At 40.7% G+C, this 55,537-nt stretch overlaps 1 protein-coding gene and 1 pseudogene across 1 annotated transcript; one reads left to right on the top strand and one right to left on the bottom strand.

The window, feature by feature from the left end:
- Positions 1–10,871: 10,871 nt before the first annotated feature.
- On the top strand, positions 10,872–38,050 carry HACD1 (3-hydroxyacyl-CoA dehydratase 1). Its single transcript, XM_002820565.4, has 7 exons — positions 10,872–11,180; positions 23,927–24,044; positions 24,231–24,249; positions 24,327–24,415; positions 28,571–28,692; positions 33,862–34,040; positions 37,874–38,050. Exons 1-7 carry the CDS (start codon positions 10,924–10,926, stop codon positions 37,954–37,956), a joined length of 867 nt encoding a protein of 288 aa, XP_002820611.3. The 5' UTR covers positions 10,872–10,923; the 3' UTR covers positions 37,957–38,050.
- Positions 38,051–49,984: 11,934 nt separating this feature from the next.
- On the bottom strand, positions 49,985–50,906 carry LOC100446250 (pre-mRNA-splicing factor 38A-like; annotated as a pseudogene).
- Between the last annotated feature and the right edge of the window lie 4,631 nt (positions 50,907–55,537).

Genomic DNA, 55,537 nt, shown 5'->3' with positions numbered 1-55,537 from the left:
TCGACAAATGGCCCTGGAACACTTGGATATTTATAAGCAAAAATATGAACCTCATTTCATACCTCATATCATATACAAAAATTAACTCAAAATGGATCATAGACCCAAATAAAAAATACAAAACCTCAAATATTAAATTACCAGAAGAAAACAGAACAAAACCTTTGTTACCTTGGGTTAGGCAATAATTTCGTAGATATAACACTAAAAACTCAATCCTTCAAAGAAAAAAATTGATAAACAGAACTTCATCAAAATTAATAACTTCTGCCCTTTGAAAGGTACTGTCAAGAAAATTCTCCCACTGGCTTATGCCTGGAATCACAGCACTTTAGTGGGAAGATTGCTTGAGCTCAGGAATTCAAGACTGGCCTGGGCAACACAGTGAGACTCTGTCTCTAAAAAAATAAATAAAAATTCTCCCATGAACTGGAAAAAAATATTTGCAAATCATATATCTGATAAAGGATTTTTACCTAGAAAATATATGGTAGTCTCAAAACTTAATAATTAAAGAAAGCAATTAATCCACCTCAAAATTCAGCAACACACCGAGTGTGGTGGCTCACTCCTGTGAATCCCAGCGCTTTGGGAGGCCAAGGTGGGCAGATCATGAGGTCAGGAGTTCGAGACCAGCCTGGCCAACATGGCAAAACCCCATCTCTACTAAAAATACAAAAAAATTAGCCGGGCGTGGTAGCAGGCACCTGTAATCCCAGCTACTTGGAAGGCTGAGACAGGAGAATCGCTTGAACCCGGGAGGCAGAGGTTGCAGTGAGCTGAGACCACACCACTGCACTCCAGCCTGAGCAACAGAGCGAGACTCTGTCTCAAAAAAAAAAAAAAAAAAAAATTAGCTGGGTATGGTGGCTTGCACCTGTAATCGCAGCTACTTGGCAGACTGAGACAGGAGAATCGCTTGAACCCGGGAGGCAGAGGTTGCAGTGAGACGAGACCACGCCACTGCACTCCAGCCTGGGCAACAGAGCGAGACTCTGTTTCAAAAAAAAAAAAAAATTAGCTGGGTATGGTGGCTTGCACCTGTAATCCCAGCTACTTGGGAGGCTGAGACACGAGAATCACTTGAACCTGGGAGATGGAGCTGAGATTGTGCCACTGCACTCTAGCCTGGGTGACAGAGTGAGACCCTGTCTCAAAAAAAAAAAAAAAAAAAAAAGAAAGAAAAAAAATTGGGCAACAGATTTGAACAGTAACTATACCAAGGAAAATATACAACTGACAAATAAGCACATGAAAAGCAACAGTATAATTAGTCATTAGGGAAGTGAAAATTAAAACCACAGCGAAATAATACATGTATTAGAATGTCTAAAATTTCGAAGACTGACTACACCAAGTGTTGGCTAGGATGTGGAGCAACTGAAACTCTCCTGCACAGCTGATGGGAATGTAAAATTGTGCAACCACTTTAGAAAAACTGGAAAAATTTGAAAAGTGCACGTATGTGCTAGCTGTTTCCTTTCACCTCTTACTCTTAAGGGCAAGATGGGTCTCCAGCAGCTATACTACAGCCACCTGTGAAATTGGCCAGGGTTCTTGCTCAAACCAGCATGAGGTGATCCAAAAATACAGCCTCAGTATGTTCCCCAGTATGCAAAGGATATAGGTTTCATTAAGTTGTATTAAGTGAACTTCCTTGAATGGATTATCCAGGTCATCCACCCCATGAAAGAAACCATGCTAACTCTTTGTGCAAAAAGTAAAAAATTTGTAAATCTCTTTAAAAAATTAGAAAACAGGTCAGGCGCAGTGGCTCATGCCTGTAATCCCAGCACTTTGGGAGGCCGAGGTAGGTGGATCACGAGGTCAGTAGATCGAGACCATCCTGGCTAACATGGCGAAACCCCATCTCTACTAAAAATACAAAAAATTAGCCAGGCGTGGTTGCAGGCGCCTGTAATCCCAGCTACTCTGGAGGCTGAGGCAAAAGAATGGCGTGAACCTGGAAGGCGGAGCTTGCAGTGAGCAGAGATCGCTCCACTGCACTCCAGCCTGGACGACAGAGCGAGACTCCGTCTCAAAAAAAAAAAAGTTAGAAAACAGTGTGGTTTCTTAAAAAGTTAGACATACACTTACTATGTTACTCAGTCATTCTGTGTTTCAGTATTTACCTAAAAGAAATGAAGGCGTATCTTTTGTTTTTGTTTTTGTTTTTTTAAGATAGGGTATTGCTATGTTGCCCAGCCTGGCCTCAAATTCCTGGCCTCAAGCTATCCTCTAACCCTGGCCTCTCAAAGTCCTGGGATTGTATGCATGAGCCACTATGCCCAGCTTGAAAGCATATCTTTATATAGGCTTGTACACAAATGTTCATGGATCCTTTATTTGTAAATGGAAAAAAACCCACAAGCTTTTGGTGAATGAATGGATAAACAATTTGTAGGGTATCCACACGATGGAATAACTGCTCAGCAATAAAACAAAATAAACTGTTAATCTATACACACATATGGATGAATCTCTGTTTCAGGATCAGCAACATAATGTGTGGGGCCCAGTGCAAAAGGAAAATGTAGGTCTTCTTGTTCACAATGTATTAAGAACTTCAAAAACAATGACAGTGGAGCATTCAAACAACCACGGAGACTTTCTCTTTTTTTTTCCTGAGCCACAGTCTCGCTCTGTCACCCAGTCTGGAGTGCAGTGGTGCTATCTCGGCTCACTTCAAGCTCCACCTCCTGGGTTGAAGCGATTCTCCTGCCTCAGCCTCCCGTGTAGCTGGAACTACAGGCGTGTGCCACCACACCCGGCTAATTTTTTGTATATTTAGTAGAGATGGGGTTTCATCGTGTTAGCCAGGATGGTCTCAATCTCCTGACCTTGTGATCTTCCTGCCTGGGCCTCCCAAAGTGCTGGGATTACAGCCATGAGGCACTGTGACCGGCCCAAGCAAGCACAGAGCCCTTCTAAGTACAAGACTCTATGGACTATACAGATCACATGCCCATAGGCCAGCCATGGACCAGCTCAAAGTAATTACCCCAAGTGAACAAAAAAACAAAGTCAACAAAGAGTACGTCATGTATGATTCTATTTATACAACCTTCTCGCAAATGCAAACTAGTCTGCAGTGATAGAAAGCAGATGAGTGGTTGCCAGGAGAGGAGGTGGGGATTACAAAAGGGCAGGAGGACACTTTTCCAGGTGATGGATATGTTCTCTGTCTTGATTGTGGTGAAAGTTTCACAGAGGACACATTCGTTAAAACTTATTAAATGATATACTTTAAATATATGCAGTTTGCTCTATGTCATTTATAAGTCCACAAAGCTGTTCAAAATTGCAAAACACTAATGGGTTTTTGAGAGGGATTTTTAAAAATATAGTTTGTAATCTCTCATATGCATTTCTTCTTCACAGACAAAACATACACAAGTGTAAATTAAGGAAAAGCAGAAAATGATATATAAATAAATGCCAAAAGAAACGACACGTTATCACTACAAACTATTTGTGTCACTACAAACTGTTGGAAAAGCAGAAAATGGTATATAATGAAATGCCAAAAGAAACGACACATTATCACTACAAACTATTGGAGAATTTAATGTACGTTGAAGTGGTCAGGGAAAGACACTTAAAAGAATTGGTATTGAAAACATCTTTAAAGAATGAATGAGATTTTCAAAACATTCTTGTTTGTATAAGGGAAAACAGCAGCTTGGGGAGCAGTTGGGAAGGGAAAACAACAGGTTAGGGAGGGTGAACAGAAAGGAGATTTGGATTAAATTCTCTCTAGGTCACTTTTTGGACAGGGAACAGACCTGCCTGGCTGGATCAGAGGATTTCGATGGCATGGACTAGGAGGTAATATTCCATTGGCCTCTATGGGCTCAGGTTATAACAGAGAGCTCTAAATGCCTTTATTCTAAAGGCAAGGGCTATTCCTTAGACTGAGAAAGTAATATGGTGTTTTGAGAATTAAAATAAAGTTATATATAAGGTGCCATTCCAAACCTTATTTGCCCTCAGGACACCTTACTCTCAGTGGAGCTACCTACTTCAACTTCCTTTTCCCTACCTCAAAATATCTCTATCTCCATTTTCTTTATTCCTGTCTGAGAAAGAAGGATTTTTTTTCTCTTTTTGAAATCTAATCCAGCCGGGTGTGGTGGCTCATGCCTGTAATCCCAACACTTTGGGAGGGTGAGGCAGGTGGATCACCTGAGATCAGGAATTTGAGACCAGTCTGGCCAACATGGCAAAAACCCATCTCTACTAAAAATACAAAAATTAGCTGGATGTGGTGGTGGGCACCTGTAATCCCAGCTAATCGAGAGAATTGCTGGGCCCTGGGAGATGGATGTTGCAGTGAGCTGAGATCGTGCCACTGCACTCCAGCCTTGGAGACAGAGCTAGACTTCGTGTCAAAAAAAAAAAAAAAAAAAACCTAATCTTTTCATCCATCTTCTTAATCCCTCATCTTTCCACTGTCAGAGACATCTTGCTTCATAAAATAGCCCATTCCAAATAGGCAATCAATTTCTCCGTCTTTCATGACACCTTCGGCAAGTAAAAAAAAAATACAAATCTTATTTTGATTCTCTTGCTATCTCAACATATCTCCTTATTCATGTCTTTTGCAGCAACTTGGATGGAGCTGGAGGCCATTATTCTAAGTGAAGCAACTCAGGAATGGAAAACCAAATACCATATATTCTCACTCATCATTGGGAGCTAAGCTATGGGTATGCAAAGGCACACAGAGTGGTGTAGTGAACACTGGAGACTCAGAAGCAGGGAGGGCGGGAGGGCGCTGAGGGATAAAAAAAAAAACTGCATATTTGGTACAACGTACACTACTCAGGTGACAGGTGCAGTAAAATCTCAGACTTCACTATACACTTCATTCACGGAACCAGAAACCACTTGTACCCCAAAAGCTAATTTTATTTTATTTTATTTATTTTTTTATTTATTTTTGAGACAGAGTCTCGTTCTGTCGCCCAGTCTCGGCTCACTGCAAGCTCCGCCTCCCGGGTTCACGCCATTCTCCTGCCTCAACCTCCCGAGTAGTTGAGATTACAGGCGCCTGCCACCACGCCCGGCTAATTTTTTGTGTTTTTAGTAGAGACGGGTTTTCACCTTGTTAGCCAGGATGGTCTCGATCTCCTGACCTCGTGATCCGCCCTCCTATACCTCTCAAAGTGCTGGGATTACAGGCGTGAGCCACTGCGCCCGGTCCTTTATTTTATTTTTTAAGATATCTCCTTATTCATCCTCCTCTTCAGCTGAAACTGAAGTTCTCTTCACCATCCACTTTCCAACTACTATTGCCACCAACCCATTTCTGGTCTTTCTTACTTATCTCCTAGACTACAGCTCTCATTTCTTGCATCCCCTCATACCAATTTATTTGATACACTGCTGCAAAATTAATTGTTTTTTTGAGACAGAGTCTCGCTCTGTCACTCAGGCTGGAGTGCAGTGGTGCCATCTCCGCTTACTGCAAACTCTCCCTCCTAGATTCAAGCGATTCTCCCACCTCAGCCTCCTGAGTAGCTGGGATTATAGGTGCGAGCCATCACGCCTCGCTAATTTTTGTATTTTTAGTAAAGACGGGGTTTCCCATGTTGGCCAGGCTGGTCTTGAATCCCTGACCTCAGGTGATCTGCCCGCCTCAGCCTCCAAAATTGCTGAGATTGTAGGGGTTAGCCACAGCGCCCAGCCCAAATTAATCTTTGAGAACGGAGTTTCTTCGCTGTAGTCTTCATACTGAAAATCTTTAGAAGCTCATACTGCCTTTTAAAATAGAGTGGTTCTCCGTATGTATCTATTTTATCCCTCTCCTCTAAACCTCTAACATTTCGTTAACCTGCACAACTTACTTCTCCTCAAACTTGTTTGTTTTTCCCGCCCCCGTGTTCATGATCAGCTCTCAGCCTGCAATACCCTCTGCGATTTGTTGAAATCATACTCATTATTTAAAAGAGATTTCTTGCATGAGTCATTTTCTGATTCTCCAAACAAGTTACATTTTTCGACAGCTCTCTAGCTCCCAAAGCCCTTTGTAATTCTCTTTCCAAATTTATCATACTCTGCAATTCATAATAGAACATGGGCTTTGGAGTCAGTGGTCCTTCAAAATCACTGCCCATTGGCTGACAAGCTTGGGCAAGTTTCTTAACTTCTCCAGGCTTCAATTTGTAAAATATATCCACATTTGTAAATTTTACAAATTTTACAAATTTGTAAAATTTGTAAAATGTGGATAGTAATACCTACCTGAAACGATTGTGTGGATTAAATCAGCTGAAGTGTCTGGCACATGAGAGGTGTCATGTTAATAACATATATTAGAATATATTAATTTGTATGATTTTCTTATCCATTTTATAACAATTGTTAGCTTCATGAAAACAGGCTCCATGTTTCATTCATTTTGATATCACCTATTTCTACATAGTACATGGTAAATTCACATTTTATAAGGACAATTTTACAAATCTGTTGAAATATTATTTATTCCTAGGGCATTTAAAAGTTTATTTTTCAAAATGTTATTATATTGAACTTTGTACCATGCATAACTGTGGCGAAAATTAGTTCTATTTTGTGGCAGATTCGATGCTTTAAAGGAATATCTGGTAGGGAAACTATTAACTGCAAAATACAAAGGCATTCTGCCACAATATTTGGGTTTCATGTTAAATATATCAATATTATAAATTTTACACGTTAAAATATGTAGTGTTCATGGCATTTATAAATCAATTCTAATAATTTACACTCAACGAAATGAATCTATTTTGTGTGTTCAGTATGATGAGGTTTTTTTTTTTTTTTTTTGAGACCGAGTCTCTGTTGCCCAGACTAGAGTTCAGTGGCATGATCTCGACTCACTGCAACCTCTGCCTGCAGGTTCAAGCGATTCTCACCCCTCAGCCTCCTCAGTAACTGGAACTACAGGCGTGCACCACTATGCCTGGCTAGTTTTTGTATTTTTACTAGAGATGGTGTTTCACAATGTTTGCCATGCTGGTCTCGAACTCTTGACTTTAGATGATCTGCCCACCTCAGCCTCCCAAAGTGCTGGTATTACAGGCATGAACTACTGTACCCAGCCAGTATGATGAGTTGTAACAAATATGTAAAGCTGTGTAACCACCAAAATGAACATGGTGAACATTCGCACTAATGCAAAAGGTTTCCTGTATTTATTCTTAGTCTATTCTCCCTACAGGAATCCCCAACTTCAGGAAACAACCTTTTTTGTTTTCTGTCCCTTTAGATTAGATTTTGCTTTTCTAGAGTTTTATATAAAAGTAATCATATACTATATAATATTTTGTGTCTGGCTTCCTTTGCTCAGCACGAAGTTAATGAGATTCATTCATGTGACATGTACAATAGTATGTTCCTTTTTATTGCTGAGTAATATTCCATTGTACGAATACACTACAATTTGTTTATTCATTCACACATTGATGGAGACACGAGTTATTTTCAGTTTGGAATTACTATGACTAAAGCTGCTATGAACATTTGGTTTCAAGACTTAGTGAAGACATATGTTTTTATTTCTCTTGGTTAAATACCAAGATTGAAATTACTGGATCATATGCTAAGTAAGTGTATATTGATGTAAGAAATTGCCAAATTATATTCCAAAGCAGTATTCTTTTTAGCCTTGTATGAGAATGCCAATCCTTGCTAACATTTTAATATATTAGCCACTTGAGTGGTTGTGTGGTGCTATCTCATTGTAGGTTTAATTTGCATTTCCCAAATAACTAATAAGATTGAGCACTTTTGCATGTGCTATTGGCCATTGCTTTTTTACTTTTTTTTTTTTTGAGATGGAGTTTCGCTCTTGTAGCCCAGGCTGGAGTGCACTGGAGTGCAGTGGTGCCATCTCGCCTCACAGCAACCTCCGCCCCCCAGGTTCAAGTGATTCTCCTGCCTCAGACTCCCGAATAGCTGGGATTACAGGGGTGTGCCACCATGCCCAGCTAATTTTTGCATTTTTAGTAGAGACGGGGTTTTGCCATGTTGGCCAAGGTGGTCTCGAACTCCTGACCTCAGGTGATCCGCCTGCCTCAGCCTCCCAAAATGCTGAGATTACAGGCGTGAGCCACAGTGCCTGGCCGGCCATTGGCCATTTCTATATCTTTGTGAAGTGTGTATTCAAATCTTTTGCTCATTTCAAAAAATTGAATTGTTTTATTAAGTTGTAAGCTTTCATTATATGTTCTAGATACAAATTCCTCGTTAGAGACATCTGTTGTGAATATTTTCACTTTTTTAATGTTGTCTTGAAAACACAAATGTTTCCCATTTTGATGAAGTTCAATCTGTCTTTTATTTCCCTTTTATAATTAGTGCTTTTTTCTACCTCCAAAATCTTCACCTTCTCCAAAGTCACAAAGATTGTTCTATATTTTCTTAGAAATTATGTAATTATAGCTTCATGATTAGGTCTGTCATTCATTTCAACTTAATATTTGTCTATGGTGTGAGGTAAGATTTATTTTTTGATATGGGTATCCAGTCATTTCATTTATTGAAAAGATTATATTTTCCACATGGAAATTACCTTAGCTTCTTATGAAAATCAATTGACCATATACATATGGGTCTATCCCTGGACTTGATTCTGCTTCACTGATCTCTATGTCTCACGTTATGTGTACCACAGTGTGTTGAAAACTAGTTTTATAGTAAGTCTTTAAACCAGATGTATATGTGCTTCAACTTTCTTCTTCCTATGTACCTCTGTATGAATTTTATAGTTAGCTTGTCAAGCTAAAAAAAAGTCTGCTGGGGTTTGGAGAGAACTGACATTTTAACAGTATGGAGTCTTCCAATTCATGAACAGGGAACAGCTATTTACTTAGATCTTTCATTTCTCTCAGCAGAGATTTATAGTTTTGAGCAATGATTTATAATTTTCAGTGTATATGTCTCACACATATTTTGTGAAATTTATCCCTATATAGTTCATGTTTTTGGATGCTGATTAACACTGTATGGTTTATTTTAAATTTCATTTTCCAGTTGTTCTGTGTACATATGTAGAAAAACAATTGATTTTTGTTATGTTGATCTTGTAGTTCCACTAGTTTTTTTTTTTTTTTTTTTTTTTAGGATTCCTCGAGATTCCTGGGATTTTCTAGGAAACACATTGCTCTCATTTGCAAACAGTTTTACTTCTTTCTTCCCTTTATTTTATTTTTATTCTTTTTTGAAACGAAGTGTTGCTCTGTCACCCGGGCTGGAGTGCAATGGGGCGATCTCAGCTCACTGCAACCTGTGCCTCCTGGGTTCAAGCGATTCTCCTGCCTCAACTCCCGAGTAGCTGGGATTACAGGCGTCCGCCACCACACCCCGCTAATTTTTGTATTTTTAGTAGAGACGGGGTTTCACCATGTTAGTCAGGCTGGCCTCAAACTCCTGACCTCAAGTGATCCGCCTGCCTCGGCTTCCCAAAGTGCTGGGATTACAGGGGTGAGCCACCAGACCCAGGCTTCCTTTCCTTTTTATTTTATTTTTTTGAGACAGAGTCTCACTCTGTCGTCCAGGCTGAAGTGGAATGGCCGATCTCTGCTCACGATTTTTAAAAATTATTTCCACTAAGGAAACTGAGGGATGGATAGGTTACGTTGTCCAAGTTCACACAGCTAATAAAACGGGAGGAGTCAGGAATCTGGGGGTTGTATTTCAGTAGGAGAAGGAATTTCAAAAGGTAATGTCATCAGTTAATGCAGGAACCGGCCACACTTCTTTAGTGATTCTTCAGTTACTTTAGGCCATCTGGATGTATACGTGCAGGTCACAGGGGATATAATGGCTTAGCTTGGGCTCAGAGGCCTGACACTTGGTAAATAGACACACACACACAGACACACACACACACACACACACGCTCCAGTAAAATTCACACAAGTGGGGCCGGGTGCAGTGGCTCAGGCCTGTAATCCCAGCACTTTGAGAAGCCAAGGCGGGTGGATCACATGAGGCCAGGAGTTCAGGACAGCCTGGCAAACGTGGTGAAACCGTCTCTACTAAAAATAACAAAAATTAGCCAGGCGTGGTGGTGCCTGACTGTAGTTTCAGCTACTCGGGAGGCTGAGGCAGGAGAATCTCTTGAATCAGGGAGGCGGAGGTTGCAGTGAGCCAAGATCACACCACTGCACTCCAGACTCTTAAAAAAAAAAGAAAAAGGAAAAAAAAATCACTCAAGTGGGACGGTCTTCTCACTGTTGGAAGACCTGTTGGACTCGCTGGTAAACGGGAAACAGGGCGAAATGGGCGTTTCTTCCCCAGAAGCTCTTAAGAATGAATGAATGTTTGGCACAGCGCTGTGGCTCAGGCTTGTAATCACAGAACTTTGGGAGGCAGAGGTGGGAAGATTGCTTGAGCCCACGAAATTGCAGTGAGCTATGTTCGCGTCATTGCCCTCCAGCCTAGGAGACAGACTGAGACCGTATCTCTAAAAAGAAAAGAAAAGAATGAGTGGCGGGAAGATCCCGCTCCCTGCCTGCGCATTGAGAAACTGCCTTACAAAAGGCCAGGCAGGGCAGAGCCATGCCAAGTTCAGGTGCGTTCCCTGTGTCCCCACTAAATGCACTCGCAGGGTGCGCATCGCCAGGGCGCAAGGCGTCTGGGCGTCTCTCTATGAAAAGGCCCCCGCAGCTAGCGCGGCGGGTGCACTTTCCTCGGGAGCGGAAACTACAGCGCCGCCTGGAAAGCGTGCCGGGGCTCGCGGGTCCTGGATCCCCAGTGCCAGGGCCAGGCGTTCTGGCCCCCGAGTGGCGCGCGCTCCCAAGGGGCGGGGCGGGGCGGGGCGGGGGCGTGGCGGGCGGGGCGGGGCGGGGGCGTGGCGGGCGGGGGCCGGGGGCGTCCGCTCCTCCCCCTCGCGGTCAGTAGGGCTGGCTGCGCCGAGCCCCCTGCGCGCGACACATGGGGCGCCTGACGGAGGCGGCGGCAGCGGGCAGCGGCGCTCGGGCTGCAGGCTGGGCAGGGTCCCCTCCCACGCTCCTGCCGCTCTCTCCCACCTCCGCCGGGTGCGCGGCCACCATGGCGTCCAGCGACGAGAACGGCACCAACGGCGGCGCCTCGGAGGCCGGCGAGGACCGGGAGGCTCCCGGCAAGCGGAGGCGCCTGGGGTTCTTGGCCACCGCCTGGCTCACCTTCTACAACATCGCCATGACCGCGGGGTACGCGCGCCGCGGGGCACCCTCGGGCCCTCCCCGCGCCGCGGTCCGCGGAGGTTCCGGGCTCCGGGGGCGCGGGCCGGGGTGTGAGGGGCGCGGGGGGTGCGGGCAGCGGCCGTGGGGGAAGGGAGCTGTCGCCGCGGCCACCGCCGGGTTGAATGGAGCGGGCGGGGAGGCCGGGCCCTGCGCGCCAGGCATTGCCTAATACGGTGCACGGCGGGGCGCTGGCCGAAGGTTAAGTATAGACCGGGGTAGGAATGCAGGGCCGGCCCGCGGGGGAGGCGGCTGCGGCCCGGGCCCCGCTGCCTTCGCTGCTGTTGAAGGAGCGCCCAGTCCTGGCCACTGGATGGTCTCGAGAGCGCAGAGCTTCCTGCTGCGATCGCTGGGCAGAGTTTTCTCCCCTGTTCATTTCACCGCGACTTTTTTTTTTTTTTTTTTTTTTAAAGCATAGCACGTCCTAGAGCTTGTCACTTGGGAAGATTTTGAAATGACCACCCCCCTTATCCCAGCCTGGAGCTCCTGCCCAGCATCTTTATGGCCTCAGGCTCCGTGGCTGATACCCTGGACCTTGATTTTTGGCTTTGAGTATGACTTTGCAAGTTAAGGTTACACAATGACTGTCGCTCTTCGCAGAGCTGTCAAAGTGACTTTTGTGTCAACTGCTTCTCAAAACCTGTTGGGAAAATGCTTTTCCATTTCTAAATTGCACTGCCTTTTAAAAAAGTTATTTTCACATTATCACTCGAAGTATTAACTTATGTAAATGCGAGGAAAAGTTTACTATTTTCTTTTTTATTTATTTATTTATTTTTTTTTTTTTGAGACAGAGTCTCGCTCTGTCTCCCAGGCTGGAGTGCAGTGGCGCGATCTCGGCTCACTGCAAGCTCCGCCTTCCGGGTTCACGCCTTTCTCCTGCCTCAGCCTCCCGAGTAGCTGGGACTACAGGCGCCCGCAACCACGCCTGGCTAATTTTTTTGTATTTTTAGTAGAGACGGGGTTTGACCATGTTAGCCAGGATGGTCTCCATCTCCTGACCTCGTGATCCGCCTTCCTCGGCCTCCCAAAGTGCTGGGATTACAACCGTGAGCCATCCCGCCCTGACAGTATTTTATTTTATTTTTTAGACAGAGTCTCACTCTGTCGCCCAGGCTGGAGTGCAGTGGTGCGATCTCCGCTCACTGCCAACCTCGGCTTCTGGAGTTCAAGCGATTCTCCTGCCTCGGCCTCCGGAATAGGTGGGACTACAAGCGTGGGCCACCACGCGCCACTAATTTTTGTATTTTTGGTAGAGACAGGGTATCACCATGTTGGCCAGGGTGGTCTCGAACTCCTGACCTCAAATGATTCCCCCACCTCGGCCTCCCAATGTGCTGGGATTACAGGTGTGAGCCATCGCACCGGGCCTAATATTTTATTTTAATTTTTTAAAAATAGAGATGGGCTCTCACTGTGTTGGCTAGGCTGGTCTCAAACTCCTGGCCTCAAGCAATCCCCCCACCTCAACCTCTAAAAGTGCTGGGATTACCACTCCCGGCTTAATATTTTAAACTTTCTCCAGGATTTATAGAAAAATGTGATTGACAAAAATTTAATAAATCTTTACCTATGGTGATTGAGTTTCTATTATGTGCTTAGCATATGATATTGAATGCCAAATACAGTTCATACAAATGTTATTTACTGAGGACTTACTATGCAGGGAACTGTGTTGGTTATTTTAGGTGTATTTTTAGTCCTTTAAAGTCCTGTGAGGGGCACATGATATTACATTATATAGATTAGAAGAGTGAGGCACAGATACTTGCCCAAGATCGCAGCCAGCAAGTTTCAGTCAGACATGGGTTTCAACCCAGACTCTCTGACTCCACTGTCCTGCTACTACATCTTTCTTTCTTCCTAAATTATAATCTTGGAAAGAGAGAAAACTAATGTATTTACAACAATGCAGCAGTCACCAAATGATGCTGCCTTTAAATGCATTCGGAACTGAAAGAATTCTCTCACCTCTGTGATAGTCTCGTTAATAAACGTTTCCTGAGCCGGGCGCGGTGGCTCACGCCTGTAATCCCAGCACTTTGGGAGGCCGAGGCGGGCGGATCACGAGGTCAGGAGATCGAGACCATCCTGGCTAACACGGCAAAACCCCGTCTCTACTAAAAATACAAAAAATTAGCCGGACGCCATGGCGGGCGCCTATAGTCCCAGCTACTCAGGAGGCTGAGGCAGGAGAATGGCGTGAACACGGCAAAGGGAGCTTCCAGTGAGCCGAGATAGCGCCACTGCACTCCAGCATGGGCGACAGAGTGAGACTCCGTCTCAAAAAATAAAATAAAATAAAATAAACGTTTCCTTTTATTTCCTTTTTTTGTTCTTTTTTAAGGCAAGCCCTTGCTCTGTTTTCCAGGCTGGAGTGCAGTGGTGCTTACTGCAGCCCCAACCCCGAAGCTCAAAGCGATCCTCCTGCCTCAGCCTCCTGAGTAGCTGGGACTACAGGCGCACACCACCATCCTCAGCTAATTTAAAATTTTTTTTGTAGAGTAGGCTGAACACGGTGGCTCACGTCTGTAATCCCAGCACTTTGGGAGGCTGAGGTGGGTGGATCGCTTGAGGCCAGGAGTTTGAGACCAGCCTAGCCAACATGGCAAAACCCCGTCTCTATTAAAAATACAAAAATTAGCCGGGCATGGTGGCACACGCCTGTAATCTCAGCTACTTAGAAGGCTGAGGCACGAGAATCGCTTGAACCCAGGAGGCTGAGAGATCGTGCCACTGCACTCCAGTCTGGATGATAGAGCGAGACTCTGTCTCACACACACACACTAATAATAATAATTTCTGTAAAGACAGGTTTTTGCTATATTGCCCAGGATGTTCTCAAGTGATCCTCCCACATTGGCTTCCCAAAGTGCTGGGATTACAGGTGTGAGCCACTGTGCCCAGCCAGTAAACATTTTGAAATACGTGCCTTGTGTTAACTGGGTGTCTGTCCTTTCTCTTTTCAGTTGACTCTCTGTCTTGAAAGCCAACTTATATTTCAAAAATGAACATCAATGCATAGCTCCAGTTTAAAGACTTCAGTGCCTCCCTGCCACCTCCACCCTGATCTAAGGGATTCAGGCTGTCTGCCATTCAAGGCTTTTTGCAATCTGCTCCCGCTTCCCCTTTCCAGTCAACTTGCATTTGATATCTCTGACTCACTCGTCCCTCAAAGCACCATGTATTTTCACAGCGCTCTGCTTCTGTACTCAGGTTTTTCACTTTTGTATAATGTTCTCCTGTTATTCCCATGACTTCTAATCAAATCGACCTCTTTGAAGTTTTCCAGGTCTCCTGCCTTACCTGGAGCAGAATTAAATGCTTTCTCCATTCTGTCCCTCTGACCCTTCCCTGGCAAATCAGGGCTTATTGTAAACTTGTCTCCCTCTGCCTCTATTGAGAAGTTTCCTTGTCATGTTTACAAAATGAGGGATATTGAAATGGAATAATCTCTGTAACTGACTCTTCAGAGGCTTTCTAGAGGCATTGAGATTTGAAGAAGGAATAAGATTTGCATACATAGAGAGTAGACATTTCAGGTGATATGAATTCTGGAAATAGGCACGATATGCAAGCCTGATGTATTCTCTTGATTGAACTGGAAGATGCTGTTGGGGAATAGTGGTAAATAAGGTTGAAGAAGTTGTAGTGTTGAAATTGGGACAAGAACTTACACGTTTCATGGGGTGGACAGCAGAAGACTAGTTGAGGCTCTTTTTGTTCATTTAACTTATTTTATTTCTCTGTTAACAGAACTTTGGTGTGTTTATTAATTTTTTTGTAATAATTTTCAAAACAAGCTGGGAACAGTGGTATGCACCTGTAATCCCAGCTACTCAGGAGACTGAGGCAGGAGGATTGCTTGAGCCCAGTAGTTTAAGACCAGCCTGGGCAGCATAGCGAGACCCCATCTCAAAAACAAAACACACACACACACACACACACACACACACACACACACACCCCAAATTGCAAAGCAACGGAATAGTATTTAAGAAATATTATAAAATTTTACATAAATGTAAAAAACATCTTGTTATTTTATCAGCCTATCACACACTTTCATTTTCTTTTTATGTTTCATATGAATATCTGACCTCTTCCAAGCTTTTACTCAAAACTTCATTCTCAAGGAGGCCTTACCTGGCCATCTCAATTTGAATAGTGAAACATACTCCTTATCTCCCTTGCCTGTTAATTTTTCTCCATCCGACTTTCTTTCATATGATTGTACAATAGATTTTACTTATTTGCAATGCTTATTGTCTGTCATCTCCATTAGAGTGTAAACTCCATGAAGTACTCAATAAATATTTGAATGAATGAATGAGTGAATGTATTACAGCATTGTTGTAATATCTGCTGTATTGTATATTTTTCCATTTTCACTTAATGGTCTGTCAGGTTTTCATCTGGTTTTCATAATTATACTTTCTGACCGTTACATATGAGTGTATAGAATTAATATACAATAATGGATTAAATCATGCCCCTAATGACATTTTGCTTTTATTGGTTTCTGTTCAATTGGGGGCTTAGTGTAATAAATTCCCAGAAGTAGAATTATACCTTTAAAGGATGTAAGGATTTTTTAGGTTTTTTTTTTTTTTTTTTTTTGAGATGGAGTCTAGCTTTGTTGCCTAGGCTGGCCTCAAACTCCTGGGCTCAAGTGACTTCCTACATTAGCCTCATGAGTAGCTGGGATTGCAGGGGAGTGCTACCATGCCTGGCAGATGTAAGGATTTTTTTTTCAAGACGGAGTCTCGCTCTGTCGCCCAGGCTACAGTGCAGTGGCGGGATCTCAGCTCACTGCAAGCTCCGCCTCCCAGGTTCATGCCATTCTCCTGCCTCAGCCTCCCGAGTAGCTGGGACTACAGGCGCCCACCACCACGCCTGGCTAATTTTTTTGTATTTTTAGTAGAGACGGGGTTTCACTGTGTTAGCCAGGATGGTCTCGATCTCCTGACCTCATGATCTGCCTGCCTCAGCCTCCCAAAGTGCTGGGATTATAGACGTGAGCCACCACACCTGGCCAGATGTAAGGATTTTTATGCCACTTGCTCATAATAGGGAAATGAGCATTTCTCTCCCTCCCTCTTTCTTTCTGACAAATACTTTTGATCCCGTATATATAAATGCATTGTCCTTCAAATACTTTAGGCCCTGTCCTTGAAGCAGGGTAACCTGGGGCATTAATATATAAACAACAGTTGCAATAAAATAATGAGATAAGTGCTAAGCAGATGTGTCGGAGGACAGACAGGTAAGGAGAATTTGAGAAAGTTTTCTTTGAGAGATCATAGCATTTAAACTGAGCAGTGAAGGACTTAATAGGCATAAGTGGGAAAACAGCATGAGTTAGAGGACAGAGATCTGAAATTGCAAGACATCTGTTGAGGCATCAAGAAGAGGGTTTGGGCCGGGCGTGGTGTCTCACGCCTGTAATCCCAGCACTTGAGGCTGAAGCAGGCGGATCACGAGGTCAGGAGATTGAGACCATCCTGGCTAACACAGTGAAACCCTGTCTCTACTAAAAGTACAAAAAATTAGCTGGGGGTGGTGGCGTGCACCTGTAGTCCCAGCTGCTCGGGAGGCTGAGGCAGGAGAATCTCTTGAACCCGGGAGGCAGAGGTTGCAGTGATCCGAGACCATACCACTGCACTCCAGCCTGGGCAACAGAATGAGACTCTGTCTCAAAAAAAAAAAAAAAAAAGAAGAGGGCCTGAAGTGTAGAGTGGGAAATGAAGGCGGACAGGTAGCTTGGGCCATTGCACTGGGCCTTAGATGCTTTGCTAACATGTTTGGATTTTAGTCTGTACACAATACAGAAAGGTGTTGTTTAAAGGTTGTGTCTCATTCCTTTGTAGCTGGGTAACCTCAGATAAGCTACTTAACCTCTCTGACTCTTAGTTTTCTCATCTGTAAAGTTGGAACAGCACAACTACTTAGCTAGATTATAAAGGAATAAAGAGATAATGGACATGAAGTTCTTAGCGGGATGCCTGATGCACAGTGGATGTTTACAAATGTTCATTTTTATTCCTAGTGCTTTATTTAAAATTGTACTTTTTTTTTTTGTTTTTTTTTTTTTTTTTTTTGAGACAGAGTCTGGCTCTGGAGTGCAGTAGCACCAGCTCAGCTCACTGCTCAGCCTCCCAGGCTCAAGTGATCCTCCCACCTCAGCCTCCTGAGCCACTGGGACTACAGTCACGTGCCACCACACCTGGCTAATTTTTAAATTTTTTGTAGCGACAAGGTCTTGCCATGTTGCCCAGGCTGGTCTTGAACTCCTGGGCCCAAGCAATCCACCCACCTTCGCCTCCCAAAATCCTGGGATTACAGGTGTGAACCACTGTGTCTGGCCTAAAATTGCACTTCTTGCAGAAAGAGAAAGTAAGATATTTTCACAATATACTTAGTATGATTTAATAGAACAAGAAACCCAAGGTTCATTTCCCAGAATGTTAAGTAAGGGCTATATCTTTTATTGCTGCATAGAATCTATTTTGTTGCTGAGGATAGAACTGCGAATGGACCTACCACAAATTGTTCATCCATCCACTTGTTGATGGACATTTGGGCTCTTTTCAGTTTTTGCTATTACAGATCAAACTATAAGCATGCATGTACATGTCTGTGTATGAACATATGCTTTTGTTTTGCTTGGGTAAATACCTAGGAGCGGAGGGGCTGGGGCTGGGTCATAGGGTATTCAAGTGTTTAATTTCTTTTATTTTTTTGAGATGGAGTCTCACTGTGCCACTTATGCTGGAGTGCAGTCGTGCAACCTAGGTTCACTGCAACCTCTGCCTGTGGGTTCAAGCGATTCTCCTGCTTCAGCTTCCTGTGTGGCTGGGACTCCAGGCGTGCGCCACCATGCCTGGCTAATTTTTTTTCTATTTTTAGTAGAGACGGGATTTCACCAGGTTGGCCAGCCTGGTCTCAAACTCCTGACCTCAAATGATCCAGTGCCTTGGCCTCCCAAAGTGTAATTTCTTATCAAACTGCCAAACTGGTTTCCAAAGTGGTTACACCCTTTTATCTTCCCTCTGGCAATGAATGGGACTTCCCATTGGTGCACATCCTTGCCAACCCTTGGTGTGGTCAGTCATTGTAATTTTAGACATTCTGAGAAGTACACTTTGTTATCTCATTGGGATTTTGATTTTGTTTTCCCTAGTAACTAATGATACTGAGTATCTTTTCATGTGCTTCACTTGCCAATCGTATATCTTCTTGGGTATCTGTTCAAATCTTTTGCCCATTTTTAGCTGGGCACGGTGGCTCACGCTTGTTAATCCCAGCACTTTAGGAAGCCGAGGCAAGTGGATCATGAGGTCAGGAGATCGAGACCATCCTGGCTAACACAGTGAAACCTGATTTCTATTAAAAATACAACAAATTAGCCGGGCGTGGTGGCGGGCGCCTATAGTCTCAGCTACTCGGGAGGCTGAGGCAGGAGAATGGTATGAACCCAGAGGCGCAGCTTGCAGTGAGCCGAGATTGTGCCACTGCACTGCCTGAGTGACAGAGCAAGACTCCGTCTCAAAAAAAAAAAAAACAAAACCCTTTTGCCTATTTTTTTCTTTAATGGGCTGTTTGATTTCCTATTACAGAGTTTTGAAAGTTCTTTATACAATCTGGATACAAGTGCTTTACCAAATATGTGATTTGCAAATATTTTCTTCCAGTTTGGGCTTGATTTTGTATTCTCTTAACAGTGCCTTTCAAAGAGCAGGTGTCTTAATCTTAGTGAAATTCAGTTTCTCAGGCGTTTTTTCTTTTATGAATCTTTCAGTTTGACTCGTTATTGGCATGAGTGCCGGTGTACAATCAGTTGAAGCACTCACATATTGGCTGCTAAACAAAAGTATAACTTTTATCTAGAAAAGGCAGTTTAGAGGTGTCAATGAACAATATATGAAAGCATGGACCAGACGTGGTGGCTCACGTCTGTAACCCCAGTACTTTGGGAGGCTGAGGCAGGCAGATCACTTGAGGTCAGGAGTTGAGACCAGCCTGTCCAACATGTTGAAACCCTGTCTCTACTAAAAATACAAAAATTAGCTAGGTGTGGTGGCAGGTACCTGTAATCCCAGCCACTTGGGAGGCTGAGGCATGAGAATCACTGGAACCTGGGAGGCTGAGGTTGCAGTGAGCCGAAATCGCACCAGACTGGGCGACAGGGCAAGACTCCATTTAAAAAAAAAAAAAAAAAAAGAAAGTATGGAGTATATGAAAGTTGAAGACTATCTTCGGTCCAAGCCTCCAAATGGCTAAAGGAGTTATACAAAGGAAATAGCAAGCTAGAGTATTGTTTTTCAATGATTATTGAAATAATGGATCTAGGCAATATCAGTAACTGCTAGCATCATAAAAGAGAGAGTCTGGCCAGGTGCAGTGGCTCACACCTGTAATCCCATTACTTTGGGAGGCTGAGGCAGGCAGATGGCTTGAGCCCAGGAGTTCAAGATTAGCCTGAGCAACATAGGGAGACTCCATCTCTACTAAAAAAAAAAAAAAAAAAAACCCACAACAGCAAGAACAATAATGAGCCAGGTGTGGTGGTACACCCCTGTGGTCCCAGCTACTCGGGAGGCTGAGGTGGGAAGATTGCTGAAGCCTGGGAACCCAAGGCTGCCATGAGCCACGGGCACACCACTCACTCCAGCCTGCGGGACAGAGCGAGAATCTGTCAAAAAAAAAAAAAATCCTAACTGCAGAAATTCCAATTGCTTTTGAAATATTTTCTGTTTGTTTTATTATAGTTACTAAACCGATAGATGAAGGAAGTTCAAAACTGGTTCAATATAGGACCCTTAGAGAGATTTTCTTTGACTGTCACCCTTTGTGATGGAGGGCTTAGGAAGTGAACCCTGATTCAATTGGCTCCTGGCCTTACTTATGGAAAAATAGACAAGAGGTTAGAATAGATGGTTCGATGTGTCCTTTCAAACCCCTGAGCCTGTCAATTTCTTTTATTTCCCAAAGTTTAGTGAGTGGCATGATCATGATACTATGCTAGGTGGTACAATACTGCCACCTATAGAGCAACAGTAGAACTTGTTATAATGTTAACGATGCATGGATTTTTATACAATGCTGTTTAAAAATGTAGAAAACTTGCCATCCGAATGACTCCTTTGATTGGTAGGTTAATAATTGCCTTTCAAACTTATCTTTTGTGGACATCTGATTTGGGTTCACCTAAAAAAGACAAGTGTATGGAAAATGTGAATGAAAATATCTTAAACTTTTTGTTTTCTTAGTAGAAGAAACATGGGGACTTTGAATTGAAGATAATGAAATCATAACACTTTAGTTGTGGAAGGTACCTAAAACATGATTCAGATGAGTGCCGTAGGATCAGTCCAGCACCGAGTTCAGTGTTGGCGCTCACATGAGATGAATCCATCAGTTATAGCCACAGTGAAGCTGGGGTAGAGTGGAAAGGGGTCAGGACTAGGGAGTCTGGAGACTGCAGAGGTTCTATTTCAGACTCAGTCATTAACTTACTCTAAGACTCAGGGTAAGTAACTGAATGTTCTAGAAGATGATTATCTCATCTAAAAGAGTGGCCTTCAAACTTTTTGGATAGCATGCTACTATCAATTAAAATATTTGAGCATAGACTCTCCATATAACTTTAAAAATATATTTATAATGTAAATATGAATTGTTATGATTAACTGGTATCTCAGGGCACAGTATATACTTAGAGCTAGACCAATACAGCATAGTGGCTTAAGAGCATATACTCCGAGCTTAGTGGTGGCTGTGTGACCCTCTCTGCCTATTTCCTCAGTAGTGAAATAGGATAATAGAAGACCCTCGCCCCATAGGGTTATTGTGAGGATTTGAGGTTAGTATGTTATGCATTGAAAACAGTGTCTAAGACATAGAAAGCACTCTGACAATACACTTATTATTGTCATTGTTATTATCATGAATATGATGAATATGTCTGCATTTCAAAGGTCCTTGTGGTCCTTTCAGATATTTACTTGACTTCTTGCCAATCTGATAAATAAGTCGTTGCTTTTTACCTTATTATGTTCTAAGAACAGAAGTGTCATTCTGCCATCTTATTGTTCTCTTGAGCATACATTTTCATCAGATTCAGTTAGTAGATTCTTTGCAGGAATCTTTTCAAGCCGTTTGTCCGCTGTATGGGTGTTGTTTGGTTAAAAAAGTTAAAACTTTTTAAATATAAAATAAATATAAAATATAAAATATAATTTTATATTTCATAAATCTACTTACTAGACTCTTTGGAGACTATCTAAAAGACTAGGGTAGCTCCTCATTCCCTGGGTGAGTTATTAGAGCTTTTAAAAAGCTACAGATGAGGTAAGTTGCTTAAACTTAAACGTGCTTTTGTAATTGCAAGGGAAACTGGAACAAAATAACTTCTCATTGGTGACTTTAGGAAGAGTGAGAAGTACTATGAGAAAGCTGGTCTCCACAACTCTAGCTTATATTTAAAGTACCATTAATTCATAGAACATAAGCTGTATTTATATGGAAACGTAAGTTTAAAAGCAAGGGCATGTCGTATTTTTTTCTTCTTTCTTTTTTCTTTCTCTCTCTCTTGTTTTTTTTTTTTTTTTTTGAGACAGGGTCTTTGTTGCACAGCCTGGACTACAGTGGCACAAACATGGCTTACTGCAACCAGAGCCTCTGTGCTCAAGTGATCCTCCCACCTTAGCCTTCCAAGTAGCTGGAACCACAGGCATGTGCCACCATGCCTCTAGAATTTTTTTTTTTTTGCAGAGACAGGATCTTGCCACGTTGCCCAGGCTGTTTTTTTCTTTTCTTTATTTTTTTGAGACAGAGTCTCACTCTGTCACCCAGGCTGGAGTGCAGTGGCACCATCTCAGCTCACTGCAACCTCCACCTCATGGGTTCAAACAATTCTCCTGCCTCACCTCCCAAGTAGCTGGGACTATAGGTGCCCACCACCACACCTGGCTAATTTTTGTATTTTTAATAGAGATGGGGTTTTGCTATGTTGGCCAGGCTGGTCTCGAACTCCTGACCTCAGGTGATCCACCCACCTCAACCTTCCAAGGTGTTGGGATTACAGGGGTGAGCCACTGTGCCTGGCCTCTTCTTTTGTTTGTGTTTTTTTAAACAACCTTTTTGAAAGCAGGCCCATGGCTGATCTTCTGTCTGTGGCTTGGCAATTGTTGTTGCCGTCAGTGAAAATTAAGTAAATATTAATTGATGACTTTTTTTTTTCCCCGAGATGGAGTCTTCCTCTGTCACCCAGGCTGGAATGCAGTTGTACGATCTTGGCTCACTGCAACCTCTGCCTCCCAGGTTGGAGCGATTCTCCTGCCTCAGCCTCCCGAGTAGCTGGGACTACAGGTGTGCACCACCATGCTTGGCTAATTTTTGTATTTTTAGTAGAGACAGGGTTTCACCATGTTGGCCAGAGTGGTCTCGAACTTCTGGCCTCAGGTGATCCGCCTGCCTCGGCCTTCCAAAGTGCTGGGATTGCAGAGGTGAGCCACTGCGGCCCGGCCCATCTTAACCTTTTTAAAGTGTAAGTTCAGTGGCATTAAGTACATTCACATTTTTGTGTAACTATTACTTCCTTCTGTCTCCATAACTTTTCATCTTGCAAAACTGAAACTCTGCACCCAGTGAATGCTAACTCCTCATTGCCCCATCTGTCCCAGCCCCTAGCCACCACTATCTTACTTTCTGTCTCTATGAATTTGACTACCCTAGGTATACCTCATATAAATTAAATCATACAGGCTGGGCATGGTGGCTCACACCATGTAATCCCAGCACTTTGGGAGGCTGAGGTGGATGGATCGCTTGAGTTCAGGAGTTTGAGACCAGCATGGGCAACATGGCGAAACCCATATCTACAAAAAATACAAAAATTAGCTGGATATGATGGCGCACACCTGTAGTCCCAGCTGTGGGGAAGGCTGAGATGGAAGGATCGCTTGAGCCCTGGACGTCAAGGCAGCAGTGAGCCAAGATTGCGCCACTGCACTTCAGCCAGGGTGACAGAGTGAGACCCTGTATCAATCAATCAATAATTGTTCATTATTAAAGATGACAGCAACACACAATGCAAAAAAAGAAATTTATTAAAGAAAAAAATGATCATACAGTATTAGTCCTTTTGTGCCTAGCTTATTTCACATAGCGTAAGGTCTTCAAGGTTTATCCGTGTTGCATGATTGATATGTCAGAATTTCTTTTCCTTTTTAAGGTAAATATTCTATTGTCTGTATAGACCACATTTCTTTTTTTTTTTTTTTTTTGAGATGGAGTCTCACTCTGTCGCCCAGGCTGGAGTGCAGTGGCGCGATCTTGGCTCACTGCAAGCTCTGCCTCCCCGGTTCACGCCATTCTCCTGCCTCAGCCTCCTAAGTAGCTGGGACTCAGGCGCCCGCCACCACGCCCGGCTAATTTTTTGTATTTTTAGTAGAGACAGGGTTTCACCGTGCTAGCCAGGATGGTCTCGATCTCCTGACCTCGTGATCCGCCTCCCAAAGTGCTGGAATTACAGGCATGAGCCACCGTGCCCGGCCTGTATAGACCACATTTCAAGTATCCATTCACTCACTTTTGGACACCTGGGTTGCTTTCACCTTTTCGCTATTTTGAATAATGCTGGTGTAAACACAAATGTATAAATCTGTGGTATTAAGTTCGAAAGAACTTTATAAAATACTTTTTTTTTTTAGGTGGTTGGTTCTAGCTATTGCCATGGTACGTTTTTATATGGAAAAAGGAACACACAGAGGTTTATATAAAAGTATTCAGAAGACACTTAAATTTTTCCAGACATTTGCCTTGCTTGAGGTAAGTTTTCCATCATGCTGTTTTTCTATTGCTGTAATATTTATGTGAACATTTTTTGTTGTGCAAAATCAATATGATTTTGCTGATTACATACCACCTATGGATTTGCTTAATACCAATGTTGACAGTGGTTTATTTAATGTTTTCTATTATTGATGTAATGATTTTTTTTCTATTTGCTTACAGATAGTTCACTGTTTAATTGGTGAGTTTTTGCTTTAATTTTATACTTTTATTATAAATTGCCTTTAGGGCAATAGTTGACTTGTTTTTCTTTTTAAGGAATTGTACCTACTTCTGTGCTTGTGACTGGGGTCCAAGTGAGTTCAAGAATCTTTATGGTGTGGCTCATTACTCACAGTATAAAACCAGTAAGTGACACAAACATGTTGTCTACTTGAGCCTGCAGGAAAGCTTTCCATTCATAGGAATCTAAAATATTAACATTTGTATATTTCAGGAAGTGGAAGCATTGGACAAAAAGGAGTTGGTTTTGAGTTTTAGATATTGTGCATTGACTTAGTACCTTAGCAGAATGACTTTGAAACACAAACAAACCCAAATATTGGCATCTTATATCCATAATATATTCTCCTTTGATATTTTCCAGTTTTTGAAATTAGTATCCAGATTCTGTCAAATAACCTGCAGAAAATGTTCTTTTCTACAGAATTTCTTTTCAGTCTAAGTTGTCCTCTTTGATTATGTCATCAAAGTTGTCAGTATACAATTTATTATTTCTTGCCAGGCGCAGTGGCCCACACCTGTAATCCCAGCACTTTGGGAGGCCAAGGCGGGTGGTTTGAGACCAGCCTGGCCAACATGGTGAAACCCTGTCCCTACTAAAAATACAAAAATTAGCCAGGCATGGTGGCGAGTGCCTGTAATCCCAGCTACTCTGGAGGCTGAGGCAGAAGAATCGCTTGAACCCGACAGGCAGAGGTTGCAGTGAGCTGAGATTGTGCCACTGCACTCCAGCCTGGTTGACAGAGCAAGACTCCGTCTCAAAAAAATATATATATATATCTCATTTAGCATTGAGTATTATAGCAACAGACATAAAAGTAAATGCGGTTCTGTAGATCTGAACAAATGGAAAAGACTAAAAGTTAGAAGGGGTCAAAGGATAAAAATTTTAGTTAGGAGGAATTAAGTTCAAGAGATCTATTATGCAACGTGGTGACTATAGTTAATAGCAATGTATTGTATATTTGAAAATTGCTAAGAGAATAGTGATCTTACCACAAATAAATAAGTATATAAGGTAATACATAGGTTCGTTAGCTTGATTTAGCCATTTCACAATGTGTACATATTTCAGAACATCATGTTGTACACCATAAATATATGCAATTTAAATTTCCAATTAAAAATAATTGTCAAAAAAGTGCTAAGGAGCTTTAGGAAAAATGAACAATTTTTACTGAGGCATGACAGGAGACAGACCTAATTATTGAATCTAATTAATGATTCAAACCTTTCAGGCGAGAAAGACACCATGCTGCTATGTCAAGATATTGGGCATTTTAAACCCATGACAGGGCCAGGTGAGGTGGCTCACGCTTGTTATCCCAGCAATTTGGGAGGCCAAGGTGGGTGAACCACCTGAGGGTCAGGAGTTCGAGACCAGCCTGGCCAACATGGTGAAACCTCATCTCTACCAAAAATACAAAAATTAGCCAGATATGGTGGTGGGCGCCTGCCATCCCAGGTACTCGGGAGGCTGAGGCAGGAGAATTGCTTGAACCCGGGAGGTGGAGGGTGCAGTGAGCTGAGATCGCACCACTGCACTCCAGTTTGGGTGACAGAGTGAGACTCCATCTCAAAAAAAAAAAAAAAAAAAAAAAAATTAAACCCATGACAGGAACATTTCCTATGTCAACCCGTCTGACCTTCTTGACAGCCTTTAGAGCCTCCTGTCTACGTGAGGATAGATCTCTGGCCTCCTTTCCATCTCTCAGATGCCTTTCTTAGATGCTTGGGGACTGACACCTGACCTCTTCTCTGTTCCTCTTAGCTTTACTGGCCTCCTGTCTGCGTGGAGATAGTTCACTGACCTCCTGCCCTTTAAACTTTATCCCTCTTGACTAGTATCTTTCACTCAACTTGCTTGAGTTCCCTGTTCCCTAACCAGCAACTGCCATGCAGATAGTGCAGATAGCAGTGAGCACATGGCACAGGAGAGGCAAACTATTAATTAACTTTGCCTACTAGTTTGAAAGCAGGAGGACAGCATTCACAGACTAGAAGAGAGACTCTTCCAGGCAATGAGGGAATATAATAGCTGAGTTAGGACCACCATGAGTCTGAAGAATGAAGAAGAAAGACAACATTAACTAGACATTAACTAGAGAGACGGAGGTAAAGGGAAGCTTGAGAGTTGCGAGTTCCAAAAATAAAACAGGACCCATCTGCCCCGTTTATCCTCCAGAGGATCTCTGCCTTAATATTCCTATTTATTTTTTTGCTGACGATAGTTTCCCACTGGTACCTATTCAGCACTCCTTAATTAATTCAACCAATATTATTGAATGCATTCTGTACACCTGGTGCTGTGCAAATTTCTAGATTTACAGAAATGAATAAGGTGGGCCGGGTGAGGTGGCTCACGCCTATAATCCCAGCACTTTGGGAGGCTGAGACGGGTGGATCACTTGAGGTCAGGAGTTCGAGACCAGCCTGGCCAATATGGTGAAACCCTGTCTCTACTAAAAATTCAAAAATTAGCCAGGTGTGGTGGTGGGCGCCTGTAGTCCCAGCTACACGGGAGGCTGAGGCAGGAGAATCGCTTGAACCCAAGAGGCAGAGGTTGCAGTGAGCCGAGATTGCATCATCACTGCACTCCATCCTGGGTGACAGAGTGAGACTCTGTCTCAAAAAGAAAAACAAAAGAACAAGGCAATCCCAGCTGTCAAGTGTACTGGTTTTTGGGAAGTGGGGGACACTTAACGTTGAATCATGCACAATACTAATCATGCACAATGCTAATCATGCACCTCATCTGTGCCCAGCAGTGTGCTGGGATATGGCTGTTGATAATACAAACATGGTTCTCACTAGTGGAGCCTATACTTGGGAGAGAAGCTAAACAAATATTTAATTATATAAGTGTTAAGTGCTTTGAAGCAAGAGCTTGGTATGTGTTGCAGTATACCTAGGGACTTAGTCTGATGTAGGGAGTGAAAGAAGGCTTCCCTTAAGGAGGGATACAGATGTTGAGCGCTGATATGTACAAGAGTTAGCCAGACATCTCTTAGTACAGATTGGCAAATGCCACAACACAGATATGAACAAAGTACAGTAGAAGAAGGGTGCTGGGCTGGGCACGGTGGCTCACGCCTGTAATCCTAGCACTTTGGGAGGCTGAGGCAGGCAGATTACTTGAGATCAGGAATTCGAGACCAGCCTGGCCAACACGGTGAAACCCCGTCTCTACTAAAAATACAAAAATTAGCAAGGTGTGTAATCCCAGCTACTCCGGAGGCTGAGGCATGAGAATCACTTGAACCTAGGATGTGGAGGTTGCAGTGAGCCGAGATCACGCCACTGCACTCCAGCCTGGGTGACAGAGCAAGACTCCGTCTCAAATAAATAAATAAATAAATAAATAAATAAATAAGGGTGGTGAGCAAATAACTGCTCAGGGTGAGAGGAGAGGGTTGGAGTCAGTTTTCTAGAGGGCGAGATGTTTTAGCTGAATCTTGAAAGATGGGAAAAGATTTTTTATGGAATAAGAGAGTAACAGTCCAGTGAGAGGGAATAGCATGTGTTAAATTATACAAGTTTAGAGCATATTCTGGAAATAACAACATCTAGTGTCATCAGAGAGAGAAGTAGGTAGGAGGGTTGAGTAATTGTAGATGAAGTTGGAGAGATTTCCGAGCAAGGATTGTAAAGAAGCTTGAATATGGTGCCCAGGTATTAGGGCTCATCCTTTTATTCTGTTAAGAAGTGTGGGACCAGTGAAACTTTTAAATCACAGGACTTAGCTGATTCTAATTTGTTTTTTATGTATTTGCTTCTTTGACTTCTTTTTAAAAGAAAACTTGCATTCAAGAGGACAATAAAGAGAGGAAAGACTGTTTAGGAAACAGTTATAGTAGTCAAGATGAGAGATGATAAATCCCTGAATTAAAATAGTAGTAAAAGGGCCAAAGATGAGTGAGCAATTCAAGCGTTGGTCCTAGAGTAGAACAGGTGTGATTCAATGATTACTAGAAGTAGGAGGGTCAGATTTTGGTTTCAGCAAGGTGACATTGTCCTCCGATGATAGCGTTATTGCCTGATGTGAAGGACGAGGGAAGAAAAACCAGTCTATGGTCAACTATTCCTGTGCATAAGATATGTTTAAGTTCCACATTTATAATTAATTATGTTAATGGTGACTGCATTAAGTTTTCTGTATTGCATTTGTCTAACCCTAACATTCCATTATAAATAAAAGGCAATAAATAAGTAAAGTAAGTACCTTCATTGAAAAGTAAGTTCCAGGTTGAATGACACTGGGTTTCTCTGTAATTCTGCAGATCCAGAATGAGGAGAGTGTGGTGCTTTTTCTGGTCGCGTGGACTGTGACAGAGATCACTCGCTATTCCTTCTACACGTTCAGCCTTCTTGATCACTTGCCATACTTCATTAAATGGGCCAGGTGGCGATGTCTTGCAGTTTAGTTTCTCATTGTCCTGTGCATGCTTATTTTGTGTGCTAATGCCAGAGAATTAAAATTCGTGTTTCAGCCTCACGATGTCAGAATGCTGTTATAGGAGGTATAACTGGTATAACTAATAATTATACAAGTTATGATTTGTATTCTAAAAGTTTAATGATCAGAGAGGAATCGTATTAATAAATATTTTGAGTGAAATCAATGTAAGACAAATTGTGGTATCCTTAACCTCAGAATTAGTCATTCATTTTTTTTTGGAAAGCACAATATACATTTTTGGAATTAGCTTACATAAGCAGTGCCAAAAATAGAGTTTTTTTGTCTGTGATGTAAATTATTTTAATAGTCAATCTAGCAGCCACAATTTATGCCATTTATACAATGTGATTGGTTTTTTTTCTTTGCTTTAAGTTGCAGAGACATTTTAAAAAGTCACACTTACTTAAAATTGTATTATTTGGAATGTGGATAAAATTTATATTTGAAAGGCTCCAAATATATCCTAAAGCAACAGTTTTTAAAGCAAAAGATATCTGTTCTTCTTGAAATTTGAATTCTTTGAGCAACTGACATTTTAGAACGTTATTATAAAAGCAAAACTGCTCTTTGGAGAACAAGTCACAAATCAGTATAGACTTGTTCATTTTATTCTTTTATTGTAATTTATGGTAGCAATAACAATGACAAATGGTATGTGCCTACTGTATGCCTGAGATGTAGGTATGAACAAAACAAATTCTCTGTCTTATGATGAAGACAAAACATAAACTAATAATATGTGATATGTCAGGTGGTGATAAATGCTGGGATTGTAGGTGTGAGCCACCATGCCTGGTCAATTACTATTTTTTAATCTCATGTATTATACATGTTCAAATATAATAAATGAGAATATATAAACCAAAAAGAAGGAAAACTACTTTTAAATTACTTATAATCTCTCTAACCAAGGATAATCACTGTTAATTGTGTTTTATGGTTTTTTTTCTCTTTTTTTTTTTTTGAGACAGGGTCTCGAATATTCTGTCACCCAGGCTGGAGGGTAGTGGCACGATCTTGGCTCACTTCAATATCCACCACCTGGGCTCAAGCGATTCTCCTGCCTCAGCCTCCCGAGTAGCTGGGAGTACAGGCGCAGGCCACTACACCTGGCTAATTTTTGTATTTTTTTTGTAGAGATGGGGTTCCACCACGTTGCCCAGGCTGGTCTCGAACTCCTGAGCTCAAGTGATCCACCCACCTCGGCCTCCCTAAGTGCTAGGATTACAGGTGTGAGCCACTGTGCCCGGCCATGTTATATATTCTTTTTGACTTTTTAATATTCTCTAGCTCTTTTTTAGACACCTGTGGCTTACCACTTCGCATATGATGAAATACTTTGAAATTATAATTTGAGCTTAAGTGTCTTGTCTGTCATAAGAAGGTTGTACTACCATTTATATGGATTTGGTTGGTTTTAATCTTACTATACATGAAAATGTATTTACCTTTAGTGACTGGGCTTTTTAAAGGTTGGCAGTTTTGAGTGTAGCTGGACTCTAATCCTAGAACACATCAATATCATTTCACATGACAATGTTCTGGACCTCTGGCACCTTTAAAAATACTAACTTACCATATAGTCTCTTTTCATGTGCTGAATTTACAAAATTTGCCTGAAGAAGATAGCAGACTGTACTTTGCACATTTTCCTGAGGTCAGGCACATTAGACTTGATGGCTTTGTGTGTCTGCCTTTTGGAATGCATTTGCATGTCTTGAGTGTCTGGAAAAGATAAAAACTCTGCCATCGTATGTTTAAATTTGCTGTTTAGAAAGTGTGTATCCATTGCAGGCTGAGCGTGGTGGCTCATGCCTATAATCCCAGCACTTTGGGAGGCCAAGGTGGGTGGATCACTTGAGGTCAGGAGTTCCAGATCAGCCTGGCCAACATGGTGAAACCCTGTCTCTACTGAAAAATAAAAAAATTAGCCACATGTGCCTGTACTCCCAGCTACTTGGGAGGCTGAGGCAGGAGAATTGCTTGAACTAGGAAGCGGAGGTTGCAGTGAACTGAGATCACACCACTGCACTCCAACTTGGTGACAGAGCGAGACTCTGTCTCAAAAAAAGAAAGTGTTTATCCATTGCCTTAATGTTAAACAAGTTATACACTCTTTCAGCTTTGAAATCATGTGTTACATAATACATTGTCAGTTGATCATAATCATAAATAATTATGTTTCATGTCAAAAATATCTTAAAAATCCCAGCCATCTAAATATATTTCCCAACTCCATTAAGTATGCAAAATAACATTTGTATTTATGTTCAGATGTTGAAGCTGTTGTTCTCAAATAAAACTACACTTTAGAAATGGCTTCTTATTTATACGTAGTTTGGCCTCTTATTACAGTTTGAATATACTTTGATTCTATTTATGTGTTATAAGTGTTCTTGGAAGAGTCCTTAGAATAGGTTTTTCATATTGATTTCCGTTTTAATTTAGAAAATGCACTCCCTTCAAAAAAATTTTAGACAGTAATTGGGAACCTTCAAAGAAGCATTGTATCTTTTTTTTTTAATGTGGTCTATCCATAGTTAAATCTCCCATACTGCCCTCAGAACTTAGAGAGGTAGTAACATGCAATCTTTCTGAAGTGCAAGTAAAGTCAAATTATATAATTTGTTTCCATTTCATTAGAAATTTTCATTGCCCTTAAGACTTTCAACTAGCTTATTGTAGGAGTGTTAATTTTTTCTTCTATTGAAGAACAATCCTGCCAAAAAAAAAATCTTTTGAAAACCACATAAAGTAAAAATTGCAACTTAATCAGTTTGGGTGTTTTACTGAGACAGGTATATAAAATGTCCAGTTATGGGATTTAATAAATTGAGGTATAGGGAAAGATTGATTTAAATGATACGCAAATAACTACCCAAGACTGATAAGAAAGCAGGGAGTTTCTCCAAAGGCCAGGAAGGGATTAACAGGTACAGTGAAGGAATCATTCTTCTTTCTTGAACAGCTCATCTATTTTGGCAAATAATTCTGCCCTCCTCCCCATCTCTTATCTTCGCATATCCCTGACATACAGGAATAAGGTGATTTTTAATTTGTCTCCAAGCTTCTTCAATACTGACAACTTTGACTTTATAGATATTTCTTAATGCCAACAAAATGATTAACTAAAATACAGATTGATTTCTTTTTCCATCAAAATGTTGACCTTTTGTTTTAAATTAAAAACATTTTTCTTTTTTTAAATTAAATTTAGTTTTTTTGAGACAGGGTCTCGCTGTGTCACCCAGGCTGGAGGACAGTGGTGCAGTCTTGGCTCACTGCCCCCTTGACCTCCTAGGCTCAAGCAATCCTCCTGCCTTAGCCTCCCAAGTAGCTGGGGCTACAGGCATGCACCACTGTGCTCTGCTAATTAAATTTTTTTTTGTGAGACGGGGTCTTAACTATACTGCCAGGGTGGTCTTGCACTCTGGCCTCTTGACTTTTGTTTTCTGTGGTAACTGTTACATAGTGACTGAGTTGGAGAAAAATGATTTTTTTTTAATGAAGAAATATGATCATCTTGGATCCTTTAGGCCCCTCTTTTTTTTTTTTTTTTTGAGACGGAGTCTCTCTCTGTCGCCCAGGCTGGAGTGCAGTGGCGCGATCTCGGCTCACTGCAAGCTCCGCCTCCTGGGTTCACGCCATTCTCCTGCCTCAGCCTCCCGAGTAGCTGGGACTACTACAGGCGCCCGCCACTACGCCGGGCTAATTTTTTGTATTTTTAGTAGAGACGGGGTTTCACCGTGTTAGCCAGGATGGTCTTGATCTCCTGACCTCGTGATCCGCCTGCCTCGGCCTCCCAAAGTGCTGGGATTACAGGCGTGAGCCACCGCAACTCTTATTGGAGACCAGCCAGTAGAACACAGAGTGTTGCCTAATTGGAAGCATACATGATGCCTGGCCTACTGTGTATTCCAGACCTTGCCACAGACCAAATGAACACGTGATGACTTTGGATTTAGAGTAGAACTTTCTTAGCTCTACTTTAAACAAGCTAACTCTTCCTTTAATGTGGGAATTCAGGAACTAACTTATCAATTTATTTTGTTACGGGAGCAGTTTTAGACAATGTAATACACTCAGTAGCTACTCATGCTTCAGGTGGTATTATCAGTTTTCTGCAATAATTGCTTTTCATTAGTAACCACAAAGACTTTTTCAATGCCTCTTAAAAATAACTACCTTGGTAATTTCAAGGTTTAGATATAAAATTTAGGATAATCACTGGCCTTTTTAAACGCAGCATTTGATCAATAAATTACTAGCTGCCGCGGACAAAAGCAGTCATTTGTGATTTTATGCACCAAAGAAGTTACCATTAAAATACTTTTTTTAAAGCTACGTAGGCCGGGCCTGGTGGCTCACGTCTGTAATCCCAGCACTTTGGGAGGCTGAGGCGGGTGGATCACCTGAAGGCAGAAGTTCAAGACCAGCCTGACCAACATGGTGAAACCCCGTCTCTACTAAAAATACAAAAATTAACCAGGCATGGTGGCGGGTGCCTGTAGTCCCAGCTACTCAGGAGGCTGAGGCAGGAGAATTGCTTGAACCCGGGAGGCGGAGGTTGCAGTGAGCCAAGATTGTGCCACTGCACTCCAGCCTAGGTGACAGAGTAAGACTCCATCTCAAAAAAAAAAAAAAAAAAAGAAAACCAAAAATTAGCTGGTTGTGGTGGCACACACCTGTAATCCCAGCTACTTGGGAGGCTGAGGCAGGAGAATTACTTGAACCCAGGAGGTGAAGGTGGCAGTGAGCCAAGATTGTGCCACTGCACTCCAGCCTGGTGACAAGAGCGAACTCCATCTCAAAACAAAAACAAGAAAAACTACATATTTTTTTATACATAAAAGTATTTTGGTACTCTAAAATAAGTTGATACTATTTTATTAAAAAGACATTGCCTATTATGGAAACTGATATTAGGAAAAGAAGGATGATAATCAATAAGCAAATGATTAAAGTACAACTATTAACCTTACATAAGGTTATTGTAAATATGTAAAGAAAAGAGAATTTTGAAGTTTAAATTTAGTAGTAGCAATAGACCTGTAATGTAAAGTCTAATAATTATTCTAGAAAAATAATTCTCTGAGGTTTTTCTTTCTCCAGATATAATTTTTTTATCATCTTATATCCTGTTGGAGTTGCTGGTGAACTTCTTACAATATACGCTGCCTTGCCGTATGTGAAGAAAACGGGAATGTTTTCAATAAGACTTCCTAACAAATACAATGTCTCTTTTGACTACTATTATTTTCTTCTTATAACTATGGCGTCATATATACCTTGTAAGTATATACTTATTAGTACTTTGATTTGACATATGATGTGGAAATTTTTGAAAGGATATAATAATAAGCAAGGGGAAATAATTAGAAATAATTGCTTACAAATACATTAAAACTTCAGTTTAACCCCATATTTACTGATAATTTGGGAAAATTGAAGGGAGATAGAGGCAGAAGACATTTCATTAGCTATGAGAGTAAAGGCAAGTAAATTAACGCATGGATGATTGCGTTCTCAAAATCATTTAAATATCAGCTTGGTATGATTTGTTTTTTTAAGAAAGATAAAAATAAATCATGTTTAAAGCATTAGTGCACTTTTTACAAGCATTTAGAATTATATGTTTGAGTATAAACACTGTATCCAAGAAAATTTCAGATCATTTCTATCTATTCATTAAGCATATATTTGGAAAAATCATCTAGGAGTAGTTTTGAGTCTTATTTGTTTTGCTCTATGTACTTGCAAATAATAAAGCCTCTTTTATTAAATGATTTTGAATAAGTCAGCCTTTTCACTAATTTCTCATCATCTTTCAGTAGTTGCAGTGAATTGGTAAGGCTTTACTCCATTTAAGTGCTAATAGTTAGGCTGGGCTCGGTGGATCATGCCTATAATCCCAGCACTTTGAGAGGCCGAGGCAGGTGGATCACCTGAGGTCAGGAGTTCGAGACCAGCCTGGCCAACATGGTAAAACCCTGTCTCTATTAAAATACAAAAATTAACTGGGCATGGTGGCGCATGCCTGTAATCCCAGCTACTCAGGAGGCTGAGGCAGGAGAATCGTTTGAATCTGAGAGGCAGAGGTTGCAGTGAACTGAGATGGTGCCATTGCATTCCAGCCTGGGCAACAAGAGTGAGACTCTGTCTCAAAACAAAAAAACAAAAAAACAACAAAAAAAGGGCTAATAGTGATATATTTTTAAGTCAAATATTGATAGCTTTAAAATCTACATCGACGTGATACAAATTATTTCATCTAAAGGAGATGAGCATAAAACCTGGCCAGCCCCTTGAGGTCTCCAACTTTTTTTTGTTGTTTTTTTTGAGACAGAGTCTTGCTCTTTTGCCCACACTGTAGTGCAGTGGCGCAATCTCAGCTCACTGCAATATCTGCCTCTCAGGTTTATGGGATTACAGGTGCCTGCCACAGTGCCCACCTAATTTTTGTATTTTTAGTAGAGACAAGGTTTCACCATATTGGCCAGGCTGGTCTCAAACTTCTGACCTCAAGGGATCCTCCCACCTTGGTCTCCCAAAGTGCTGGGATTACAGGCGTGAGCCACCGCCCCTGGCAGACGTCTCCAACTTGTATCTTTCCCAAAGTCAAAATTGACTTAGTGGTGAAAGATGTGTTTTCCCCTTGTCTTCTAGCACTTCAGCCTGATTCTGTATCTGATTTTCTACCCCAGCCAGTTCAGGAGAGCTAAGGAGGGGATGCCTGCTGTATTGGTTCACATCCCTCTCTTTTCCCAATGGCAGCTTAATGGTAGCATTACTTGAACAGAACCAGAGCTTGCTTAGGTGTCTGTCTGACAGTTACAGGTTCAAACAGTGGGTTCTCTTCTTCCTCATGGCCTTTGAGGCATCTCCATGGAAATGGAGGGCCTGAAGCACCTTTTTCAGTTGTGCTGGGAGATGTAGACTCTGGCAGGTACCAGGAGCAGCTTCCCAGTTCACCATGCTGCCAGCTGCTGAGTCCCACTGGCCAGAGGATCACTCAGCCCAGGACATGTTTTCCACTGCATTCTTTTTCTTTTTCTTTTTTTAAATTCCCTCCTCCCCCCTTTATTCTTGATGTTAGTAATAAATCAGTTAATTTTACTTTGCTTATTAAATCCTTTGCTAATTAAAAGTACTTTTTGAGTACTTAGTATTCAAAAGTAGTAGTATTATTTCTCATTTACATTAAGATGAAAGAGGTTAAGTGAGTTGCTTAAAAATCACTAGCTTGCAGCCTGGTGTGGTGGCTCACACCTGTAATCCCAGCACTTTGGGAGGCCAAGGTGGGCAGATCGCTTGAGGTCAGGAGTTCAAGACCAGCCTGGCCACCATGGTGAAACCCCGGCTCTACTAAAAATACAAAAATTAGCCGGACATGGTAGTGGGCACCTGTAGTCCCAGCTACTCAGGAGGCTGATGCAGGAAAATCACTGAAACCAGGGAGGCAGAGGTTGCAGTGAGCCGAGATTGCACCACTGCACTCCAGCCTGGGTGACAGAGTGAGACTCCATCTCAAAAAAAAAAAAAATCACTAGCTGGTGAGTAAAGCCAGGGTTTGAACTCAAGCCCATACCTTCTGTTCTGCTACTCAGAATTTTATGGAAGTATTTACAATAATTGGTCAGTGAGTTTAAGTAATTATGACATGAATAGATTTAGCCCCCTAGGTATATATAATATGATGGTAACCTTTCTTAAGTTAGGAAGTACCTAAATAGAAAGAAATAAAACATATTGTGTATTTTTGCTCTGTTTGAGCTAAGTTTTACAAAGAAATTTTTACCCAGAGTTGCCTAAGCAGGATATTCAAAGCTTGTTTAGTGATAAGGTTCATTGGTTTGATTATTCTGATCATCATATTCAGAAATATTTTCACACTGGTATTGTTTATAGCTGATATTAATTTGTTTATCCACCAACATTTATACTATGAAACACTGGTTTAAAACACTAGTTCAAATTGGTTCAAAATATTCTTCAAATTTGATTGGACAGATGACAATTTGTCCAACTGACCTAATAACATATGTATTTATGTGTTTATTATATAATAGATTAAATACCCTTACACCTAGCCAGGAGGAGCTTCTGCTTTAGGCTCTGTTAAGAGGACCTTGTTGTAGCCCTTCTGTGGTCACTCCACACAGCACCCCACTGCCTTCTAGATCACATTCTAGAAACCTGAGACCATGGAATTTGCTCTCCAGAGGGCAATGAGCATGCATCTGGGCCCTAACCAGGCTTCTTCCTTGATCCATGGTCCTGAGGGTTAACCATGTATCAGTATACGCACCCCTGAGAAAACAGGATAGCCGGGGGGCAGCTGTTTGTGAGGGGTATGGATGAAGCTTAGATGTATGCACCCGGGTATCCTCACACATGTGCAGGAGACCCCTTGCAGAACAGGATACAGCCAGTAGAATGGAGAAGAGGAGGCTGGGCGGGCCAGTTTTCCCTGTGCTGGAATGTTCTGGCACAGCATTCCAAAGAGTTCAGAATTCTAAACTCAAACATGGTTTTCCAGGTCATTATAAAGGTATTTTAATCAAGGTATTTAAGTTTGTTAAAAACAAGCAAAAATAGGCTGGGCGCAGTGGCTCATTCCTGTAATCCCAGCACTTTGGGAGGCTGAGCAGGCAGATCACTTGAGGCCAGGAGTTCAAGACCAGGCTGACCAACCTGGTGAAATCCCATCTCTACTAAAAATAGAAAAATTAGTCAGGTGTGGTGGTGATGCATGCCTTTAATCTCAGCTACTCGGGAGACTGAGGCAGGAGAACTGCTTGAACCTGGGAGGCAGTGGTTGCAGTGAGCTGAGATCATGCTACTGCACTCTAGCAGGGGCAATAGAGCAAGACTCTCTCTCAGGAAAAAAAATAAATAGGCAAAAGTAAAAACAAAACCTCAACAGTTACAGCATTAGAATATTTAGGCATGTGGTATGTGGGCCTCCATTTGCACTCTTATACTCTTGAGCTCTGTAAATATCCAGGGAACAGCAGTGGTATGGGATGTATTTACTCTCTAACATTGCCACATTTAACACGTTTCAAGTATAAATAATTTTAAAGCAATAGCTTATTTTTCTTTGTTTTCTTTTTCAATGAAGTGTTTCCACAACTCTATTTTCATATGTTACGTCAAAGAAGAAAGGTGCTTCATGGAGAGGTGATTGTAGAAAAGGATGATTAAATGATCTCTGCAAACAAGGTGCTTTTTCCAGAATAACCAAGATTACCTGAGTCCAAGTTTTAATAACAGGAATAAACAACTTTGTGAAATATCATGGATTGTATGGTTTCTTAAAATATAACTTGAGACATGTGGTATTTGCCAGTATTTGTGTTCCTCTTGTGCCAGATCTATTTTTTACAAGAACTGTGCAAATATCAGTAACTCTTGGGTAGGTATTGATTATTAGGAAAATAATTAGGTGTATTATCTGGGGGAAAAAAAACTTTTGCTGAATTTTTTTTGAAACATGCTCAAAGCTTTTTAAATCAATATTTAGAAATTAGTTTAATGATTTACTATTATACCTGCCAGTGATATTTATGTGATATTTATAAATGAAAATAAATGCAAAATTATAACAACTTGTTAATAATGTATTGGTATTTTTGAACCCACAATCTATTTTTTCAGGAAATAAGGCAGCATTATGATTAATAACAATGTTTGGAAGCGTGGATATAATTTGCTAAAGTAAGACTTTTGATGTAGATAAAGTAGCAGCATTAAAGCACACCAATATTCAAGTAGATGTCACAGTTGGAAAATATTCTTTGGAAATATTTCTAGGCAGCTGAAATTACTTATACTGCTAAGGAAATCTGTTTTTTATTTAAATTAGCCACTTAAGGACAAGCTTTTCAACTGTGAAGGTTTTAAGGGGTTAGGAAGAGCATAAGTATTTGCCCCACTATTAAAAAGATAACACGACATCTGACTATAATGTTGTATTCAGGCTGGGAGTGGTAGCTCACGCCTGTAATCCCAGCACTTTGGAAGACTGAGGCAGGAGGATCGTTTGAGCCCAGGAGTTCAAGGCCAGCCTGGGCAACATAGCAAGACCCCATCCCTAAAAAAAATACAAAAAAAAAAAAAATTAACCAGGCATGGTGACACATGCCTGTAGTTGCAGCTACTTGGGCGGCCGAGGTGGGAAGATCACCTGAGCCCAGGAATTCGAGGTTACAGTGAGCTATGATGGTACCACTGTACTTAAGCCTGGGTGACAGAGCAAGACCCTGTCTCTGAAAAATAGTGATGATGATGATGATGATGATGATAATGATAATGAGGAAGATGATGATGCTGTACTCAGAACTTTGGTTGAAAAAGTCTTCTCTATACCTACAGTACATATTGTTATCTTGTAACAATTGTTATGATAATCCCTTTGTGGTACTTAGGTAACTAAACATTTTGGGGTATGATCGTTGGACAGACTCCTTTCATTCTGAATTCCATTGAATAGCAAAAAGTCTTGTAATAAAGTTCCTGTCCTTGTGTTTAATAAAAAAGATACACCAGAGCTACTTTCATAACTGCTTTAATTTGTAAGTAGGTCCTTTAAAAAATTTCCCTCCTTTATTCAAGTATGTTGATTTACTCACCCAGTTTTTGAGAGAATATTAAATATGTGACTTTAAAAGAAAAGGAACTTTTTCCCCCATTATAGATATCTAGGTGTAATTTTGGCTTTAAATGTTCTGTATTGTTTCCATTTATAATCAACATGTAACATTACACTTTTAAAAATTCCTTGATTTTGTGTTACCACCTCCTTTACAGATTATTTTCACACAGAGATTTGTAGTTCAGAACATTTTTGCAAACTTTTACTTTAAATAACTTGGTTTTTCAAAGGTGCTATTTCTTTTATTACATTACATTGTAATGTTTCCTCTGCAGCTGAATGTTTCATTGAGCAATATGGATTAGGCTACTAGTTCTCAAATTCATTCTGCTCTTACTCTATTTGATCAGTTTCATCTTGGATTTTTATATGGAAGAAACTGTCAGGGAGTCTTTACCTTTGGTTACATAGTATGAGAATTTCACATATTTATTTTATTAGATGCCTATCTTGCAAAAAATATTTTAAATCATATTTCTAAAATTTGCATTAATTCAACTAGTACTGCCTTCAAGTGGCCGTAATACTTTTTCTTCTTATGTTGTGGAATATCTTGAAGTAGGAATTGTGATTAACTTTAATAAAAAAATGCATTAAACTATTTGGTGACCCTTTAACATATGCAAAGTTCACCTAAACTTTAAATTTCGTTTATCTTCTATATTCGACCAATTCTAAACAGTTATTTGTTTGGAAAATGAAGTGCTAAACAGTAGTTTGATTTTAAAAGGAAAAAATATTTGAAATTCCTTTACACTTGTGTTGACAGAAAAGAGTCAAACTCTGTAAAATATTTGAAGAGATTTATTCTGAGCCAAATATAAGTGACCATGGCCCATGACATAGCCCTTAGGAGGTCCTGAGAACATGTGTCTAAGGTGGTCGGGGTTCAGGTTGGTTTTGTACATTTTAGGGAGGCATGAGACATCAGTCAGATACATTTAAGAAATACATTGGTTTGGTCCAGAAAGGCAGGACAACTTTTGGGGTGGGGGTTCCAGCTTACAGGTAGATTTTAAAATTTTCTGGTTGACAATTGGTTGAGTTTATCCAAAAACCTGGGATCAACAGAAAGGAATGTCTGGGTTGCGATAAGAGGTTGCGGAGACTCAGGAGTTTGAGACCAGCCTGGCCAACATGGTGATGTAGCAGGATAAGCTGCAGACAAAACCCCTCAGACACCGAGTTAAAGAAGGAAGGGCTTTATTCGGCCGGGAGCTTCAGCAAGACTCGTGTCTCCAAAAACCAAGCTCCCCGAATGAGCAATTCCTGTCCCTTTTAAGGGCTTACAACTCTAAGCGGGTCTGCGTGAGAGGGTTGTGATGGATTGAGCAAGCAGGGGGTATGTGACTGGGGGCTGCATGCACCAGTAATCAGAACGGAACAGAACAGGACAGGGATTTTCACAATGCTTTTCTATACAATGTCTGGAATCTATAGATAACATAACCGGTTAGGTAAGGGGTCGATCTTTAACCAGGCCCAGGGTGTGTTGCCAGGCTGTCTGCCTGTGGATTTCATTTCTGCCTTTTAGTTTTACTTCTTTCTTTGGAGGCAGAAATTGGGCATAAGACAATATGAGGGGTGGTCTCCTTCCTTAGTGAAACCCCATCTCTACTAAAAATGCAAAAATTATCCGGGTGTGGTGGCGCACCCCTGTCATCCCAACTATTCAGGAGGCTAAGGTGGGAGAATTGCTTGAACCCGGGAGACGGAGGTTGCAGTGAGCTGAGAACGTGCCACTGCACTCCAGCCTGGGCAAGAGTGAGACCCCATCTCAGAAAAAAAAAAAGAAGAGGTTGTGGAGACCAAAGTTTTATCATGCACATGAAGCCACCAGGTAGCAGGCTTCAGCGAGAATAGTTGTAAAATGTTTCAGACTTAAAGTCTGTGTTGATTTTAATGCTGGAGATGTATAATCAGGCATGTCTGACCCCCACTTCCTGTCATGGCCTGAACCAATCTCTCAGGTTACATTTTAAAAGAGCCCTAGCTGAGGAGGAAGTCCATTCAGATGATTGGGTGTTGCGGGGGGACGGGGCTTTTATTTTTGGTTTACACCGTTTTCTGTGACTGCATCTTCTTTTGACCTTCCCTGTAAATGACCATAACTTTCAATAGCCAAGTCAGGGCTTGTATCAGATAGAACTTTAGAATACAGTCCTGTAGACTTGGGCATTTGAAACACAGATCAAGAAATTTTGATGCTAGCAACTTTCAATTATATTTGGTGACAATTCCTTTATATTCTGATTGTTTTTTGATTTTCATAGCTTTATAGCTTGCTATATTATACAATATGCAAGTTTTAAAACATATTTTTCAAAGTGTTAATTCGATATGAATATAGCAACATCCTTGATAGTTTTAGCTTCTTCAGAAAGCATGCCAGAAATGTAAGAATGTCATTTTCACCAAGAGTTTTTGTTGCTTGACATCTATAGATTTTCAGAAGCATTATTTTCTCATCTTTACATTTTTAAGCATCTAATTATTATGCTGCTATGTCATAGTTTCTAGTGATATGTTGCAAATGATCTAAATTTTGCAATAATCCCTTTTCCTCTTCACAAATATGTATCTCATGCCCACTGTGTGTCAGGCCCTTTTGTAGGGGATTAATATCTTCCTCTTATCTTTCCTCTCTCTCCCCTACACAGTAAACCTTTAGCAAAATTACTGGGTTAGATTGGTTAGTAAATCATATTGCAAAATAATTATCTGTGCTTTAACAAATACAATGTGTTGGTAATCTGATGTGATGGGTTCTTTGTTACTTATATGTGTATAAGCATATTAGGGCACAATTAAATAGACAGAATTCTGGACCAAAACTACTTCATAACAAAATTAGTTATAGTTGATGAGACCAATACAATAAATCATTAAGAGATCCTTGAAGGAAAAAAATAACTGTAAAAGGCAACATTTAAAATATTTTTCATATGAATATGGGATGTATAGAGGTATTTACCTTTCACATACATTTAGATTTGAATTAAACATATAATTGATAGAATAAAAAGTAAGCAATGCAGTTTTGTAATTTCTAGTATGAAGGCATTGAATAGAACTTAAAATTCAATTTGTTTATAGTTTTAGTCTAAATTTACAAAATATTTAAATAGACATAGGTCTGTCCTTTAGATATGAAGCTTAAAAATATATTCTAAACATTTTAGATTTTTTTGTGTTCCTGTTATAGCTTTTAAAATATTTTGGTCATTTTTTATTTTGAAATAATTTCAAAGTTACAGGACAGTTGTTAAGAATAATAGGAAAAGTACCTCTAAACCCTTCACTTGAATTCCCCACTTGTTAATATTTTGCACCATTTGCTGTAGTTTTCTCTCTCTCTGTACATAATATTTCCTGAACCATTTGAGAATAAGTTGAAACATTAACCCCTAATTTCTTCAGTGCATATTTCCTAAGAACAAGGATATCGTGCTACCTTGCCACTGTACCATAACCTAAATCAGGAAATCAACACTGATACTGTTGTTAGAAATACTTCAGCCGAATTAAACTTAAAGGAGATTAATTGAACAATGAACCATTTGTGAATCGGGCAGCCCCCAGAATCTGCAGATTCAGACAGACTCCAGGGATGCCCTGTGGTCACAGCAAATTTACAGACGAAAAAAGGGAAGTCAAATACAGAAATCGGCAGTGAGGTACAGAAATAGCTGGACTGATTACATATTGGCATTTGTCTTACTTGAACACAGTCTGAACATTTAGCAGTCTGTGAGTGGTTGAAGTACGTCCGCTGGGATTGGCCAAGACTCAGCTGTTACAGGTAAGTACTCCTAGTTAGGTTATCAATCTTGTCTGCCTATTGAGCTAGGTTACAGTTCGTCCACAAGGACTCAAATATAGAAGTACAGAGAGCTTCTCAGGCCATATTTAGTTTAACAATCCAATACCTTTATCTAACTGGTAGACCTTATTCCAGTCTCATTGACATGTATGTATGCATGCACGCACATGTATATTCTGGGTCAAGATCCAATCCAGGGTCAGCAATTACATTTAGTTATCATCTCTTTTAGTCTAGAGTGGTTCCTTAGTTTTTCTCCACCTTTCGTGACTTGGACATTTTCCACAGTACACGATCGTTGTTTTATAGACAGTCCCTTCATTTGAGTTTGTTTGGTCCCTCCGTTTGAGTTTGTTTGATGTTTCCTAATGATTAGATTTAATTATGTACCTTTGGGCAGGAATATTAAATTGTTCCATTTTCTGGTGATGTTAACTTTCATGTCTCAGGGCTTTTGTTTCTTAATGTTTTGGTTGCACGTGGGTATTTTAATAATAGAAGGAGTTCTAATTTATAGGAGTTTGTGAAACAAGACATTGGGATTTATTTATTTATTTTTGGAGACAGAGTTTCGCTCTTGTGGCCCAGGCTGGAGTGCAATGGCATGATCTCAGCTCACTGCAACCTCTGCCTCCCGGGTTGAAGTGGTTCTCCTGCCTCAGCCTCCCAAGTAGCTGGGATTACAGGCATGCACCTCCACGCCTGGCTAATGTTTGTATTTTTAGTAGAGATGGGGTTTCACCATGTTGGCCAGGCTGGTCTCGAACTCCTGACCTCAAGTGATCTACCCACTTCGGCCTCCCAAAGTGCTGGGATTACAGGCATGAGCCACCGCACCCTGCCTGGATTTTAAAAACCAGATTAATATGCCTGTGATCTCATACGTGAAGACTGATGTCTTTTTAAGTGCATAAAAAGCACTAAATTATTTATGCATATACAATTTCCAGGCATAGTATTAACTCAACCTTCACATCGATGTTTGTGCCCCTAGATTATACCCTAGAAAATTCTGGGTATTAATTAATATACTTTCGTTTTGCTCAAAAGTTCTTAACTGCAGCGTTCTGTTCCGCATTACTTTATACTCTTACCATCTTCTCCTGCTTTGCTAAAATTATATATAATGCAAAATTGAGATTGCTGTAAAAATACATTTTGTTTCTTGATTAATGATCATGCCTTACATATTTAAATTCAATTTGTACAATTTGAAAATTAACAATTTTTCTTAAATTCAGTTAACATTTTGTGGTTTAACTTTGAGGATAATGACTGTAGAAAAATGGTTTTCAGATCAAATTATTTATTAATCATCTGAGGACCTCAGAATTCTTTCTTTAGAGATTTTGCATCAGCAGCTGTGGGGCTAAGAAACCTGAATTTTTTAGCAAGGTGCTAGGCAGTTATGGTGCAAGCAGCTTAGCTGTCCCACCAGCCTTTAAGAAACACTGCAATAGAGAAAGGCTGGGTGCGGTGGCTCACACCTATAATCCCAGCACTTTGGGAGGCCGAGGCAGGTGGATCACTTGAGGTCAGGAGTTTGAGACTAGCCTGGCCAACATGGTGAAACCCTGTCTCTACTAAAAATACAAAAATTAGCCACGCGTAGTGCTGGACGCCTGTAATCCCAGCTACTTGGGAGGCTGAGGCAGGAGAATCACTTGAACCCAGGAGGCGAAGGTTGCAATGAGCCAAAATCACATCACTGTACTCCAGCCTTGGCAAGAGTGAAACTCTGTCTCAGGGTGGGGAAAAAAAAAAGAAATATCAAGAAGGGGTGGGGAGGTGGGGAATGACTTCTAACAAATGCCATATTCGGTGTACCCAATGGAACTGAAAGAAAAAAATATCAGCATTCCTACAGTCATGTCTCATTGTTTCTTATCAGAATGAACACTGTAGTTTTAAGTTTATAAAAATGAAAAATGATATCTGCATAGTCCATAGTCTGACAGTAAGATATTTTTAGCAAATATTATTTTATAACCATACAATTTATCTGACCACTCACTTAAGTAGTGTGGCTGGGAAGAAAGAACAATCATAAAATCCAGTCAGGTATTTTTGTTGTATTGAATTTGATGACATGATATAAACTAGATACAACTAGAAAGTAGGTTAAAATATTTTTGGGCCAGGCGTGGTGGCTCACGCCTGTAATCCCAGCACTTTGGGAGGCTGAGGTGGGTGGATGACTTAAGTCCAGGAGTTGGAGGGCCAGCCTGGGCAACATGACAAAATTCTGTCTGTACAAAAAATACAAAAATTAACCAGGCATGGTGTCAAATGCCTGTACTTCCAGCTACTTGGGAAGCTGAGGTGTGGGACTGCTTGAGCCTAGGAGGTCGAGGCTGCAGTGAGCTATAATCATACCTCTGCACTCCAGCCTGGGCAACAGAGTGAGACCCTGTGTCAAAAAAAAAAAAAAGAAAAAAATTTTTTTTATAGTAGTGTTGTTACTTAAATAGAACTTCTAGTGTCTTTTTTTAAATAAGCCCTCCCACAGACACACACATATACGCACACATGCACACCCCTTCTTAGGGAGGAATATATTCAAGATTGTGGGAAATGCATATGCTTCTGTTTTCGAGAAATATGCATAACAGAAAATAATTATAATTTGCCTGAATGATTTTTAATTTAATCATAAGTTGACTAAAATAGGTTTGTGGCTAAATTAATGTGTTCAGAAGCTGATTTTATTGAGTTAAACTTTCGCTGAACTTTATTAAAACCCTTGCAACAGAAATTAATCTTAAGAAATGAGGAAATGGAAAGGTTAATTTACATTAAGTGTACTCAAGAAGAAAAAATGAATTTAAAACAGTTGTTAGCCTGGAGTCTGTAGATTTTCGTGCATCAAATATTCATTTTTTCAACGTTACAACTTTATTTGTAACTTGTATGCATAAACATTTGCTCCAAAATCTGGTATTACTTTTTTGTTTCAATTCCAAAATCAACATATATGAGAAATTTTATATAGAAACTTAATTTATAGCATTAAAAATGTACTACCCACTAAAACGTGGCCTGGGTGACAGCGAGACTCTGTCTCCAAAAAAAAAAAAAAAAAGGAAAAGAAAAAGAAAAAAAAGAGAAAGTATTACATCTTGTGAGAATTGAAATTTCAGAAAGTTCAAAATTTCCGAATACATTTTTTTGAAGTAGAGTTGATACTGTCTGTTTGTAAGTTGTATGAAATAACAATGGCAGGTAGCAAAAGTTAGGTGTGAGCATAGCTAGTAAAAAGGTTTCCTAGAAAGCATTATTTTGTGAAAATGTTGGTTATTTTACAAGTTGTATGTTTATAGTTATGAGGCATTTTTGCCCCTGGAAAATTCCAAATTATTTAGTATGCTTATGGAGTTATTGTTTGCTTTATTTGTTTTTGACAAAGCATTTAAAAATATTTCTGTGAATTAACTTTAGATGCTTGTAAACTTTGTAAACATTCAGTTTTCTTACTTAAAAGTATATTTTTAGTTGGATAAACATTAACAGAGGCAAAGAAACCTTTACCACATATATTTTAACATTTTGGGAATTGAGGTTGAGCTGTTTTAGTACCAATTATAATCTTGTAGTAAATGAAATGGATTAGTTTAAAGCTATCGGTATTTTCTTAGGGGTAAAGATGGACTTATTAAGTATTTTTTTTTTTTGCAAATACTAACAAAATAAAACTTATACACAATACCTTAGGGTATAATTGTTATTAGATTCTCATGACAGGTCTTCACAGATTCTCAGTCACATTCAGTAGTGGAATGGTGACATGTGTCATGGTTAAGAGCCAAGGCTTCGGAGTGAATCTTGCCTTAGATTTGGGAAAAAGTACTTAACTTTCTTAAGCCTCAAAGTCCTTATCTGTAAAATGGAATAAGCAGTTGTCTGAGGAGCAAATGAGGTAATATCCATAAATTTGTAGCACAGAGGTGGGCCCATATAAGTACCCAATAAATGTTAGTTGTTACTAATGACATTGCTGCTTTTCATGGTTTTATAACAGTCATACCAGGTGAAATTTCTGAAGTCCTACCTCACTTGTTTCTTGGACAGAATCACTTACGGAGAACAGTTTTGGTAAAATTTTCTTTTCCCGTAGTTTTTTCTGCTTTTATTAGTTTGAAAGATTGCCTGTGTTTAGCTGTTTCCTTATCTTCAATTAGAAGTAGAAGGCGACAGTTCATTTAGTAGTAGCATAGTAAAAAGGAGTTTCCTGCAGCTTGGTCTCCTTTAGGATATATACAGTATCCTGCTGGTCATGGTTTTTGACAGTGAGTATTTCAAATGAGGCAGACACTGGTGAGATATTTTCCAGCCAGCCTGACCCCCTGGCAGTGCTGTGAGGGCAGGCAGAGCGGGGTTTTGCTCTCCTGACATGCTCTAGGGAAGATTGGGGGGTGGTGCGGCTACTGTCTTCACAACAGAAGATCTTTTAGAGCATTCCATTGAGTCAGCATATTATTAATTTTTATGTATAGTTTTTTTTTACATTTATGTAGAGATGCTTATATTTAATCTTAAAAGGTAGTCCTATACAGTTGTATCAGAAACCGTAAGAGCTCTTTCAGACCACTTTTTCTTTTTGTGATTGAGTCTCGCTCTGTCGCCCAGGCTGGAGTGCGGTGGCGCGATCTCGGCTCACTGCAAGCTCCGCCTCCCAGGTTCACGCCATTCTCCTGCCTCAGCCTCCCGAATAGCTGGGACTACAGGCGCCCGCCACCACTCCCGGCTAATTTTTTGTATTTTTTAGCAGAGACGGGGTTTCACTGTGTTAGCCAGGATGGTGTCGATCTCCTGATCTTGTGATCCGCCCGCCTCAGCCTCCCAAAGTGCTGTGATTACAGGCGTGAGCCACCGTACCAGGCCCCAGACCACTTTTATTAACTCGGGTATTATGAAAGGAATCACTGAAGAATATGAAAGCTCAAATAAGATTAAAAAATGCTTTAATACTGCTGAAGTCTTTCAGTTCAAGAGCAGGCAATAGAATGTATAGAATGTTTATCTTATGACCAGATACAACCTCCCAAGAAAAACTGGATCCCACAGGGCAGCTGGTCTCCACAGTTCCTGCTGGGACTACAGTTGCTGGAAGTCATTCAATCACTTTTCTTTTTTTTAAGGGAATTAAGTACAGGTAAAGGAACTCTTCTAGCAAAGATCTTAATAATCTCTTGATTATCAATGTCCGTGGAGGCTTTTTAGTCCTTCCTTTGCTTCTGTATTCTTGACCCCTGGCTTCGTTCATGTACTCTCTCCTAATCTGCCTGTCTTTCTGAACGGGCCATTCCAGTTTTCAATAGGTGACTTATACTTCTTCCTTTCACCAGTGTGGGTGTTGCCTATGGTTCTCTTGTGTGCATTTCTGATACATGTATATATAAACATTCTGGAGAGTCTTATGGACAGATTCCACAATTACTTAAACATTGTCAATTCTGGCCTAGATTGCTATGTTCAACTCTGGTCCCTACCTCCAACTTTATGGGCTTTTTATTTTTTAGCTATACCATAGCTGTCTCAAATTAAACTTGTTAAACTGAGTGCATCATTTTCATTACTACCACAAACTTCTAATTCTCTGCCTCTCTAAAAGCCATCTCTTCCTGCTGTATTTTCTGACTTTGTGAATGACACTATTGTCTAGCAATTTAGGTCAAAACCATGACTAGTATTAGATACTTTCCTCTCCATCGAATCTTTTTCAATCCTGTTACCCTACTGCTACTGACTAGGCCTGGATAATGTCAATGCTTATGTGATAAAGGTGGACACCTTAACCTGGATTTCAAGCTTGTGGGCAAGAACAAATGAAACTATGAAAAAATGGGCTGTATAAGTGGTATTAAGTGCCGCTCTCTGTTGAACTGTTTGAGGAAATTGGCTTTGATGATCCAGAAGAAGCCTTACATTTGAATGCATTCTGTTCTTTCAAAACTGCTGCTAACCAGTTTTCATATTTATTACCACTTGCTGCTGCTGAAAAAAGTTAGGAGCTACTATGTTTTACTCATTTGGTCTTTGAATAATAGCAGCAACACAAATCCCAGGATTCTCAAAGCAGTTCCAACCACAACAAACCAAAAACTAAACTACAGATAAATGGGAAACAGGTGTGTCCGGTTTAATAAAAAGGGAAAGGGTTATCAGGTGGCCACATCCTTTCCTTGTCATTCATATCCCCAACCTCCAGATCCTCTCTACTCTCATAAATTTGAATACAGTCAAGGTTAGTTGGGTCAAAAACTAATGTTGATTATGATTAAAGAGAGATATAAAACTCAGCACTTCCTTCATTAAAAATAAAGGTTGAGAAACTTGATAAGAAAAAAACTAAAATATTCTTTTTTTTTCTTTTTGAGATGGAATCTCGCTCTGTCACCCAGGCTGGAGTACAGTGGCCCGATCTCGGCTCATTGCAACCTCCACCTCCCAGGTTCAAGTGATTCTTCTGCCTCAGCCTCCAGAGTAGCTGGTACTACAGGCGTCGGCCACACCTGGCTAATTTTTGTATTTTTAGTAGAGACGGGGTTTCACCATATTGGCCAGGCTGGTGTCGAACTCCTGACCTTGTGATCCGCCCACCTCAGCCTCCCAAAGTGCTGAGATTACAGGTGTGACCCCGGCCAAAAAACTAAAATATTCTTGTAGCTACCTGGGGGAGACCTTAATCCTTCCACATAAGACAGATATCCTTATATCCACAGGAGGCCATGTGGACTAAAACCAAACTGAGTCCATTACTCATTCCCTCACCGGCTCTTCTTGTGGCTCTTCTTAGACATTTTGGGAGACTTTGAGTGGCTCTTGTGTCTGTGACTACGGTGATGACCTGGGGACTTGGAACGGGATCTGTGCCGCCGATCTCAGGACCTGCTGCACTGAAGTCTTGGACTCTTGCTCCGATGCCTTTCTTGGCGCGGGGAGGGACTTCTCCTTTTGGGAGATCGATTCCACCTTCTGGGAGAACGACTCCTACTCCTTCTGTAGCGCAGTGTGGGAGAGCAACGGGGCTTGTCCAAGTCTCTGTAGCTTCTCCAGCGGTGATCAGGTGATGGCACTCTCCAACTTCTCATCCTCCTCTTCTTCCTCTTCATTGGACTCCACATCATCCATGTCCTCTTCCAGAGCACTAACTCGAGGCTCCAGTTGCTCAGTTTCCTCTAATATATAGCGTTTCTGTAGCCGGAGCAGAATGATATCACAGACTCTCTCACTGTTCAATAGTTCATCAATAAACTCATCAACATGCATCAATTCAAACTCCTCATTTCGGTTCTGGCTCTTGATTTTTCAATAGTCATTGTACGAAGGCTCCAAGTACTTGCAACAATCAATTGCAGTGCCTGTTAGCCTCACGTAAAATGCCCCCAGCATGCGGACATACTTGAAATCTTCATTTTTGATAAACTCTACAATGATATCCTTCTCGTGTTGAATTTGAAGCATCTTCAAGGTTTAACACAGAAAGGGTGTTGGTTTTAGGCCACCCACAAACCTTAACTCCATGGCTTTATCGACTACAAGTTCAGCCGTAAGTCCAAAGCACTCCTCTTTCCAGAACTTGGACTCATAGATTCGCGTTCAAACGATCTTCTCCACCAGATATTGAAGGTTAGTGCCGTGGATGCTGTGTGCATCCTTCACCGTATGGTTAGCCATTTTAGAATCTTTTGTGTATAGTATTAATTGAAGAATATAAAAATTTTACAGCTTTCTCAAATGAAGAGTTCCTTAATCAGATATGATGAAATAATTTCGTTCAGAAATGCTTCATTAATCTGTCATTGTTAGGAATAAGATGATTTTTCAAAAAATTTAAGCTCATTATCCTAAGTCCCTTTTTAAAAAAATGAGATGTAAGTCTCTTTCATCCTCAGTGGTATGCTTAAAATATGGATTATAAATTATCTTCTATCATCTCTAATCTGAAAAAAACAGATGACCAAGTTGCTTAGAATTGATTGAAGTCAAACGGTTCAGCTGTTGTGGTTTTGGATGGGGCAAGTTCACTGGTTTTAATGGGAACATTAAACCTCTACAGGCTGTTCAGAAAGGACAGAATTCAAACAATACAGAATAACACAGGGTAAAACAATGTCAGTGCCTCTTGAGTTATTCCCTTTGCCCAATACTTAGGCCATTAATAAAACTTTGGTGTCCTTTTAAATCTTTATAAAACACTCATTCATTCTTTCCCTTTACACACACACACACACACACACACACGCAGAGGGATAAATACATGGAAATAATCTATAAATATTTTGTGACTTTGCTATTTTGCTTGAACAGCTTCTTGGAGATTTGTGTGCGTATGTACGTATATGTACATGCTTTTTCATAATATATACTTCTCTGTTGATGGACATTTTGCTTATAATTTATAACTATATAGGTATATAAAACAACCGTATCACAATAAAATGGGGATCACAGTAACATCAAGATTTGATTTTGATCTATTCATTGAAATTTATTTTGTACAGGCCATGTATTCTTTATCTCATTTGAAAATAACAATGAAATGAGGCATACACTACTGTCATAAACATTTCACCAAGGAAGAATCAGTATCACCAAGAATCAGGTTAAGTAACAGGCCCAAGTATGTTGTATCCTTGTGCGGTTGAATGCACATATGAGAGATTCCTAAGTGTAAAATTGATAGATTAAGGGGAACACACATTTTAGATTCTGGTAGATGCTGCTAGTTGTACTCCTCCCACAAAAACTACATCAGTTTAATTCCAGCAGCCAGGTATGAGAGCACATTTCCCCATATTCTCACACTAAATGGTGTAAATCTTTTTATTTTTTCCCAATTTGTATTTACTTGATTATTAAAATTGAACCTATTTTCATGTGCTTATTGGTATTATTTGTATTTTTCTTTTTTTATTATACTTTAAGTTCTGGGATATATGTGCAGAATGTGCAGGTTTGTTACATAGGTACACACACGTGCCATGGTGGTTTGCTGCACCCATCAACCTGTCACCTACATTAGTTATTTCTCCTAATGCTATCCCTCCCCTAGCCCCCCATCCTGTGATAGTGCCTCAGTGTGTGCCGTTGCCCTCCCTGTGTCGATCATTGTTCAACTCCCACTTATGAGTGAGAACATGCAGTGTTTGGTTTTCTGTTCCTGTATTAGTTGGCTGAGAATGATGGTTTCCAGCTTCATCCATGTCTCTGCAAAGGACATGAACTCATCCTTTTTTATGGCTGCATAGTATTCCACAGTGTATATGTGCCACATTTTCTTTATTCAGCCTATCATTGATGGGCATTTGGGTTGGTTCCAAGTCTTTGCTATTGTGAATAGTGCTACAATAAACATACATGTGCATGTGTCTTTACAGTAGAATGATTTCTAATCCTTTGGGTATATACCCAGTAATAGGACTGCTGGGTCAAACGGTATTTCTGGCTCCAGATCCTTGAGGAATTGCCACACTGTCTTCCACAATGGTTGAACTAATTTACACTCCCACCAACAGTGTAAAAACGTTCCTAGTTCTCCACATCCTCTCCGGCATCTGTTGTTTCCTGACTTTTTAATGATCGCCATCTAACTGGTGTGAGATGGTATCTCATTGTGGTTTTGGTTTGCATTTCTCTAATGATCAGTGATGATGAGCTTTTTTTCATATGTTTATTGGCTGCATAAATGTCTTCTTTTGAGAAGTGTCTGTTCATATCCTTTGCCCACTTTTTGATGGGGTTGTTTGTTTTTTTCTTGTAAATTTGTTTAAGTTCCTTGTAGATTCTGGATATTAGCCGTTTCTCAGATGGATAGATTACAAACATTTTCTCCCATTCTGTAGGTTACCTGTTTACTCTGATGATAGTTTGTTTTGTGGTGCAGAAGCTTCTCAGTTTAATTAGATCCCATTTGTCAATTTTGGCTTTTGTTGCCATTGTTTTATGTTTTAGTCGTGAAGTCTTTGCTTATGCCTATGTCCTGAATGGTATTGCCTAGGTGTTCTTCTAGGGTTTTTATGGTTTTAGGTCTTACTATTTGTATTTTTCCTGTGAATTGCTCTTCCATGTTGTTTGCACAGTATTCTCTTGAATGATGAGTCTTTTTTTAATGATTTGTAAGTGCATAGATAAGTCATGTACGTGCATTTTTTGTCATGTATGTTTCTTTCCATCAGGTCCATGTGTTTGGCTTTGTTTATGATGGCTTTTGTCTTATAGGACATTCAAATTTTTGTGTACAAAATTCTAGTCTTTCCCCTGATTTTATGTTTTGCTTAGAAGACCTAGGCACCTCCAAATCTTAAGTACACTTTCTTCTATTTTCTTCTTTTATGGCTTGACTAACTTTCTTTTCATTGGAAATTTTGATTATTCATGGCATAGGATAGAAATCTAATTGTATTTTTGCCTGCATTGATTTCAGAGTATGCTAGCAGCATTTATTAAATAGACCTTTCTTTCTCCCACCAAAATGAAATGCTGCCTATGGTATATATCAGGAGCTCTTTTCATTTCAAGGTTGCTTGGATATACAAGCACTATTATAAGACCAGGGAAAGGAGTCTCTGGTCTGTCACACATGCAGGGATTTGTGTGCTTTCAGTCCCACTCTTTTCTTTTCTTTTTTCTTTTTGTCTCTGTATTAGTCCATTCTCATACTGCTGTAAAGAAATACCCTTGATTGGGTAGTTTATAAAGGAAAGAAGTTTCATTGACTCACACTTCCGTATGGCTGGGGAGGCCTCAGGAAACTTACAATCATGGCGGAAGGGGAAACAGGTACCTTCTTCACAAGGTGGCAAGAGAGAGACAGCAGTGAAACCCTGTTTCTACTGAAAATATAAAAATTAGCTGGGTGTGGTGGCACGCACCTGTACTCCCAGCTAATTGGGAGGCTGAGACAGGAGAATCATTGGAAACCAGGAGGCAGAGGTTGCAGTGAGCCGAGATCACACCACTGCACTCCAGCCTAGGTGACACAGTGAGACTCCGTCTCAATAAAAAAAAAGAAAGATTAACTTTTAAGGGCTCATGCAATTACACTGGGCCTTCCTGGATGATCCACGATAATATTCCTATCTTAAAGTCAACTGATTAGTAACCTTAATTACTCCTGCAGTGTCCCTTTTGGCCTGTAATGTCACATGTTCACAGATGTGACACTAGGAGGTGAGAGTCATGGGGACCAACATTTTGCCAACCACAATAGGTATATACAGATATTAAAAAGACTTTGAATTGGATCCTTAAAATATGTACCTTTTGCCATATATATTCCATGTAAATAAGAAGTAAAAATTAGTATATGGATATTTACTTGAAGTAGAACTGATCTGACTAAGGGCCAGGTAATGAGTGATGGGGGTGGGTAGTTTGAGCTGTGACTGAAAAGGCAATTAAGATAGTGACATGGAATCAGGGCAGAAAGGCAATTTGGCAAAGAAACAGTCTGAGAAAAGTCACAAGTCGGCTGGGTGCTCTGGCTTACGCCTGTAATCCCAGCACTTTGGGAGGCCGAAGCGGGTAGATCACTTGAGGTCAGGAGTTCAAGACCAGCCTGGCCAACGTGGTGAAACCCCATCTTTACTAAAACTACAAAAAAAAAAAAAATAGCCGGATGTGGTAGCATGCACCTATAATCCCAGCTACTTGGGAGGCTGAGGCATGAGAATTGCTTGAACCCGAAAGGCAGAGGTTGCAGTGAGCTGAGATAGTGCCACTGCACTCCAGCCTAGGTGACAGAGTGAGACTCCATCTCAACAAACAAACAAAAAGCCACAGGTAAGAAGATACAGAATGTACAAGGATGAACGAGGAATTCAGCTGGAATCAAGCAAAAGCATGTGTAAGAGCAGGAAAAATTAAGAATGGAGAGATGGATTTGGATCAGATTATCTGGCATTTCCCATCAGTCATAGATTGGAGTTGAGTGGCTGGAGGCAGGGAAATATTAGAAGACTGTTGCAGGAGGTCAGGCAACAAATAAAGTGGGCCTGAAAAAGCGCTGTGCTGTCAGGAGTCAAGGCGTAGTGATGGTTGTAATAAAGACTAGAAATTGAAATGAAAGTGACTTTCCAAAATGAAAGGTGGCATTCTGGCTTGTAATAGAGACTTCTAGTTGTCCCCCAAATCAGTTCTCCACTTTTCTAGTAATCGAACCCTTCAGTTTTAACTTGGCACTGAGAATAAAGATATTTTGCAGTCTCTCTCCTAGTGAGGCATGGCTGTATGAGTAAGTTCTAGTCAACAGAATGTGAATGGAAATGACATGCAGCTTCCAGTAAGCATCCCCTTAGTGGGATATG

This window comes from Pongo abelii, chromosome 8, assembly GCF_028885655.2.
Source record: "Pongo abelii isolate AG06213 chromosome 8, NHGRI_mPonAbe1-v2.0_pri, whole genome shotgun sequence".
NCBI classification, from domain to species: domain Eukaryota; kingdom Metazoa; phylum Chordata; class Mammalia; order Primates; family Hominidae; genus Pongo; species Pongo abelii.
Note: the sequence above shows the minus strand (reverse complement) of the source record. Positions and strands in the feature narration are given on the sequence as shown.

Excerpts from the sequence above, each read along its gene's own strand:
- HACD1 (XM_002820565.4), top strand. The coding sequence starts at position 10,924 with ATGGGGCGCCTGACGGAGGCGGCGGCAGCGGGCAGCGGCGCTCGGGCT. Across the intron at positions 11,181-23,926 it reads AACATCGCCATGACCGCGGG|GTGGTTGGTTCTAGCTATTG; the intron begins GTACGCGCGCCG and ends TTTTTTTTTTAG. Across the intron at positions 28,693-33,861 it reads TACTTCATTAAATGGGCCAG|ATATAATTTTTTTATCATCT; the intron begins GTGGCGATGTCT and ends TTCTTTCTCCAG.